The sequence below is a fragment of the Aulostomus chinensis genome, chromosome 7, assembly GCF_037954235.1.
Source record: "Aulostomus chinensis isolate RoL2024-O1b breed Wild chromosome 7, RoL_Achi_v1.0, whole genome shotgun sequence".
Lineage (NCBI taxonomy): Eukaryota > Metazoa > Chordata > Actinopteri > Syngnathiformes > Aulostomidae > Aulostomus > Aulostomus chinensis.
The window spans coordinates 29,866,565-29,928,024 of NC_141326.1; the positions used below are offsets into that span (position 1 = coordinate 29,866,565).

The window sequence follows — 61,460 nt, forward strand, 5'->3', positions numbered from 1 at the left end:
TCAGTGAAACTTTCTCACAGGATCAAACAGGAGTTGCTATAGCAACCCCAAAGGTTTGGCATCATCGACACCACCCGGATATGAGAAACTAATAAATACAAGCGTCACTTAACACCTAATATCTGACATGTTTATTCTGCTAGAGGATGAATGATTGAACTTGAAATGGCTATGAAATTATTACGTATTGTTGTATAACAATCACAGCAGAGATCTGAGAAGATAAAATACGATGGTAAATGGGTTAGTATGTTAGTTTTGAGGCTATTCATCCTAAAAACATGGCCATTAAAGGTCATCAGAGGAAACACAAGAAGCCTGAAGCTCAGTGCTGGTGACTTTGAAGTCATGTGACACTGGTGTAGTTCTTCATAGGCTAACGTTAGCTTAGCACTGCTAACGTAGCATCCAGGCTTCCAGCATCATCAGAGGGTTCATTAGTGAAGACGATCTTGATGAACTGAACCTGGAAGATCATCAACTTTTGTTCCCCAGAGCTGATTTACTGATTCAATCACCACAATCACATGGAGCGATCCTATTGGCTGCTGGGGGAGGAGCCAGGAGATGACCACTTCCTGTTGGTGGAGGAACCATGGAGATGACCACTTCCTGTTGGTGGAGGAACCATGGAGATGACCACTTCCTGTTGGTGGAGGAACCATGGAGATGACCACTTCCTGTTGGTGGAGGAGCCAGGAGATGACCACTTCCTGTTGGTGGAGGAACCATGGAGATGACCACTTCCTGTTGGTGGAGGAACCATGGAGATGACCACTTCCTGTTGGTGGAGGAACCATGGAGATGACCACTTCCTGTTGGTGGAGAAGCCAGGAGATGACCACTTCCTCTTGGTGGAGGAGCCAGGAGATGACCACTTCCTGTTGGTGGAGGAACCATGGAGATGACCACTTCCTGTTGGTGGAGGAACCATGGAGATGACCACTTCCTGTTGGTGGAGGAACCATGGAGATGACCACTTCCTGTTGGTGGAGGAACCATGGAGATGACCACTTCCTGTTGGTGGAGAAGCCAGGAGATGACCACTTCCTGTTGGTGGAGGAGCCAGGAGATGACCACTTCCTGTTGGTGGAGGAACCATGGAGATGACCACTTCCTGTTGGTGGAGGAACCATGGAGATGACCACTTCCTGTTGGTGGAGGAACCATGGAGATGACCACTTCCTGTTGGTGGAGAAGCCAGGAGATGACCACTTCCTGTTGGTGGCGGAACCATGGAGATGACCACTTCCTGTAGGATTACAAACGTACCTCATCTCTGGGGGGTCAACTCGACTCTTTACACAGGTTTCAGTCAGCTCACGTCTGTTCTCATCACCATAAATATTCCTCCGCCACTGATTTTAAGTCAACGTTGTTTCCTCCGTGATTATTTTGTGTTGCTTTGTTGTGTTGTTTTTTTTCATTGTAATAATGTCTTAATTTGAAAAGCACTTTCTGCTGTTTTGGTGTCAGAGCTTGTTGGTCTGCAGGTGAGGAATCATCAGCACTCATGTGACGATCTGTTGAAGCTGCAGCATCGCTGGGCTCCACCCTCGGATGGTGTTACGTGGGAAAAGGCAGCAGCCTTTGAATCAGATGCACAACAAGGAATCCCCTGAGGAAAGTTTCCCAGGGTGTTTTTCAGGACATCAGATAAGCACATCCAGTTTTTATTGTTGTCCTTGTCTGTTTTTAACCTTTTCTTGCACCGAGGCTCTTCAGCGCCACCCTGATGGATGCTGATGCAGGTCAGCAGATTCACACAGGACACTCAACCACATATCAGCAGGGCGGAGTTCCCGCCTCTGATGCCCTCAAATAACCCAAATGGAATTTCAACATTTCTATTTTTCCTCTTTGCGACATGTTTAACATTCCTACAAATACATCCCATATGCAGACATGCGTATTTGATGTTCATTCTCTAAAGTCATGAATAAGACATTAAAGAATAATAATGATAACAATGACATTATTTACTAGCTGTGTTTTCTGAAAGGAACTTGTGTTGCTTTCAGCTCACATTAAGAGTTGGACTCTCTTTGTATTCCTGAGTGTTAACGACGCTCCAGTAGCGGTGTTGAATATGGCGTTAGACTGAGGATAATCTGCCCCCCCCCCCCCCACACACACACACACACACACACACGCCCTATCAATACATGGATTGAGGTAATGAGGTCACGTCACAGAGAGCAGATGCGGGTGTCATTAAACACCTCCCTCCCCCCGCTGCCACTCTCACTGTACCCTGTGTCAGAGAGGTCAGAGGTCACGCTGGAGCTGGTGACTGACTGTCAACAGCTGATAATCGCTGTGGGCTGGAACAAGGTTCTGGCATCAAGGTGCATTTCCCCTTTAGCCTGCATCACTCCCCAGAACCATCTGGGTAGTTCTGGGTGTTGAGCAGAAACTGGGCGGCGGATTGACTCAACCATCATCAGTCAGCGTCTAACTGGGGGAAAATTCTGCCTTCCATCCTCGAAGCGTTCCAGGCGACTGCAGGTGCCTGAGGTGCAGGTGGACAGAGATGAGCGAACGGTCCTGGAATACCAGTCCACTGTTGTCCAACCTAAACCCCCCTCTCTCACTCCATTTATTACTTTTCAAAGGGAGAGGTAGAGCTGCGTGGTCGAATCGCTCTGCCAGGTGGTCTCCGTCTCCAGAGCGGCTGCGCCTCCAGGGAGGTTCGCCACCTCTCAGAGGAAGTGTCTGCACACATTTAGCCCCGCATCATTTATCTGAATGTGATTGATCGCCTGGAAAGTTCTTTCACTGGAGCACATTTCACCACAGATCAGCGGCACGGTGACAAATATTAGCTGAGAAGTTTGTTTCAGAGAACCCATCTGAGACGGAACCCACTCTCCCGTGTGTTTAATGGAAGTGAGGTGTGTGTTGTGGCAGATTTAAGCGGCGTGTAACGTGAACGTGACTCCTGTTAAACTCTGCCAGTTTACTTTCTGCCGAGGTCTTGTTGATTTAGTTGATGGGAACCGGCCGCCATGCGGCGCGCAGACTTTGATGTTTGTTGGCCATTGTTGAGACGGCTCGGAGCCGGTTGGTTGGTTGGCAGCCATTGAACGTTTGCAAAGATTGACTGTTATTACCGGCGTCTTTGTGCATGCGGGCAGCTCTCAGCATACCAGGGGTGAAACAAAACGCTCCTCTGCAGCCTCTCCAGTGGAGGAGGCTTCAGAAAGCAGCAGGTCTGATTCGCTTTTATCTGCACTCTGACGAGAGTATAAGAGCTCTAAGTGGTCTCTCAACTGACAACAAGTTCCTTTTTAGGAGAGAAGAGGTCCGATATGTTCTGTATTAGCCTCTACCACCACACACACACACACACAATGGAAAATCGTTCTATTTTAGCACAGGCGAGGTCACAGATCACCTTAATAAAGAGGCAGGAATTTGTTCGAGGCTCCTCTGCGTTCACTTTAAGCGGCACAATCTCTGACTCGACAGCAGTAATGAGCTTCACATTCAGCTGTTCATTCACGCTCGTATTTAAACCCGCGCTGTATTACACACTGCCAACACACGCGACCTCTGAACCCAGCGGCTCTCTACCACTCACTGTCATGAATGTTTGTTTGTGCTTGGGGTGAACAACTGCAGCAGCTTGAGGTCGTGATCCGTTAACAGAGAGCAATCGCTGTTGTGGAGTTGAAAAGTCCGACGGTGACATCAGAGAACCAGAGGAGACGAAAGACAACTGTTGCAGAAGTCTGATGTTCTGCCTACCAGCATCAGGGTTTGGTTCCCCGTGTTCCCACCAGAGCACATCCAGCTTTGCCGCTAATATCAAAGCTGACTGTTAGCCAAACTCCTGCCCCACTTCTGTGTTTGTTGGTTTCCTGCTTCCAGCAGCCGCTAATGACAATTGATCCGTGGTCGAGTTCTGCTGGTGACACAGAAACCTTTCGGGCTCAGTTTCCTGTCCTGTTGTTGTCAGAGTGACTAAGGGCAAAATCACGGGTAGATGTCTGGTGATGAAGGTTAACTTGACCTCTGAACTCTGGTCAACTCCAGACATGCCTGTCAGTCAAAAGATCCCAACAGATGGATGTAGGGGATTCCTGTTGCACTGCTTTGATCCAGAGCTCATCCCTTAATGTAGCTCATCCCCTTACTGGGCACTTACGTTGTGTTGAGAATCGCACACAGCAAAGGTGTAGTGTCTAGGTGGTGACTTCCTGAAAGCACCATTGCTAAGCAACGTCAACACAGATGCTGTAGCAGATAATATCAAAATAAAATATGTAAAATATAATAAATATGAATTTAAGCCACTAGGTAGCTAACATTCGGCATCTATACGACTGAGTGCAGTTGTTGGACTGAACGCACATTTGCTCATGTTTTATAAGCTGACCTGGCTAACGTTATATCAGCTAACGATCTAGCTAATGTTAGATCAGCTGATCTGTCTAACGTTATATCAGCTGATCTGGCTAACGTTATATCAACTGATCTGGCGAATGTTATATCAGCTGATCTGGCTAACGTTATATTAACTGATCTGGCTAACGTTAGATCAGCTGATCTGGCTAACGTTATATTAACTGATCTGGCTAACGTTATATCAGCTGATCTGGCTAACGTTATATCAACTGATCTGGCTAACGTTAGATCAGCTGATGTGGCTAACGTTAGATCAGCTGATCTGGCTAACGTTATATCAGCTGATCTGGCTAACGTTATATCAACTGATCTGGCTAATGTAAGATCAGCTGATCTGTCTAACGTTATATCAGCTGATCTGGCTAATGTAAGATCAGCTGATCTGTCTAACGTTATATCAACTGATCTGGCTAATGTTATATCAGCTGATCTGGCTAACGTTATATCAACTGATCTGTCTAACGTTATATCAGCTGATCTGGCTAATGTAAGATCAGCTGATCTGTCTAACGTTATATCAGCTGATCTGGCTAATGTAAGATCAGCTGATCTGTCTAACGTTATATCAACTGATCTGGCTAATGTTATATCAGCTGATCTGGCTAACGTTATATCAACTGATCTGTCTAACGTTATATCAGCTGATCTGGCTAATGTAAGATCAGCTGATCTGGCTATATCAACTGATCTGGCTAACGTTATATCAGCTGATCTGGCTAACGTTATATTAACTGATCTGGCTAACGTTATATCAACTGATCTGGCTAACGTTAGATCAGCTGATCTGGCTAACGTTATATTAACTGATCTGGCTAACGTTATATCAACTGATCTGGCTAACGTTAGATCAGCTGATCTGGCTAACGTTATATCAGCTGATCTGGCTAACGTTAGATCAGCTGATCTGGCTAACGTTAGATCAGCTGATCTGGCTAACGTTATATCAGCTGATCTGGCTAACGTTAAGACAAGCATGAGTCAATTGTTTCCAAAGTAGCCAGTTTACACTCAGTCCTCAATTTGAAATCACATCAAATGCGTTCTGTCTCTTTTCAGTCCACACAGACTGTTAACGTGAACAGGCCCATTCAGACGTGATGTCAGAGCTACGTGGAAACCAGCAGCTTCCCTGATCCAACGTTTTCTCAATTGCCAACAGATTAACAGAGAATGTGTTTATAGAGATCAAGAAACCACGAGGATTAATGAGCTGGTGGCCGTCGCAACATTACAATCATACGTATCATCGAATCACAAAGAAAACTGAATAAATTGTAAATCCATCCACCAGAAAACTGGTCCATGAGTTCCACCATTTCTGAAAGTACGTGAACTTGAAGTTTTCAGAATTGTCACGAACGCCTCACTCATGTGGTTTGCTCTCGTGAACAAGGTCAACAGGACGCCACATAACAGCACCACTAATTCTCACATTGGCTCTTTACCCCCGAGATCCTTCAGGTGTGCCCCCCACCCTGATGAGCCCCGGCTGTTCTCCCATCAGCTAACCAACATCCTCTTCCTCGGAGGATGAGGTGCCGAACCAACCACCAGTCTTCAGGCCTAATTCATCTATTTGGCAAGGGGGCTCAACAATAGGAGTGTCAATAACCTGGAATCTGTATGAGCTGCAGTGTGTCTGTAGACCAGCAGGGGTCGACCTTGAGTCCCTCTTGTCCTGCCCTCAGGGTAAAAGACTAGGTTTTAAATGAAGTTCCCTCCAAACACGGTGATTTTTCACAGCAGTTTTGGCTTTTTCTCAATAAACCTTCCCACTTCTGTTTGCTGGCGACTGGGAGCACAACAGAGCCACCTGACAGAGCAGCCAGCCAGCCGAAATTCACCTCAATGGCTCCAGAAAGCTGCTTTATGTGTGTCCTGCCTGCAGCTGAGGGAGGAGAGGGGCCTTAAAGAAAGTGCAACTCAGAGCTGGAAGTCCAGGTATCCTAGCAACATGCTCTGAAAGATGAAACAGAGAGTTTGCCGAACATTTCTTTTTCTTACTTTTTTTCTTTTCTTACTGAAGCAATGTTTGGTTTTATTGGGTGAATACGAGGGTCAGTAATCCCCTGAACCTCACATTATGAATTTCCAACAGCAGCAGCATTTGCATGTGTTGCTTTTCCACTGTAAACTCTCTCTCTCTCTCTCTCTCTCTCTCTCTCTCTCTGCCACAGACCTGTTGAATCTTAAAGCTCCTCCATTATCCCCACCCATGAAAAAAGACAAAGGAATGAATGCATAATTAATATAGTGAAGCTGCATTTTTAATTGTTGCTGGTCTTCAAAGTTGCCCGGTGGCATTGTCTCTCGGTTAGGGGCGGCTGCTTCCGATGGCAGAGCTTCATTCAGGTCTTTTTAGGGCCCAAGCGCTGCAGAAGCACCAGCAGACAACGGATCCAAGCTCGCCTCCTTTCTCAGGGTGTCTGCATGCACAATGGACTTCCTTAGCCTGCACACAAAAGAGGCTGGCGCGTGAAAAAAAAACACCCAGATTGAATGGCATTCCTCTCCACAATGCAGCACTTCGGGAATATGTGTTTTTCCCTCCCTCCCTCCTCTCTGACAGCGCTGATGTATCCAGATGATGCGTGATGACCAGGAAGTGATAGGAAACAAACTGAGTTAAAGTAACAATTAAAAACACAACCTGAAATGATGCCAAGCAGATTATAAACACCCACGCAGAACAAAGTCCTCACGCTTGAAGGGAAAACTGTCCCGTTCAGCGAGTCACACCAGAGGATTGGTGGAGCATCGAGACGCTTCGATGTCATGAGGACAGACAACACTCAGAGAGGTCACACCTCTGCCGAGGTGAACTTTGACCCCCTGGCTTTCTGGCGCTAACTAAAGCTTCAAGCAGTAATGAGCAGTGTGTGTGTGTGTGTGTGTGTGTGTGTGTGTGTGTGTGCTGCAGCAACAGAGGGAGGTGAATCCTGATCATATTCAAACTAATGCTCCCCTGGGTGTAAATACCACTTCCTATGTCCTCTAGGTGACGCTAGGGAACACACACGTCCTGAATGTGATGGAGTTGTACATCAGGTGAAGACACCGCAGAGTCACGTGATGTTGGCTCCATGAGTTTTACTTCCTGTAACCACCAGGTGGCACTAGGACCTTGATCTCAGCCAGTAGACATCTTCAGGACTCTCATCAAAGGTCTGACCATGTGACTCCAGTTACAACAGTTTCCTGATCTATGGTCAGATATCAAAGATGGCCGCCTCCTCGCCACAATGACCTCTCAGTCTTCACAGGCCCCTCCACCCAGGCCTCGCTCCTCCACCAAGTCTGGTGAAAATCAGACATAAAATGGTCGCCGCAGCTTGTTTGCTGATTATACAAAGAAAATGACTTTTTTTTAAATTTACGGAAGAAAAGTGGTGCTCACTCATCAGACTCTGCACTTCGTGAGATGGACACGAAGGGGGGGCACTAGTTGCGGCCGATGAGTTTTGGTGGGTGTGGCCGGTTGCAGCACTGTTGTCTGGCTGCACACTGAGCCCCGTTGGCACGCCAACTGCGAGCTTACCACCCCAAGGCTGCCAGGAGCCACAAAGCGCCACGGCGAAGGGAGCCGGGTGAACATCTCCAACACCCGCAGCCTAATCCGCCGGCCTCATACGTCTGCACAGGCCTCGTTTCAAAAGCCAGACCCCCTTTTCTCTCTGCATAACCCCCACCTCTCCCATCATGCGCCGCCTCTTTTCTTCTCTGTGTTATTCTGCTGCAGGAGAATGGACGGGCTTTTGTGGTGGCCCATAGTGTCACGCAGACACAAGACCTGAGGCTGCCAGTCATCACATGGAAGCCCTCGGCAGCCCTTTCACAATGCTCACTTTGCTCATGTCGACTGGAGGAACCGGGGGAAACTCTTATTTCAGCACGTGAAAAGGCTCCGGACGGGACGCGGCGGCCGGCTCTTCACATTGCACACAATCGACCCTGAAAGCCGGCATTTCTCAGAGAGTAGCAGGGAGTGTTTGCCGGGATGCTGGCATCATGTTTTAATTGAATTTAACTGTCAGCAGGTCTCAAAGGGGCCCAAACAAGCCGTGTTTCACAAGATAAACTTATTATAGAAACGCTCTCCTGGAATCTGGCTGCAGTGGAACAGGGGCAAGCATGAAAGAAAGGTCAAGCAGCTTTTCCACGCACAGTCGAGCTGAAGCCAAACTTGTAGACAGTTCACCTCAAACACTGTAAACGATGGAGGCCCAGTCAATAAATGGAGACTTGTTTCTTACTGTGAAAAGAACAAAACCGTAGTTCCTCTTCAAGGAAAATACAAAAATATTTATTTAAGACTCAATTTGGAATGTTTAGAAACTTCTTTGAAAAGAAATCTCTGCTGCTTGATGACATTTGGATGCTGGAGGCCATGTTTGGACCTGGTGGCGCCCCCTATTGAGCAAATTGGGCGATTATTTTCTCATTTATAGTTTTGTGTTAAGCCACGCCCAGTTCATGGCACAGTAGTCAGGTGTTTGATCACACATCTGGACAAAGGTGAGAGTTTGTAGAGGAACAGTTCTGGACAGTTCAGCCGTTGTTAGCTGTCAGTCACTGTTAGCTTCAAGCTAAATACACATGGCTGGCTCTTCCTGCGTTCTGGAGTTACAAAGAATTAATAAAAGAGGGAGAAAAAAACAGCTTTGTAAGCTTCAGACACATTAGAAAGAACTTGAAAGGTAAAATCTACTTTTTGAGTTAAGTATCTTGTCAAAGGGGCTGCACGGTGGAGCAGTGGTCAGCACTGTGGCCTCACAGCAAGAAGGTTCCGGGTTCGAGTCCCGGCTCGGGCGCGGGATCTTTCTGTGTGAGTCTCCATGTTCTCCCTGTTCCTGCTGGGTTCTCTCTGGTACTCCAGCTTCCTCCACAGTCCAAAGACATCAATTTGGGGACGAGGCTGATTGATTCTCTAAATTGACTGTAGGTGTGACTGTGAGTGTGAATGGTTGTTCGTCTCTGTGTGTTGGCCCTGTGATGGACTGGGGACCTGTCCAGGGTGAACCCCGCCTCTCGCCCATCGATGCTAGGATAGGCTCCACCCCCCACGACCTTTACTAGTGAGGAAGACGACGATGGATCTTGTCAAAGACGTACCAAACCTGAGGTGCCACCACAAAGAGAACCGTGAAGACAACAGTGGGCACGTGTGAAAACAAGATATTTGTACATGCAGAGTACACACGTGAATGTGTGTGTGCAGTTTTTATCCAGCAGCAGCAGAGTGACTTGAACTTGGTCTCCCGTTGGGGAGACTGTGACAGAGCTCTCACGCCCTCTAGTGACGTGGAGAACAAACTGCAGAAACGTCTCTGAACTTGATTGTTTCACATTCCCCGTCTCTGAAATGACACGCAGACAAGCAGCTTTGCAGCAAATTAGATGGAATCTTGAGTCAAACATCTGAAGGGATCGTTTTTGTATCAATATTTTGTCAGAGGAAATAAGTTTTTCTTTTGCACACGTGACTGTGAAACCTTGTGACGACAGCAAGAGGCAGGAGGGGAGGAGCTGAGCAGCAGAAATCACTTTCTGTCTCAGGAGGGAAAGAGGAGCTGCCACCGACTCAGCTGCTCACCAGGCCTCTCGCCAGAGCCCCGCTGAGCATCACTGGGTCAGTTGACTCGAACAGCTGAGCTCCCACTGTTGTTTGAATGTCGAGTTTAGGAAATATAAGAACTGAGATGAAGATGCAACTCCTAAAATTCCACGAATCATGGAAAGATCGGCTCTCTTTAACGCTCGAAATGCTTTTATAGAGTTGAAAAATTCTCAGGCGTCATCAGGGAGTCAAACAGATGTTTTCGTGGGTGAAAGCCACCGTCTTTTCTGTGGTGGCCTTCATCCACGCAAGATTGTGGAACTTTCATTTTCAGTTTTGATGAAAACAGTAACAAAACTACGCCATCTGCTGGCAATTGTGTACACCTACGCCCTTTTGAGACCGCGATACCAGGATAAAGAGAGGAAAACGATATCGAACTACAATAACTAAAACATATGGAGACAGGTATATATCTATTTATACATATAGACAGATAGATATATAGATGTTTATATACACACACATATACATATATGTATATATACTGTATATATAGAGAGAGAGAGATGTATATCCATATTTTTGTGATTTATACATGTTTATATTAGGGCTGTCACTTTAATGCATTAATTAGATTAATTAATTAAGCCACAAATGAACGTGCCATACCAATTAGATTAATTAATTACGATTAATTATAGAACCCTTGAGTGTCAGTTCAATGTGAATTTCCCCAGACACAGCATTTTAAACTTGGCCCACTGAAGGAGCCGTCCTTGGCAGCGGCTCGTCACTCCACACGTGCGTCGCCGGTCAAAGCGCCTGTTTGAGACTCCGCCTTAAGACTTAGGTTTTATTCAATCACCAATTAAAATGTGGATTTCAAACCTTCTCTTCTTAGTGTATTCATTTGATTATTCACGCTCTACAATTTTGTAATGTCCTAGAATTCAAATTCTTTATTTGGGGACCTTAAGCAGATCCGTCCATCGTCCATCGTTGTCTTCCGCTTATTCCTTACTAGTAAGGGTCACGGGAGTGGAGCCTATCCCAGCAGCCTTCCCCCTGGACAGGTCACCAGTCCATGGCAGGGCCAACACATAGAGACAGACAACCATTGGCTCTCCCAGCCACGCCTACGGTCAATTTAGAGTCTGGATTAACCTGGTCCCTCTTGATGTCTTTGGACTGTGGAGGAAGCTGGAGTACCAGAGAGAACCCAGCAGGAACAGGGAGAACATGGAGACTCACCCAGAAAGACCCCGTGCTGCAGCCGGGGCTCCACCCACAACCTTCTTGATGGGGGCCACAGGGAGGACCACTGCTCCACCGGGCCGCCCCCACCGTATATCAATCATTAAATGTTTGCATGAACATCAATACGTTGTAGCTGCACGGTGGGGCAGTGGTCAGCACTGTCGCCTCACAGCAAGAAGGTTCTGGGTTCAAGTCCCGTCTGGAGCACGCGATCTTCCTGTGTGGCCCCTCGCTGTAGGAATGAGTGGAGGAGAATGGATCTTCTGGTTGTTGTTTACAGAGCAATCATCCAACAGTTCTCAATTTGGTCCAAAATCATACCGAAATCCCCTCCCGACACTAAACCTGGATTCGGAAAGTTATTGAGAGATTGTTGAGTTTTCCCATCATGTTGTCTACTTTGCTCAGCTTTCACTTCCGCCGACGTCATAAGGAAGCGACGTGCAGGCGTGCGCAGTGCCAGGAGTCCTTGGTTGGTCGGCCTGCTGTAGGTTAACGAGCCTGTGAGCGGACAGAGACAAAATGCAGAGCTGGACACCGTTGTACCGCTCTCTGGCCACGGTAGGGACCTGCTCTATCAACCCACTGACCGACTCCAGCTGTCAGGCCTCGCCGGCTGTCCGTCTTGTTGGAGAAAGTTTTGAGACCGGACCGGGCTCGGCTAGCGGGTTAGCTAACAGTTGCTATGTAATCAAATGAGGGGACAGCAGCTCCGGACTGCGCTGAAGAAACCTGCATTTCAAGTCCGTTGTCGTTATTTCGAATTACACACGTCGCCTAACACGTATGAGAAACACAGTGGTGTTGTCTCACGGTTACCGCTCCACACGGCATGGGTCATTTTGACAACATCAGAAGGGAGACCGGTGCAGCTGCCGGGTGTTGTCGAACAACGCGCTCCAGAGACACCGAGCCTCAGGAACCCACCGCGCACGGCGCACCGTTCACCTAAACCAGGGTCGTTAATGTATCACATTCAATATCTGGAGGTTGTATTTGGTGTGATAAATGTCGTCAGGTGATATCTCAAGTGTCGGCTAATGCTAGGTTAGCATGCTAAACTAGTGAGCAGAGGTTACCTAAGTGTCGGTGTTGTTTGGTGCGGTCACGTGTCACAGCTGGGCTCGGCACTGCTTCCCTCTCGTCATCAACTCTCAGCTTGTTAGCACGACAGGAGAGTTCGAGTGTGTTGATGTTGACGTGGGTGCAGCTTCACGTCAATCAGCTCTTCTGGTGGCCGCAGAACACCTGAGAGCGTTCGGTCCACGCTTGAGCTCCCCTACGCTGTGGATCCTCTGATGATTCTGTGGAGACCTCTCCCAATGAAGTGACACCAGTGTCTCAAGAACCTGGAGGGACGTTCCTGAAGTCCTCAGTTCTCATTCAAAGACGGCGTGAGGCTGACAGCCGAGGGGCTCCTCTCCACTCCGAACCACATTTTAGTTAATTGTCCTGCAGAAATGTCTCCGACTCCACCGGGTGACGTTTGAATTCCATGAACAAATATAAAATCATGCAAATGCTGACTTCTCAACAACTTTCAAGTCTCAAGCTCTGATCGCAGCATTTTCAGAATCTTTTTTAAGAAAAATCTAAATGGTTTTCTTTTCATGAGGCCTCAATTGAGCAGGGATGTGTTGGAGCCTGGTTTGCCATGAATGATGGAAGAGTTTTCACGCGCTGCTGAGGCGGCGCTGCCTCTGATCATTTCACGTTCTCAGTCTGGTTGATGTAACCTTGTGTTTTCATGTCCTCTTCCGTCGACCTCCCAGCGGAGCCACCACCTCCCCTGCAAACTGCACGGAGCTGCGGCGCTGTCGGTCAGAACCTACGCCGACAAAGCAGCAAGTACGATAACTGACGTCACCTCCACTGCGCTCAGCTGATCACCCGTGTTTATTCACCAACGTTCTCTGGCGTGAGGCAGGCTTAGCGGTTGATGGATGTTGGTTCATCCTGATTTGTTGCATTTTGAGACAGAATTTGCTCAAGAAAACTCTTCACCTTAGCTTCCGAGCGCCCTGCTAGCTGCGTCCACAGGCTCTGTCCTGAACTTACATCCCCACGTTCTTTGCTGGCTGAACGCGGTGATTTGCAGCCGGGCTCCGGTGTCTCCCACCACAGACACGCCGAGTTGGCGGAGCTCCACTGTCTCGATCCACGCGGAGGAGTGACCGCTTGTTTCCTCGGCCGGTCACTCAGACGTTTGTCAACTCAGGGTCGAGTTGAAGCGGCGAAGCTCTCACGTCATTATGAAGCCGTTCAGTGGTTTGAATGTTTGGCTGATGGGCGAATATCCTGGGGTTACTTCAAAGTAAAAGCATCAATAAGCACGGGTGATCCTAAAACAGGCTTTTATTCTGTAGTAGAGCGTGGGTGTGTTCTCTAGCCTCGGATGTCTGGTCTCTTGGTTAATGGTGCGTCACATCTCGCCTCTGTTTAGTCGATGCAGACGTTACGGTGGTGGGGTCCGGGCCAGGCGGCTACGTCGCCGCCATCAAAGCCGCTCAGCTGGGCTTCAAGGTAAGTCACCACCCTGGTGTTCCTCTTTTCTTTGCGCCGGCCAGATGATTGACGTGCTTCCTGTCGCCGCTCGTTGTGGGTGATGCTGTGTCTGTTCAGCTCAGCTCATCGTGAACGTCGCAGGTTCTTTTAGGAGTTGAATCTAACAAAGGGTTTTGCTTTGACAGACAGTGTGCGTGGAGAAGAACCTCACACTGGGCGGGACTTGCCTCAACGTCGGCTGCATCCCCTCAAAGGTAAAATATGGCCTTTCTTCATCTGAAGCTGTTGTCCAGGAGACTCGCCCACGCTTGTGTTTGGGGAGCAAAAGCGTCCTGTAGTGGTGGCCGTCAGCCTGTGGAGGCGCTCTCACGGGGTTGCTGAGTGCTGATTGTAGCAGGGTTGGGCCGCATTTCCAGCTGTGCTGTCTCTGTGTGCAGGCGCTGCTGAACAACTCCTACCTGTACCACATGGCTCACGGCAAGGACTTTGAAAGCAGAGGAATCGAAAGTAAGAAGCTTTACAAAGCGCTGTTCCCTTTTGGTGGAGTTGATGAGGAGGAAGCCGTGCTCTGATTTGCTTTAATTCAGGAGTCGACCTGCGCGATAAATCGACGCGTGTGAATTCACACTTTAGGGCGATGGCACCAATGCGCCGGAACATTCTCCAGGGGTGCGTTAGCGGGGCGCACCCAAACATTGTAGATTCACAAACATGGCAGCGATGGGGGGCTTGTACCAAGGTACGGCACTGCTACATCTGTTGTATGGAACTGGTTCGGTTTTCTTGCGTCGGACTTGGAACAAACCGGCGCTCGCTTGCTTCAACCGGAGCAGAGGCCTGCAGCCCAGGGTTTCATCCTTATTTTGTTGGTGTTATCAAAAATGGCACCTCTTCAACGTTCTAGTTTGAAGGTCGCTGTGTCGTTGCCAGGTTGATAATAAGATAGAATCATAAGATATATATTTGTAGTGTTTGGACGGCGGTCCGCCATCTTTCACCCGGGAGATAAAAAGAACAGAATAAAGTTGAAACTTGTTTTGAGCCGTTTATTTGTCATCTGTTGCTTTTGAGTAGGACAGAGAAAAATCAAATAAATTGGAAATTGAATTTTTTGTAAAAAAAAAAAAAAAAATCAGAGATGTTATTTTCAGGCCATGTCGCCAAGCTCCAGTCAGAACCTTTTCATCCACAAGGACAGTTCAGGTTCACACACCAGCCAAAGTGAAAACGACAGGAAGCAGAAAAACACCAAGTCGCGTGTTCGGCCGAAGCAGGTCGATGGAAACGGTCAGTAGGAAAAGCAGCTGTTGATGCTCGGCCGGTTCTTCGATTCTTAGGAGCTCAGAAATGTGGAGTTCTTTCATTCAGACGTCTTCAGGAACGTTGGACGCCGATTTTCTTTGCGTCAAAGTTTCTGGATGATGTTTTTTAAGGATAAAAACGAAGGAGCTTCTTGAGTTCATACAGCGACCAGGCTGAGCCAAGAAGTAGTGTGGGTGAACTCTGCTGCCCTCTGCAGGCTAATGCTGGTATCTCTCTCTCTCAGTCTCAGGGATCTCTCTGAACCTGGAGAAGATGATGGCTCAGAAAAGCGGGGCGGTCAAAGCGCTGACCGGAGGAATCGCACATCTCTTCAAACAGAACAAAGTCAGGCTTCTCTCCAGTTCACCGCTTCTGGTCTGAGTCTTGATGAAGACAGCTGACTGTGTGACATCACTCCCCTCAGGTGACCCATGTCAGTGGCTTCGGGAGGGTGACCGGTAAGAACCAAGTGACGGCCACGTCAGCTGACGGCAGCGAGCAGGTCATCAACACCAAGAACATCCTCATCGCCACCGGCTCCGAGGTCACGCCCTTCCCTGGGATCCAAGTAGGACTTTACCTCCCTGATTATCGGCTGCTACGGGTTTGGGTTTACGGGCTACGGCGTGTGGCGTGTTTCAGATGCTGGTGTTGCTGGGGTGACAGCTGATAAGGTTTTAGAGTGGAGGGGTGATAAATGCGTCCAGCTCTGCTCTTGTAAACGCACACATCAGTGAAAACCAGTCAGAAGCAAAGATTCAATCCATCCAATCGTCTGGCAAGCAGCTCAGGAAGGAAAACAATCGAGAAACCAAATATCTGATCAAAGTCCCGCGGCGGTTGCGTCCGGATCAGCTCGGCAGTTAAATGGTTTAATTACTCATTACATTCCAACTGAAACTCAGAGAAAGATCACTTTCCTCAACAGTTCAAGTGTTTGCTGAAAGATTCTCGGCTGTTTTTCCTGGTAGATCGATGAGGACAGCGTGGTGTCGTCGACGGGAGCTCTGTCCCTGAAGAAGGTTCCAGAGGAGCTGATCGTGATTGGAGCCGGTGTCATCGGAGTGGAGCTGGTCAGCGTCCTTCCAGTCACCAACATTCCCTGCGTGTCTGTGTCCTTGTTCTGATTCTGAAGCCTTGAAGTGATGGCGGTGTTTGTCCTGCAGGGGTCAGTGTGGCAGCGTCTGGGCTCCAAGGTCACGGCGGTGGAGTTCCTGGGCCACGTGGGCGGCATGGGCATCGACATGGAGATCTCCAAGAACTTCCAGCGTATCCTGCAGAAGCAGGGCCTCAAGTTCAAGCTCGGTACCAAAGTCATGGGCGCCACCAAGAGGCCTGACGGGAAGATCGATGTGGCGTGAGTCAAATGCTCCGGACCGTTCCGAAGTGTCTGTGGTAGACATTTGTGTAAGTGTGCTGATGTGTTTCAGCGTGGAGGCGGCGGCCGGAGGGAAGAACGAGACACTGACCTGTGACGTGCTGCTGGTCTGTATCGGCAGACGGCCGTTCACCCAGAACCTGGGCCTGGAGGCGGTGGGCATCGAACTGGACAACCGTGGCCGCATCCCCGTCAACAACCGCTTCCAGACCAAAGTGCCCAGGTACCAGCGTTTGTCCCACTAGTGCTTTGGTTGACGGTCGAAGGCCGTGAGGCGTCACAGCAGCGTTCATCCCGTCACCTGTCATTTGCTTCTTTTTGACACAAGCTATGATGTTTACCTTCTCAGTATTTATGCCATCGGTGATGTGGTCGCCGGGCCGATGTTGGCCCACAAGGCTGAGGATGAAGGCATCATCTGTGTGGAGGGGATGGCGGGCGGCGCCGTGCACATCGATTACAACTGCGTTCCCTCCGTCATCTACACGCACCCAGAGGTGGCCTGGGTGGGCAAGACTGAGGAGCAGCTCAAAGAGGAGGTGAGGAGGTGGTGTGAGGGCGTCCCCGTCCTGAGTGTCGAGAGGTTGAACTGAAGCCGATCTGGACCTGGTCTTAATGCCGGTTCTGGTTTCACACCGGCGCTCAGCCTGAATCTCCTCTCCGCTGCAGGGCGTCCCCTACAAAGTTGGCAAGTTCCCCTTCGCCGCTAACAGCCGAGCCAAAACCAACGCAGACACCGACGGGATGGTGAAGATCCTCAGCCACAAGGAGACGGACAGGATGCTGGGTGCACACATCCTGGGATCTGTAAGAACCAACACAAAGTTCAAAGAGAATTTCTTGGTCTCCCCAGGGAGAAACTTGTACTGATACGAGGGAAATTGCTGCGTCAGTTTCAACACACAGCAGAGACCTCAGACCGCATGTGTAGAAAAGGACGGTAAGAACACGGTGGACTCAGACGGAGCGCTGCAACCTCAGCCGTCCATGAACTCAAAGCATCAACCTGGCCCACATTCCAAAAATTCAGTCCTACTAAAAAAAAAAACCCATCCATGCAAGTCAGATGTGTCCAGCCGTTCATCCATCCACAACTGCAGGATGATTCAGTCCTGATAAACGTGCGTTCACACCTCCACTCATAGCCACGCCTTCCTCCAACCACAACCATACCCTGGCCAGTCACACCGTCCTCCTTCCAGCTACGTGCTTTCCCTGTCTCTCATTTATGAGCTTGATTGTAAGAGGTATGAATGAATGTTTGTCGCTAACTCATGCTAACTTCCTTAGCATGAGCTGATGGGGAAACTGCTTCTTCTGCACGTCAGTTCTTCCCAGAGCTGCTGTTAGCATGCTAACATGCAACAATTAGCATGCTAACATGCAACAATTAGCATGCTAATATGCTGACAATTAGTGTGACAGGGTGAGGTGTGCAAGTGGTGAACATGTGAAAAAACAAACATGGCTTCTTCTCTTCCTGGCTTTTATACGACAGATTACATCGGTTCACACGGTTCCTTCTCAAGAACACGACCAACACACAATAAACACGTTGCTGTGTGAAGCCACCTTAGCAGGCTAATGTCAACATTTGGCACTAAATCTAGTGAGCAGACCTGCTTGCGTCTCGCTGCTGACGTGAATCACGACAAGATGAAGTCAGAAGGAGAATCGTGGCGCTGATGAGCTCAGTCAGAATCTGTTTCTGTGTTCGTCCTGCAGGGGGCAGGAGAGATGATCAACGAGGCTGCTTTAGCTATGGAGTACGGAGCGTCATGTGAGGATGTCGCCAGAGTCTGCCACGCCCACCCTGTACGTGAAGCCCACCCACACACACACACACACACACACACTTGCTACATCACTCAGCCGCTGACCTTCATCGTCCCCTCTGGACGGCTCATTGGTCTGTCGTTGGTGGAGACGGAACGATAGATGCACAAGTCGTCCGTCCCTTTGGGGAATTGCAGGAAGATGAAGGAGCCTCATCTGGTTAACCTCTGTCTTCCTCCTCCTGCAGACGGTGTCGGAGGCCTTCAGAGAAGCAAACCTGGCCGCCTCCTTCGGCAAAGCCATCAACTTCTGATCCGTCAGCCGCTGTCGCACCTTCAGTGTACATAGCAGAGGAGAAACAGGAAGCTGCTGTGGCGTCCAGACTGTACCACTTTTAGTTCTTACGTTATTTAAATGTTCTCAAATGATAAAAGAGGGCATCAGCGCATCAGTCCTCTTGTTTTCCACCCACGTAGTCCAAAAGGTCCCTGAGCGTACGACGCGCTGCTACATAGAGATTTCAATATTAGCGGGCGGATGGCGGCGGGCGGGAAGGAGTCCTTTGTTTTAGTTTTACAGTGAAACAACTCAACAAATGGTAGCGATCAGCTGAGGAAACGGAATCCGCTCGGCTGAAGAGTGACGTCACAGCCAGTTCTGGAATGTTTGGGACTGATGGGAATGACAGAACTACACAACTCTGACCAGCAGGTGGCAGCATCGTGACCGAAAATTACTGACCCATACTTGTTTATTCCCTCACGTTGACGTGAAACGGCTTTCGTGAAGGAAACCTGGCGCCTAACTAGCAAACGGAGCGTGTCGCAGTCGTCACATTGAAGGCTGTGAACAGAACTCCGACCTTTGCTTTGAAAACTTCATCAAAGCAGTGAGTTTGTTTGTCGAGGGATTGGACACCAGTAACAAAACCATCAAGAAAATGCACCCCAGGGGTTCCGCCTACGTCTTGATTTACCGCCGACTGTGACGTCACTGATGCAACCGCGTTTCCTGATCTGATGGCTTCGCCGGGATTCACCTCTGGTCTCTTCTTGCTTTACTTCACTATCAAACCCTAATAAAAGCATCATCTGTTCAAGAGCCGGCACGACTGCGTCCCTTATTTACATTGCTCTGACAAACTCAGCATTAATTTCTCTCTTGAATGCCAGCACTGTTGCCCACCACAGAAGAAGAAACCAACCTTCAACTTTAAGCAGGGAAATTCCACTGAAGCTCATGGGGTCAGCAGGGTTCTGTGTTTTTATGATTTTTTCTTTGCTGCTCGGTCACTTTAGTTTAGGAGGGTTTTAAATTTTTCACAGGATTATGTGAAAAATTAGAGGCTGAAATTCACTGGATCAGGTGGAGGAGTGTAGTTCAGCTGGTGGAGGGTAGTTCAGGTGGAGGAGGGTAGTTCAGCTGGTGGAGGGTAGTTCAGGTGGAGGAGGGTAGTTCAGCTGGTGGAGGGTAGTTCAGGTGGAGGAGGGTAGTTCAGCTGGTGGAGGGTAGTTCAGCTGGTGGAGGGTAGTTCAGCTGGTGGAGGGTAGTTCAGGTGGTGGAGGGTAGTTCAGGTGGAGGAGGGTAGTTCAGGTGGATGAGGGTAGTTCAGGTGGATGAGGGTAGTTCAGCTGGTGGAGGGTAGTTCAGGTGGAGGAGGGTAGTTCAGGTGGAGGAGCGTAGTTCAGGTGGAGGAGTGTAGTTCAGGTGGAGGAGGGTAGTTCAGGTGGAGGAGTGTAGTTCAGGTGGAGGAGGGTAGTTCAGGTGGAGGAGGGTAGTTCAGCTGGTGGAGGGTAGTTCAGGTGGTGGAGGGTAGTTCAGGTGGATGAGGGTAGTTCAGCTGGTGGAGGGTAGTTCAGGTGGAGGAGGGTAGTTCAGGTGGATGAGGGTAGTTCAGCTGGTGGAGGGTAGTTCAGGTGGAGGAGTGTAGTTCAGGTGGAGGAGGGTAGTTCAGGTGGAGGAGGGTAGTTCAGGTGGATGAGGGTAGTTCAGCTGGTGGAGGGTAGTTCAGGTGGAGGAGGGTAGTTCAGCTGGTGGAGGGTAGTTCAGGTGGAGGAGGGTAGTTCAGGTGGATGAGGGTAGTTCAGCTGGTGGAGGGTAGTTCAGGTGGAGGAGGGTAGTTCAGGTGGAGGAGCGTAGTTCAGCTGGTGGAGGGTAGTTCAGGTGGAGGAGGGTAGTTCAGGTGGAGGAGCGTAGTTCAGGATGAGCAGGGTAGTTCAGCTGGTGGAGGGTAGTTCAGGTAGAGGAAGGTAGTTCAGCTGGTGGAGGGTAGTTCAGGTGGATGAGGGTAGTTCAGCTGGTGGAGGGTAGTTCAGGTGGAGGAGGGTAGTTCAGGTGGAGGAGGGTAGTTCAGGTGGAGGAGCGTAGTTCAGGTGGAGGAGTGTAGTTCAGGTGGAGGAGGGTAGTTCAGGTGGAGGACTGTAGTTCAGGTGGAGGAGGGTAGTTCAGGATGAGCAGGGTAGTTCAGGTGGAGGAGGGTAGTTCAGGTGGAGGAGGGTAGTTCAGGATGAGCAGGGTAGTTCAGCTGGTGGAGGGTAGTTCAGGTGGATGAGGGTAGATCAGCTGGTGGAGGGTAGTTCAGGTGGAGGAGCGTAGTTCAGGTGGAGGAGGGTAGTTCAGGTGGAGGAGTGTAGTTCAGGTGGAGGAGGGTAGTTCAGGTGGAGGAGGGTAGTTCAGGATGAGCAGGGTAGTTCAGGTGGAGGAGGGTAGTTCAGGTGGAGGAGGGTAGTTCAGGTGGAGGAGGGTAGTTCAGGTGGAGGAGCGTAGTTCTGGGGCAGAGCCTCTAAGCGCGCAGGTTCTGGCGGTGAGCTGAGTGTCATGGCGCTCTTGATTTGTCCTCCATTGATAATGAGGTGTGACTTGAGCCTGACGTGTGCCAGGTGGAGCTCAGACTAGTACCAAGGGTCCAGAACCACTGGAGACCTGGTGGAGGGAGAACTGAACACACACACACACACACACACACACACACACACAAGCATATTAGCTTCAGACAGTAAAATAATTAAATATAATAATTAAAAAGTGAATTAAGGGTTAAAACGTCGAGTGGATTTTCAGACTTCATCCAGTCTCATCAAACAGGAGGCCGACGTCAGAGCTTCTGTTGCACCTGATGACATCTGAATCACCTCAGACTCCACCTCTGTTTGAACGACGCAGCTTAGTGTGCGTGTGCGTGTGCGTGTGTGTTCAGCAGGTGTGGTTCTGCTGCAGGTAGAGGAAAACGAGTTGAAGATGGCCGGTTGAAGTTCAGCAAGACAGAGAAACCGAATTAAGAAGCCGACTGAACAAACGGAGGAGAATGAGATTTAAATAAGAGAGAAAACAGGAGGACTTAAACTCGTCGTTGCGTTCAGGTACCATCGGTGTTTCTGGGTCTTGACCTTGACCTTTTCTCCCCCTCTCCCTTCTGTAATTCTTCTTTCCTGTGGATGTTTATCTTCTCATCTCTCTTTTCCTTTTATCAGTTTTCTGACATCTGGACTTTCGTCGGCTCGTCGCTTGTTAACCCTCAGCTGATTTTCCTGAGTGGCTGAGCTCCATCAGCCTCTCTCGTTCTCAGCAGACTCGCGGGTTCCTGTCCTCCACCGCCGTGTGTCCGGGGATCTCAACCTGCGGGTCTCTGAGTCGGTAAAGTTCAGCTCTCAAGCAGAAAACAGCGGCGATATCAACTGGCGCGGAGCCTCCGTCCTTCCTGTCCCAGACTCAGGTGGATGAGGCAGGCGGGGTGCGACGCTCTCGCGTGACGAGGGTCAACAGCTTCTGGCTGTTTGAGGACCAAACTCGTTTTTCAGAGCTGCATTTGCGTGTCATACTGGTTCCACTGTGCTGGTACACATGTGAAACCAGCAGCTATTTAAATATCTGGGTTCGTTTTACTTCGTTAAAGGGACAGTTCACCAAAAATTAGGAATTTATTTTGTTTTATAGGCCACAAAACACTGGAGTTTCACAGGAGGACAGGTTAAATCTGCCTAGCAACTGAAGTGATTGGAGTGAAGAGACCCGAGTGCCCTGAAGCGACTGGGAAACCTCATCCGACCTTCCATAACATTCCTCTGCCGTTAGAGAGCTTCCCGCTAGTGTTCTGAGAACACGACCACGTTCTACCAGGGAGCTCTAGGAACGTTCAGTTTGAGCTCTGAACTAAAGAACCGTATGTAGCGAGTGAACGAGATGATGAGGTTATCGATTCACCGTGTGGTCAGAACCACAGGGGCCATGTTGAAACCAGCTGCTAAGCGTGCTAAGCTAACGCGAATGTGTCAGCATGTTTCTGCTGCCGCCAAGTGGCTAAAAACACTACTGCAGGGGGAAGGGAAGAGTTTTGACTTGGAGAGGAAGTTTCTGTGTTCACGAGCAGCCAACCCGATGATGTCATCAGTGATCGACTGATTACAGATGAGGGAGGGGACGTTTCCTCTCATTAACTGGTTTCACGATCCAGTTCCCCAGCCGTTGCTGGTTTCCTTCCTCCTCACTGGTTCTCCTGCCACACGCCTCCTTCCTGAGCAGAATCCGTCTCTGGCGTCTCCATGGCTCGCTAGAACTCCTCAGTGAGTAAATGTTTGAGTCCGGGAAGATTAAAGGGGACCAACGTTCTGGATGTTCTTTGTAACATTTCTGTGTGAAAAGAACGTTTAAGAAGAATTAAGGACGTTTTTTGGAGGTCGAGACATTTTTTTTCCAAGTGGGCATTTTAGTTAATTTGCAGAATTTGATCTGATTTTGTTGTGAAACTTCCAGGAAGTGGAGGAGTGGGAATTTTTTTGTAGATGAAATTATTTGCAGGTTTCCCTGTTGTTGTATTTCTGGGGATCAGAACCTGGTGAAGGAACAACGAGAAGAGTCAGCAATGATTGGAAAGTGGGAGCGTTCGGTCTGCGGGGCGGAGACGGTGAATGCGTTGTTGGAGTGTTGACTTTGCCGTCTGGGCTCCAGCAGCAGGAAGGGAGGCGCCAAGGTTCTCAGGCCGGCTGCTGTTTGTTCATGGTGGCGGCCCGCAGCCGTGACGCCACACTTGGATGTTTGTTCGCTACGTCACCGTTGTTAGGGAACCTCCGACTACTCTTAACTCTCATTTTTACTGGGGTTGTGAGGAATTGAGCTTGCGCAAGAAGGTGTGACGCCTCTCGTCTCCGTTCCTCCGTTTCCTCGCCGCCGCTTGAGCGATGGTTGCTTTCGCTCTCAGATTTGAAGCTGAGAAACACTTTCATCCACGAACTGACTTGGGGTTTTTTCTCTCGCTTCCACGCCGTTACTTTGATTGTTTGCCACACGCCCGAAATGGCAGTTCTGGTCCCGGCCCCTGGACCACCAGAGCATTCGTCCGCCTGCTGCGTCTTCTTCTTTTGTATCTAGACGTCCAGTCCTCTGTCACAAGGGGTCAACAGCGCCCTCTAGCACATGACCCGATGACGCAGTGATGGGAAACGTCGCCAGCGGAGGCAAGAGAGAGTTGATAGATTTATCGTCAATAAAATTAACCAATAATCTTCACACCAGGATGGCGGCCCGGTGGCTCCTGATGAATCCCACTGTCATTCTTAGGTTCTTACCTGTTGTAGAAGGGAATAACAGCCAGTCGTCATGACGCCATGCTCCTCCTCCTCCTCCTCTGGTTTCAGAGCTCTTCATCCTCATCATGCCTGCTCTCCATCTGCTAACGACCTCATCTCATCCTCCACCCACATGGGCAAACACCGCCCAGCGCCCCACCACCACCTTCACCCCCACCAACACCACCGTCGACCCCTTCGCCGCTGCAGCCAGTGACCTGGTCAATGGCGTGTTGGACCGGATCCCCTGTAAGTCGCTCCTCCCCTTCTTCCTCCTCCTGCTCCTCCTCCTCTGTTTTCTCTCCATCACAGACAGATTTAACTGTCACTCTGAAGAGAGACAAGCTGGTTTGAGTCAAAGTCCTTGTTCTGTTTGCCAGTGCCTCGGTGGGCCATCTACACCATCTTTGTGGGCGGAGCTCTGCTGATTCTCCTCTGCTGTCTGTGTATCTGCATCAAGTGCTACTGCAAAAAGAAGAAGAAGAAGAACATGAAGCAGAAAGAGGAGCAGGTTGACCTGAAGGGGCTGAACGGGAAAACCACCACTGCTCTGGTGAGGCTCGGCGCCCCCTGGCTGCAGAGCACACGCCTCTTCAGGGTGTCACAGTGACCTCTGACCTCCAACATCTTATCAGTTGCTCCTTGAGTCTCAGTCCACAATACAAAGCGTAAACACGACGTATTTTATATTTAATTGACGAGGAAGTCAAGACAACATCACATCAACAGCAGCATAAGTGTTGAATGGCTGTCATGGCACAGTTTGTTGCCACGGCAACAGTTTCTAAGTGTGTGACGCCTCATTAGTCCAGTGCGCGGTGACAGAGATCTGTAGACGTATGACTGGTATCACGGCGCCGCTGAGGCGCAGTGGTGGCACACCTGCATCACCTGTCTGTGTCTCGCAGGTCCAGCCGGAAGTGAAGGATGTGGACTACGGCGCCACCAAGGAGACGAGAGGGAAACTGCTCTACTCGTTAGAGTTTGACGTTGCTCTGTCAGAGGTCAGACACGTCTGCTAAACTTGGTGCGGGGGGGGGGGGGGGGCTGGGCCGAGGGTCAGCTGGGTCATAGCGCCACCTGGTGGCAACAGGAAGTGACACAATATCCACGTTGTTGTTGAGGTACACGGAGCTGGTGTGAGGGAAGTGAGGGAGAGTGAACTGTGACTGTGTCTGCAGCTCACGGTGGGCATCAAACAAGCCAGCAGCCTGAAGGCCATGGACCTGGGGGGCGGGTCCGACCCCTACGTCAAAGTCTACATGTGCCCCGACAAATCCAAGACCTTCGAGACCAAAGTGTTCAAGAACAACCTGAACCCCCTTTTCAACGAGTACTTCAAATTCCAGGTACAGGAGGAGATATTTAAACCCTGGACCTTTGAAAACCGAAGGCATGAGCTGAACAAATGTGGACCTGAACTCGCCGTCTCTGCCTCAGATTTCCAAGTCTTCCCTCCTGAAGTCGACGGTGGTGATGCAGGTGTACGACTTCGACAGATTCACCAAGCACGACATTATCGGCGAGCTCAGGGTGGAGCTTGCCAGCGTGGACTGGAACCACATCATCGAGGAGTGGCGGGACCTCGCCGAGCCCAGCAAGTTCGAGGTTGTCCTGGTTCATTCCTGTCCTCTCCTCACGAGTTTCACCAGACTAGAACCAGGAAAAGAGCTTTTCATACGTTTTCGTTGTGTTGTCATGTGGTTTTTCTCGCAGGAGGAGAACCTGGGTGAGATCTGCTTCTCTCTGCGATACGTTCCTACCACCGGCAAACTGACGGTGGTGATCCTGGAGGCCAAGAACCTGAAGAGCACGGACAGTGGAGGAACCTCAGGTCCAATCCAAACTCACGTCTCCCAATATGGTCTAAAACAAACAAGCTAGCACCTCATTTTTTGATCCAGCAGGGGGCAGCCTGTTGCTAGGAAGTTGGGATTTCCCAACCTGTTTGTAAGAAGCAAGGAGATGCTAACTTCTGTAGCTCCTCATTTATTGATCAATTCAGGGTCATTCCCTCAGTGGCAGGCTGGTCCAGGTCCAGGAACTCTGTGGGAGGGTCCATGCTAGCTGGTCCAGGTTCTTACATACTGTCCCTTTAACCCAGCAGTTACCTGACAAGGTTCTGAGGCTCAGTGCCAAAACTCAACTTGAAGCTAATATGTGTGTAAAAGGAAGGAAGTTAGAAATGATCACTGCACCTGAATTATAGATTTATTGATTTATTTATGCAGTACCTAAGCGAACCATGAGAGGGAGCACTTCACTTTTCTGTCACACAGTTTGTGCCATAAATCTTCCACCCTCAAATGTGTTGTATAAGGGATCTTTGGTATTCACAGACCTACGAATCACATGTGAGGCGCTGGTTTAGAAAATGACGTCCTGGACTGATGGGGATTTTGGTCACAGCCGTCTTTTATTCTCAATAAGTGACGGCTGCATTTAAATAGATAAATACAGTTTATGGAACCTGGACTTTTTTAAAAAAGAGAGAGAGAGAAAAAAGTTTAATATTAGTGGCTTAATTTTTGCGTCAATTAAAACTAACCTAAGAAATTAATTAGAGTTGGAGGTGACATCATCAGGAGCGCTGAGGGTTCATGACGTGAGACCATCGTGGTTAGATCAGGGAGTGACGTTCACGGGTGAAACCAGGCGTTCGGACGTGACCTGCTCTGCCTGATGTTCCAGATCCGTATGTGAAGGTGCAGCTGACCCTGGACAAGAGGAAGTGGAAGAAAAAGAAGACGTCCATTAAAAAGAAGACGCTGAACCCTTATTACAACGAATCCTTCAACTTCGACGTGTCGTTCGACCAAATCCAGGTGAGGAACCAGATCAGAGCCCACCAGTCCGAGTCCTCAGTTTTAGCTCTGGGAACATGGACTTGTCCTCTCTCTGTTCTTCGTCCAACAACTCCTGTTGGTTCTCCTGTTGGTTCTGTGTGTCGTCCTCAGAGGGTCAACCTGGTGATCTCCGTGTGGGACCATGACGTCATGTCCCGCAACGACCCGACGGGGAAGATCTTCCTGGGCTGCGACGCCTCTGGGAACCAGCTGCAGCACTGGGCCGACATGTTGTCCAACCCGCGGCGGCCGATCGCCCAGTGGCACAGCCTGCTGTCGGCCGAGCAGGTCAACTCCACCTTGACCCTGAAAAAGAAAATCCCCCTTGCCAGCAAGCTGCCCTTCTGATGGGTGACGGCGGGGCTGGGAACATTTCAAGTAGTTTAAAATCTTTTATATCTCAGATGGAAAATATACTTTTACATTCAAGATTTTATTTTGGTATGGAATCACAAGTAGATCAGTGATGGTTGGCGTTTTAACCTGAGCACTTACGTCTTCCTGTTTGAGCGGCGTCACGCCACCAACAGCGTTTACTGGATTAAACTCTTTTCTCAATAATGACGTGTCCTGTGTCGTTAGTCTTCAGAAGAGATGAGCAAGAACAGTAAACGTTCCTGGAAACCCTTCAGTTCTGGGATGAAGGTCTTAGGCTGTTTCCCAACCTCTGGTCTGAGCCCCTACGGTGGTGCAGGGGGAGGTACAAATGTGGACCAGAGCCATTTTGCGACCTCGTTTCCAGTCCCTAAACATGCAGGCTGAGAGCTCCGAAGCAGCGCGTCCACGTACAGCAGGTTCATTGGTGTTCACTGGGCTTTTCCCAGTTGGATGCTGGTTTACATCAATCAAGCTGAGATCACCAGGTGTGTCAGGCCTCTGGAGATCAGCCCCCCCTCATTAACGGGTCCCGGCACCGTCAGCAGCTGACGCTCCGCGAGTGCTGCCTCCTCTTTCAAATCAGTTCTGAAATATAATTCACACGACTGAAAATGGGCTCACCTGCCAACAGCAGGGGCGGGGCCGCCCTGGGCAGGTGGAGCAGGGTGGGCCCCCCTGAACCCCCCCCCCCCCCCACACACACACACACACACACCTGAGGGATGAACTGCTGAGCTGGAAGGGAAACGTGAGCTTGAGACAATGACTAGTGAGTACTTGAACAGAAAAGTATGCTTGTGGGTAGAAGTATGTCCTACTCAGAGTATCATCCTAGCCAGGTATCGAGGTGCCGACGTCCCGCCTCAGTGACATCACACATTTGATCATCTAGTTGTGACCAACAGGTAACCAGCCTGAATTTTTCTCTTGTAATACTTTGTTCTCACTAAAAGAAAGTCTCTCGGCAGGTTAGATTGGTTTCCCACATTCCATCCTCACCCTCTCGTGTTGACCAGTAAAAGACGAGCGTGTGTCAGCCACTTTGTTTCTGTTGTTTGTTCCCTGGAAAACTGAGAACAAAGCTGGAGGCATCAGATGGAGGAGCGGGAGGTGCTGCCATCACGGCGACGGGGCCTTCAGTGTCGCTCTTATCTGCGCTGAATTTCCCTGCCTGGTTATTGACAAAGGCTGCTGGATACACTCGCACTTCATTATGGAGAGCAGTGACATCAGCAGATCGCGGGTTACCCGGGATACCTGGAGACAGGCCCAGCCATCCAATTAAATGCAAGAAGAAGAAGAGGAAGAAAACAGGCTCCAGATTAGGGATAATTGTTTTCAGACTGAGCTGCTTCAGTCTGCTGGCACCCTGAGAAGCAGCCGAACAACCACGCCACACACAGTGAGTCCAGCCAGTCTGATGCTCAGAAGCTTGGAGGGAATATTCTAGATTTCACTGTTTCCTCTTTATGATCTGCTTCTGTTTGACCAAGCAGGTCACTTCACATTCATGTGGTTTAGCTGCAGGAGGCAGATCCTCCTCAGGAGCCGGTCTGACGGCTACAGCAGCAGATCTTTACGTCTTTATGTGTCGATTCATCCGGTGAGGTGCCGATTTAAAGACGTCGAAACGAGGAGATGAATTAAGTCAGGCGGTTCCTGGTACACCAAGCTCTGCTTTGCTTGGTTTTTAGTCTGGAATTTGCTTGTCTGATCCAAGCTTCATCTGTGAGATTTTCTGGAATTTTTGTTGCTTCAGTTTTCTTTTTGCCACGATGAGTGAATTTGTTGTTTCTTTGGATTGTTATTCGTATTTTTCTTGCTATCCATTGACTGGTCGTTCCGACTGGTTGCAGTCTTAATAACAAGGGTTTAATCTTGGAAGGTTGGAATATTAATTTGTGCCTTCATTCCTGTGAGGAGTGAGTGAGCATTAGAGCTGACGGTGGAGCAGCCGGTGTTTGGTTTGTATCTCAAAAGTGGAATCTAATGATAATTTATGCAATAATTCATGGTATTTTGTCATAAGTTTGCACCCACTGAAGTTATGTCTCGTATCACTAGGACAGTATGAGTGTGTGGTTGCAAACACAGTAACACTTTCATACCGTATGGAGTATTTGTTCGTGATTGTGTGATGCTTGAGTATCTAAATAAAAGGATTTGTCGAATATCCATAAAGCAGACATTTATTCGAGCGACTTTGTTCAGAACAAAGTGCTACGAACAGGTGACTGTCATAACCCAGTCAATGGTTGATGCTTGAATCACTTAGTAACGAATTCTACAGTTTTATTAATGGTTGATAATTGTTTTGCATTTCATCATAAAAAAACCCAAATCTTCCAACTATAATGAGCTATGATACATTGTATTATATATATTATTTATAGAATATATATAATACAACACAAACTGATGACAAAGGGAACGTTTTTAATAACGTTGGAATACATTAATAGTGTTTAAATATTAAAGATTATTACTGTTGTCTTTATTTACAGAAGTAAGTTTGCGTTAGCTTTTTTCTTGCTCCAACAGGTCGGCTCAACATAACCTGCAGTCTGCTCCTGACCTATGGGGGCAGCATCGCGCCACCAGGCGTTCAATCTGCCTGAAATCAGGAGCCGACGCAAGGCGAGCTTGAACGCTGCTGCCGGGCTAGCGGAGCCGCTTGTTGGCCGGCCAGCAGTCACTCCAGCTCTGCGTTAGTCAACACATTAGCGGCGTGAGTCACGGACAGTGGAAGGTGCTGCTGCCCCGACACGAGATGCGGGTGTTAGTCGCGGATTTGTGCGGGATGAGCTGCGGGGGGGCGTCAGACAGCGGGCAGTGATGCTAGCTGGCGGTGGTTTTGCTGTTAGCCCGAGTTCCAACGTTATTTACTTCTTCTGCCGTCATGTTGCGCGGGTAGTGTGCGGCCTTCACTTCTCCTCCACGGGCTGAAATAACTGACGTGCCGCTCCACAGCATGACTCACACGCAGGGAGCTAATGTCGGTCAGTCGCCTTCTAGCGGCTAACTGCTAGCGGGCGGTGCGGCTGAAGGCTGCGGGCTGCTCGGTCGGCGCGCGTCCCATGGAGCTGAAGTGTCGCTCGGCTTGCCAAAGATGACGCGCCGTTCGAGCCGGGTGTTTGTGCCTCTGCCAGCAGGAGGTGGAACATGGAAGCCGAGGAGGACTGGAACAAAGACCTGAGTGCTCTCAAACTCCCGGACAGAAAGGTGCTCTGCAAGCAGCATGGACGGAGCGGTAAGACCCCTGCTGTGTCCCCGCAGCGACGGCCGCCAGTCCGGGCTGTGGTAACTAAGGCGACCTCTCCTCCGCAGGTGTAGCCAGAACTCTTCACAGCCTGTTGAAAACCCAGAACACCCTGCAGATTCAGACCGTCACCCGCTCAGAATGTGCAGGTAGGGGTCCCCGAGCCACACTGCAGTTTCCTCCTGACAGACTTCGAACCAGGGTCTGGAACAGTAATGCGGTACTGGAACAAATCTAAGAAGGCAGCTGATGAGGGATGTTGGTGCTCTTGTAGCTTTTATGAAACTGCCTCAAACACACACATGTTTTTACACCTTCATGAGGTTGTTTTTTGGTTTTGTCTTCTTTGAAAATGAGTAAAAGCGCACAAAATGGTAGATTGAAACATATTAATTCAAATCAACTCACATGTTGCAAGTGCACGTGATTGACAGCCGCCACCGTCTTCCTGGTTGTTCCTGAACTTTGTCTTCGTCTCCAGAGGAGCAGCAACGTGTCCAGTACCCGCTGGCACCAGAGAACCATGAGAACTTCTTCCAGAACAGTCTGCATTTTTTCTTCTGTATTTCCTGGTTGTCTCCTTCTTCACTGCCTGTCACAGCCATCGTGACGTTGCCGCTACAGACGTGCTAAAGACCCTCCACATGACCTGCTTTACTTTCTCAGAATCACCAGGTGGAAATGCCTGGAATCCACGTTTCCTTCAGTTCCACAGAAACAAACCTGACGAGTTCCAATCACTTTGTTTTCTCTGACTGTGATTTTTTGCGTTGAAATCCTAACCTGAATGTTTGTTTGCTTCCAGGTTCTTGTCCAAATCTGATGATGAGTAGGAGCGACCACGTCGATGTGCGGCCCGTCCCCGTGGCCCTCACCCCCCAGCTCCCCCCCCGAGCCCACCGGCCCCTCTGCATGTCGGTCTCCTCCGACAGCAGCGGACGCTTCAAGGCTCTGGAGACGCAGGAGTGGAAAAACAACCTCAGAGCTCAGGTATGCCGGCCTGTGCTGCTCCAGTCAAATGAATGACAAGATGAGTCCCATTTCTTCAGATTGCCAAAAATTACTGTATTTTTTCATATTGCAAAGGAAAAGCTGCCGTGTCCGTTCCTCCAGTCTTGTGCAGCTCCGTTACTCAGGCAGGGTTCTGTAGAACCTTCCTCTAAAAGAAGAACACACACGTGCGTTGTTCTCAGGTCCACTTGTGACTTGATGGCTGGGTGAACCTGTCAGCAGCAGGCGTGGGAGAGCATGCCGACCACGTGTCACCTGTGTGTTACTTTCAGATGGAGCAGGCCCACAGTGCCGGAGCGGCCAGCAGCACGGGATCTCTGGAGCGGGCGTCTCTGTTCTGCGCCTCGGCTTCCACCGCCACGTCCGGCTCGGGGCTGTCCAGCCCGGTGGAGATCCTCAACAAGAGCAAGTCGTCCAGCCGCTTCTCTCTCTTCTCTCCGCCTTGGAACAGCAGCTCTGAGTCGGATTCCAACCCTCCCTCGCGTTCAGGCTCCAAGAAGCTGCGCAACTACAGCAGGAGAGCTGCCACGGGGCCAGCAGGAGCCAGGGGCCCCAACACACCCGAGCCCAAACCCAGCGGCCCTCAACACTTCCAGTACTCCGAGCCTGTTATCTCCAAGGTAACGGACTACATCTATGTTGGCAACTTGAACGCAGCTTACAACGGGCGCACTTTGTGCCGCAACAACATTGACAGCATCATCGACATGAGCAGCGTACCAGGAGAGCTGGGGCCCAGCCTCAGCCTCATACCCTGCACCTGCTCCCGGGGGGCCCGCCACAGCTGGTCCCGCCTCAAGGTGGACATAGGCAACGTGCCGGATGCTCTGGGCGATGGCCCGGCCCTGAAGCAGCGCTGCTTTGAGGACATTAATGAGTGCATCAACGCATCCACCGAGAAGAGGAAGCGCGTCCTGGTCCACTGTCGGGACGGGTTCTCCTTGGCGCCCACCTGCATCATCCAGTACTTGATGGTGAAACAGAACATGAGGCTGATCGCTGCCTACGAGCTGCTGAGGGCCAAGTACCCGGTCAACATCAGGGAGTGCCACCAAGACGTGCTGGTGAGCCTGGAGAGAGCGCTGCGGCCCAGAGGCACCGTCGACCCCGAGTGCTTCAAACAGGCCATCTCACGCCGGGTTGCGTGGACCTGACTCAAACCCCCCCACCCCCCACCCCCCACCCCCCACCCCCTGGCGTTAGACAATTCCCTCAAGAGGGCAGCTGTACTTCTCCCTGTAGAGTGGGCGGGATCTTACGCTTCCTGCCTGCGTTCAGTGGTTGTAATGAGAATTTGATGTATTTCCTCCTCAGACCTGTAAATGTGACACCCCCCACCCCCCCAAGAGCAGCAGACGCAATAGACCTGACTGTCTTCATCCTCGTGGTATCGCGGCGTGGTCGTGGTCTTGGCTGTGTACTTGATATCGTCCTGCTTCAGTCGTGTGCCCTGCCGTCGTGGTGGTGTCTTCTATCAGGGGAATTTCTAACCGGGAGATCTCAGGAGATAATTGATGTCAAACCAGAACCGGTCAGAACCGTTCTGCTCATACCTGCAACTAAAATGCTTCTTGGAGAGTTGTGTGACGTTGTGAGGGGGGGGTTTGTGGGGGGGGGGGGGCGTGCAGATAGTTTTGACGATGCTTCACACGCTCCATTTCTGATTTCTCTTCTGTTTGCACTCGACTGTGTGAAATTCACTCCTGAATCATCACAGCGGATCTCAACGTTTTGATTCGCGCCGAGTTTGTCAGTGCTCGTCTGCTTCTGTTTCCACGTCTGAGGACTTCCTCTTAGCTCGCTGAAGTCTAGAGCTCAGATGCACACCGGACAGGCTGGCGAGTCTGACCTCCTGGACCTCCTGGACCTCTGTAGGCTCCTCTAGACTCTTGCTAGCAGTCGCTGGTTGATTTACTAACACAACCACATGCCAGTTGTTCTGTTTTCTCATAAATACGGCGACGTCTGATCAGCTCGTATCAATATTGGTCTTCATTCTCCATCTTGTCGTAAACCCAGGCTCTGCCCCCATCCTACCCATTCTGTCTACAGACCAGAATTGTTGAACAGATACAGATGAGGATCAGGGACCCGTTTCAGAGGGGAGGCTCCTGGGCCTCTGTCCAGCCCTGAACCCTCAGTTTAGAAACTAGCAGTCGCTAATGAGTAGAGCTTGGCATGCCTCCCCCTCTGGAGGTAGAAATCCTTACATGAACGTACAGCAATAAAGTTGAGGTTCATTGAAGGAAAGCTGCTCCTGACCAGGTTACCTCTGTCACCATAGTAACTGACACAAAGCTCTAGTTCCCTCTCTTCCTGGGTTCCTCCTCTTTTCAGGTTTGCATTTTCTCTCTCTCTGAAACAGAAAACCCAAACTGTCCCTCATTCAGGGGTCAACAGAGGGCAGGTTTTCACGCTTCCCGCTCTCTGACACGCACCCCTGGACTGCTCTGGAGCTCTAGAGGAGACGCACGTCTCTGTCCTGGTTCCTTAAAACTGCCAGTTACTAAAAACCTTGGATTCATCTGTTTGACAACGATCGGCGTGAGACTGAAACACAAGCGCTCAAGATGCATTTAAGGAAGACTTGAGAAGTCGAGTGTGAACTGCTGACCGTCCCCAGAGAAGCAGATTAGAGGTCGTGGTTTGCTCTTCTTCAGCTTGTAAGAAGCCTCTGAGCGCACAAACTGTCAGCGGGGAACGAAGACGCGGCGCTGCCGCTTCCTGCTGACGTGCTCGTGATCTGTCACGGTCAGAACTTCCACCGCCAGCTGGATTATCGCTCCGCTTCAGTCATGAGACTTAGCACGCTAAGTTGTTTGTGTGTTTCATGCTCCCCCTGTCTTCAGAGGTGGTATCCTCTGTGAGGAAGGAACCGTAGCCGCAGTTGTAGCCACAGCTCCTTGAGCCCCCCCATCGATCGATTATCAGTCTTGGTGTGTCACCATGAACTCAGCCTGAGCCGGTTCTTGCACGTCTCCTGGGGTCGTCCAACACGCAGAGGAGCCTCTTTAATTTGATGTCAGGAATCCTCGACAGTTCCGTGAGAATGTTCAGATAAACGCCTGAGGAGGGCGGAGCCTCTCCCCACAGGGCCTCGGGAACCAACGCCGCCTGCAGTGTCACACAACTGCTATCATGACTCGGTCCCTTGTTAGGCGCAAATGTTTAAATTGCTTTTTCTAATTACACTAAATAATAAGTACCATAGATATTAACACATCTCCACTGGTTTACACAAAAGAAGCCTCTTCGTAAGTTGTAAATCAGTCGCATCAGCTTGGCCCCGGTCACGTCGACGTTGAGTAGCTGCAGAGGAGGAGCTGTCGCTTGGCGACCCAACAGTTGCTGGTTCGGTGCTCGTCTTTGGTAGCCAGACATGCGTGCATGTGTGGTGCCCTCTGTTTGTTTGTGTTTCTGCCAGCCAATCACAAGTGTTGTGGGCGGTGCTTAACCCTCGCTGAATAACCCCTGAGATGGGGGGGCCCATTTCTATATACTGGTACTCACTGTATGTCTTCACAGCTCCTCACTGAGACGACGCAAGAGACCCGCCTCACTGCACCATCCAACATTCTGTTTCCATGTGAAGGCCAATACTGAGCTAGCTAGCTGCTAAGAGATATCGTTGCAAGGTGAGGGGTTTCTCAGCTAATTGTGCTCGTGTTCATTAGCAAAGCAGTGCTCGCTGCAACATTGATTGATTACCCAGTTGAAAGAAAACAAAAACTTATTGAAAGAATGGACAGTAATTAACAACAAGCTAGCGAGGGAACGGAGGGTTCTGTGGGGAGTTTAATCACAGACGAACCAGCGTGGAGCCACAACGACGGACGCCTGCATCACAAACCTCGTTTATATGCAAATGATTAGAAATGCTGTCAGATGGATGAAACGTCAAAGACCATGTGGACCTTTGTGTAGGATTGGCTTTTTGTTTTTAATATTCTTTGCTGGTTAAAAGGCCGTTCTGGTACGGAAGCTGAGAACCGCTGCTATCGATGTGCTTCAAATGGTTTTGGGAAGCCTTGAAAAGTCTTGGAGAAAATTTGTCATAAAAACGGGCAAAAGTCATTGAAATGTGCTTAACATACTTTTATCAGACAAAAACCATCGCTTGTAATTAATTTTCGTGAAATGTGTGCCGGTGAATTTTGACATGAATTTCTTGTTTTGTTTTCATTTGTAAACAGATGCAAGTTTTCATGGAAAAGTCCTGGAAAGTTTTTGGTTAAAAAAAAAAAAAAGAAGTGTACAGACCTTCAGAATACAAACCTTTGTTTTGTTTTGGGATGTTTTTTTATTCTATTATTAATTTATCAAACTCAGTTCTGCTGGTAAAACAAAAGAAAACGAGCTTCGTTATCGCCAAAAAAAAAAAAAAAGTGAAAAATTCACCTGCCGCCAGGACAGAAGTCAGAGAGACGATTCAGCCACCAATGGACACGCAGTCGCAGGTGAAGGTGTTGCAGTCGCAGGTGAAGGTGTTGCAGTCGCAGGTGAAGGTGTTGCAGTCGCAGGTGAAGGTGTTGCAGTCACTGTGCAAACAACCGAAGGGAACAGAGAACAGTTTTGTGAAGAAAAAAGATAAAATAAATCTCTAAAATCCGTCCCCCTCCTGCCACGTCAGGTCGATGACAGAAACCTCCCTGAGTTCACGCCCGTAGCCTGAAAGGTGACGCTTGGATGACATCAGCAGTACGTCAGAAGCTCAGCGGTCTTTTTTATTTTTAGTCGAGAAAATGAGTTCCCGTCACCTCGGCTGTTTGGCGCTGGCTGCGACACGTCTGCCTGTGAGCCCCCAGCGGCGTTGTGGTGGTAAAGTCATTCATCAGTGAGTAGACAAAGAGGCGTCTCTATTTGTCGGGTTATTATCCGTAAAACATCCGTGACGTAAATCCCCGGCAGCACAGTTCAGTCGCCGTGAGGCTGGTTTTTGGACCGGGAGTCAACTTTGACCTTTATGGTGCCTTCCTTTTGGAGTCGTCTTGTGACCGTACGGTGACACTTGCACACTTTGTATAACTTGATATGTTGGTTGTAAAATGTTGAATATCTTTGGTGTTTTATTTTGGGCAGACAGGTGAGAAGTGGTGTAAATTTGGTTGCTGTAACATTTGCTGGGTGACGTGTTCATGCTCTTAGAATCCATGTTCCTGCATCTCCGTCTCCACGGAGACCCTCCGTCATATCAAGATGAATTTAGGTTTTTCTAACTCTCAGGTGATTTTTTCCAGTGGCCCTGAATGTTCTCAGTGAATATGATGGATATTCAGATATGTGAAGCGACGTATTTCTCATGTCATGTTTCCTAAGTCACATATGATTTGTACTGTTGAATTATTAAAAGAAAAGAAATAAGTTTAATTTAACGCATGTGTTGAGTGACAGTTTGAAAAACACCCACGGCAACCGTGCCACGGACAGCTGAGCGCTGCAGACACACCCGCTCCTGTTTCAGCCGCAGTGCCAAAAAGTGATCTTTCAGGGGAGAGTCGAGAGGCGTCTGAGGATGCGACTGTCATGGCCTCGCTCCTCGTCCGCTTCCAGTGTGGTTTCACTTGCTGCAGCTTGTCTGTCACCAGCAGCCTAAACTGGTCCCCATCTGGCTCCCTTCACCCCTACTGGGAATGGTCTTAATGTTTTTACGTCTTTCATGAGCCCATTAGTGAAGGATAACTGTTGTATTTCAATCCCTCAAACACCTCATCAGATATCCAAGTTTTTGTTTTTTTGTTTTTCTGGGGACATTTTTCTTCATATTTTGTCTTTGCAAGTTTGTTTCTTACTTTTTGGGTTGTTCCAGTACAGAGAACATGATTGTAACTAAAGGGCAACTTCCTGCATCCCGAGTGCAGCTGGAATGTAAAATACTCATTTTGGTGAAGTATCGTTTTAACACTAAGAGCAACTTTCAAATTTTGTGTTTGTGAAAATGCCATGAATGAAAGCGTTGCCAGCTCCACATCCCAAACCAGCGCGATCTAAGAGTTCTGGGGAGGGTTTTTATCGTCGGTTTGTCTTTCTCAACCATCTTCGGTCTGGAATGTGTGCCTCGGCTCCTGCTAGCAGTTTCTTCACCGCCTCCATCGGCGTCTCAGCTGCTGCTCCCTCGACTTTCATCACTGTTGCTCCTAAACTTCCGTCAACAACGAGCGAAAAAGCCTGTTTTTGTCCAGAAACTTGGCGCTGCACAGATATAATGACGTTTATTAAGATGTGTTGTGTTGACTTGCATCCTTGTACTTTGGCCCTTCTCTGGGAGAATAATGCACTCACTGAGACAATCTAGAAGGAGTTATTTATAATGAGGTGATGCTGGGGGGGGGGGGGGCACAGGGGAGCTCGGAGATAACATTTCAGATGCAGCTGAGCCTATTGGTGTGTAAGAAAGTCAACTTCCATAAAAAGGAAGATGGGATTTCCTTTTCCATCTGGGAATGGGATATATACCAACTTATGAGGCAAACCGAGCCAGTAGCCTGATCCTCCGCTCCCCTCACAACCGTGTTCGTTCTAAAGGTAAGAAATCATTTCATTTCTTGTTCTGCTGCAGATTTTTTTTTTTTTTCTCAAACAAAAAGAACCGTTTCCAGACATTTTGGCCGGTGATGAAAACAACATCCGGCTGTTGTCTGTGCCGGTAGTTTTGAGTGTTTGTCTTGCTCGTGGATGCCGTGACGTGATGGAGGGGGTGATGTTAAATTCGTGTCATGATTGGCTGAGAGGGAAGGTGGGAAGAGGTGTGAAAGGACACCTGAGTTCAGCCTGGTGGTTTTCCTGACAGACGCATTTAACAAAATCACGTTTGGTTCCCTGTCAGTCACGGTATCTGCAGTCTGTCAGGCGACACGTTCCTGTGCTCAAGTATTGTTGGTAATACTTGACATTTTGGCTCCATCAATGATGGTGATGAGTTCACGATTGTGACGGTAATTATTTACCGTTGCTGCTCATGTTCCTCAACAGGTAATGACTTTAAGTGGTTGTTAGGGAGGCTGGAGCAGTCGCCTCACTGCAAGAGGGTTCTGGGGCTTTTCTGAGGGGAGTTTGCAGGTTCACTGTGTGTGTGTGTGTGTGTGTGTGTGTGTGTGTGTGTGTGTGTGTGTGTTAGTGAGCGAGAGAGTTTGTGTGTGTGTGTGTGAGAGAGAGCATGTGTGTTCTGCCCAGGTGCTCCAGTTTCCTCACACGCATAACAGACATGCTCACTAGGACCTAGCCTGGTGACTGAGCTTGTGTCCAGGGCCAGTTTACCTATAAGGAGCTGCTTCTTGCTGGGGAAAGAAATTTGGGGTGGAAGTGGAAGGATGGAAGACTTGGAAGGTTGAGATTACAGCCACTGCACACAGAGTTCTCATCTCTGGAATGCCTTGAGGAAATTCTCCCCACCCATTTCTTATATGAGAAACCCCCACACCAGTGCCCGCTGGCAGGTAGCTGGAAGTGGTGCTAGGGGTTACAGGTGTGGGTCATCCCATTCTGGTCTGGAGAAAGTCCTTGTTCCAGTGCCAGACCTGAAACATCTGTTGGATATAATCTGTATGAATATTACACAGAAAGATGTGTTCCACAGAGCGAGACGCTAGATAACGTTAGCTTTTGCCTTCACTATCGAATTTAGTACCAGCAACGTTAGCTAGGAAGCTGATGAATGCTGGAACGTTAGCTCTTGGTTTAACGTAGCTGAAAGATTATTAAGTATCTGTCTTACCTTAAAATGTGGCACTGTGTTTTTCTGCAGTTGCTGTTCAACCGTGATGAAATGATAGTATATATTAAATAAATTATCCAGATTCCAACGCAGAGTGTGACGTCAGAGGATCATGGCTGCTGTGTGAATGTGGTATAATTAGGAACTTTGTATCTTTCAACCATTTTACATGTTAACTTGAATTTTTTCATAGTATCCCATCATTTAATATTCTTTGGCTCTCAGTGAAAGAGTTTTGCCCCCTGGATAATGTACCTGCTGGTTCACATTTACAGATATTTTGTTAAGAAATGCCTGTACGAACGTGAGTTTTTAATGTCATTGACTCCTTGAAATTGGGGGCGATTGAAGGCATCTCCCAATTTAGGGAGTGGGAATCTGAATGATTGACATTTTTCTGAGACTTTTGAGTTTATCAAAAGTTATTTTTTTCCAAGGAAAAGTACAACCAGCACTTGCATCATTGAGGCTCATCACTTTCTTATGATATATGTGGTTTTTAATACCACATGGACATCCACGACATGTATTGTGGGAATGTATAAGATTTTGTTGTTTTCCTTGACAGACTCTAAAATTTTAAATTCTAGAAGGATCAGGATCCCAAAAACCAAAGCTTTTTAGGGATGACGATGTTCATTCATAACTCAACCAGGGGGATAAATCAACCTTTCTAAGTGTTCTGACATTCAAAAGTCAGCGGTCTCAGTGTCTGTTAGCGTGATGAGGTTCCTGCTCCAGATGGTTCTGCAGGCTCAGTATTTTTAGAGGAGGCCTCTGTTGCTTTGGAGATGTTTTTTGCCAACAGTGAAGGTATCAGACTTTTCCTGATAATGGACCCTCACACAGACCTCCCATTACGGGGATGCCCAGAGGGAGTGAGGGGGTCTTAATTTAGACTGGAGCTTTTTCCTCAAAGAGGATGCTGCTGCTCCAGTTTGTATCAGGTTCCCTCTAAACTAACTTTCCCAGACGGTTCCTGGTCTTGGGTCTCATCTGACCAACGTCTCTGTTTCCATAACAAACAACCAGGGATGAGCCAAATACTTGCAGAGATGAATGGAGGTGTGTGTGTGTGTGTGTGTGTGTGTGAGAGAGTGAGAGAGAGAGTGAGAGAGAGAGAGCATCTCTCCTTTCACACATGCTAGAGTGATGAACTGAAACACAGGTAGTGTTGTGTGATTTTGTATTTGTTTCTTAACTTAATGCTACTACTACTACTACTACTACAAATACTAGTAATAATAATGATAAAAGTAATAATAACGTATTTCATCTAGTGTCACTGATATACACCGGTGATGTCATCACAGCAGTCAAGAGTGTGCATTGATATACACCGGTGATGTCATCACAGCATTCAAGAGTGTGCATTGATGTGCTGTCATCACTGAAGGGTCTGTCAGTGAAAATGTCAACAGTTTTTAAGGAACCTTTAAGTCCCAATAAAACGTTTCATTCACCTTGGTGGGTGCCTCAGTCCTGAGCCTTTTCTAGCAGCAGCTACACTAACAATTTGAGATGAACGCATCCATGGAGCAGATGGCTGTGAGGGCCACGGAGGCAGTGCAGCGCATACCGGCAGCTGTGCTGGAAGTAGTGGCGCAGGCCCCGGAGGCAGTGCAGCGCATACCGGCAGCTGTGCTGGAAGTAGCGGCGCAGGCCCCGGAGGCAGTGCAGCGCATACCGGCAGCTGTGCTGGAAGTAGCGGCGCAAGCCCCGGAGGCCATTCAGCAGTCAGCAGAGAGGGCCATGCAACATGTGACATCGAAGTCTCCTGAAGCCGTGAAGCAGACTGTGGCAAGGGTCGTGGAGGCCAAGCAGCAGGCGCTGAAGGCTGTACGGCAGTCAGCAAGGAGAGTTGTGCAGCAAGCAGTAGCAGGGGCCATGGAGGCCATACACTGTGCACTGGGGGCTGTACAGGAGGCAGTGACAAGGGCCCCTGAGCTCATGCGGCAGATGGCAAAGAGGTCCTCGGTGGCCTTGCAGAGAGCAGTGGCAAGGGCCGTAGAGGCCATGCGCCATACCCCAGAGGCTGTGCAGCATGTGGCTGCAAGGGTCATGGAGGCCATGCGCCATGCCCCAGAGGCTATGCAGCATGTGGCTGCAAGGGTCATGGAGGCCATGCGCCATGCCCCAGAGGCTATGCAGCATGTGGCTGCAAGGGTCATGGAGGCCATGCGCCATGCCCCAGAGGCTATGCAGCATGCTGCTGCAAGGGCCATGGAGGCCTTGCGCCATACTCCAGAGGCTATGCAGCATGCTGCTGCAAGGGCCATTGAGGCCATGCGCCATGCACCAGAGGCTGTGCAGCAAGCAGTGGCAGGGGCCCCTAAGGTCATGCAACAGTCACTGCAGGCAGTGCGTGAGTCAGCAGTGAGGTTTGTGCAACGTGTAATGTCAACTTCCCCAAAAGCCATGGCAGTGAGGGCTGTGGAGGCTGTGCGGCAGACGCCGGCAGCTGTGCGGCAGACGCCGGCAGCTGTGCACCAGCGGCTAAGCAACCTGTGGTGGAAACGGCCCCGGAGCTCTCACAGCCCACACCGGGAGGAGGATAGCGATTGAGGGCCATGGAGGCCTTTTGGTAGGCAAAGTTGCCTTTCTTGGGAAGTATGATGACAAGTGACTGGGTACGTGATGTAGGCCTTTCACCCCTTGCCAGATTTTGGCGCAGCTGCTGGTGAGGATGTCGATCATGGCTTTTCCCCCTGCTTGCCCGAGCTCTGCTGGGATGTTATCCACTCCGGCTGCTTTTCCTTTTCTCAGTAATCACACTTCTGCCTCTATTTATCCACAGAGAACCGATACACCGATAGCAGTAATGTTCAAACCTCATAATTTAGCTTTGGTTAATCTTCATTACATCATGTAAAGATGAGTTTTCAGACAGTTGTATGAGGGTATTCCTTACGAGAAAGGTACTGCTGATAAAAGTTTAAAGAAAACTGTTAACAATACTTAGGATGTGAAGTGGGTGTTTTTTCAGTCGGGAAGGGGGAACTGGTTTCCTCTCCAGTTAATGTTGCTGGTTTTTCTTCAACATTTGAGCAGAAATGTGTCTTACGGTGAGACCATGAAAAGATGAGGCAAAGGGCAGAGATTGATAGCAGTTGATGACCAATAGTTCTGTGGAGCTGGAAGGTTCCTTGTTTAGTTCTGGGTCTCCAGAGCAGTGGTTCTAAATATTGGCAGTTTTTGTAGAGATTTTGTAGGTTTCTGAGTAGTTTTGGAGAGGAAGGAGTCGAGCAAGCTGGCTCAAGGGGTTCAGGACCCATGCAGAAATGACCCTGGTTATAACTTAATGTCCTCCTTGTCCTGTCTTTATACATGAATTTATATCTATCTGTCTGTCCATCTATCTATCTATCTATCTGTCCATCTATCTGTCCATCTATCTATCTATCTATCTATCTATCCATCCATCCATCCATCCATCCATCCATCCATCCATCTATCTATCTATCAAGTGGTAGAATAACAATATTCATACCAGTAAAACAACAGTATAGGATTTATTTAGGCTCTCAGGGTTTTTCTTCTTATTAAACCGTGACATAGTCCATATGGTTGGCACACATTTTTGACTACTGGGATCTAGTAGATTCACACGGATACCCTCAACTGCATGGATATTTAAATGAGATAAACAAAAGAGGGAGTACTACATAGTTGTAGTACTACATGGCCAGGAATGCCATTTAAAAAATTGAGTTTATTCTCCGAAATTTAAGACCTGACCAGATGATCCCTCAGGTTAGAGGGACGCTCAAAAAAACCAAGGTAGGATCTCTTTAAAACTAGTCTTAAGTTGGTTTGTTGCCTAATTTTTTGGGGGGAGCATCTGTAAGTGTGCAGATATTTTCAACTGTTCTCCAGTTTGGGCATCATTCACAACGACTGGAACACGAGAGCGTACGACTGGTGACGACTGCTGCAGCTGATCTTGTGTTCTACGGGCTAAAATATTTGCAAGTTGGGCCTACGGTACCTCGTCCCTGGTTCTCCTGCAGGTAGTCAGTCGCTGGTATGCTACTGCTATGTAGGGGGGTACAGGGTCAATAAAGAGGCCAGTAATGAAACCACTTAATGTTACACAGTTAATTGAATTAATTGGACTTTTTAAAAAGAAATCAGGAGCGTTGATGGACACCCAGGACACCAGGATCCAGCGATGCTGCAACAAAAAGAATAAAGAAAACATTCGATCAACTGTATCCGTTGTTAAAAATCCAATTTCAGATCAAATTTGTTTCAAGGATAGTTTGTGAAAAAATGTCCCATATTAAGTCGACTTGTTGGCCCATTTTACTGCAGGCAGTGATAATGGTTCAGACCACCAGGGTCTTGGAGTTCTTTCACTCCTGAGTTCAGGGTCATCGAGGTCTCGGCAGAGTTCCATGTGTCAATGGGAAAAACTACAACTAAACTAGAAGATTAAAAGTTTTAAAACATCTTACATCTTAACATCATTCAATGCAAATCAAGTTACTCTTGTCAAGTATTGTCACGCGAGCGTCAACGAAGGTCGTAGCGGTGGACTGTCAGACGAATGCTTTTGTCATGCAGAGACGTAATGTTGAATTCATACGTAGCTCAGACAGGTTCCTGGCACATGTCTCCCCCCCCATGGACTTACAATAGTTTGTTAGATTTTGCTCTCTTTTTATCAGATTTTTTTTTTTAATCTTTAGGGTGTTTACATCGGGGGTTAAAACTGGTTTTTCATCACTGTCCCGGAAATGTCCTGAATAACATTTTGAACCGTCACAAATTTCCCCAAAAATCGTTTTTATGTTTTGAGTTGCTTCTTACTAATGATTTAATTAAAACACAATAAATGATGTTGTTAAAATAACATATTTATTTTCCTTCAAACATGAGGACCCAGATCACTTTCTGGTCCACTTCAGCTCTGACGGGATCTCAGTCCTCTGTGTTCACACTTCTTCTCCCTTCTAGAGGCCTCAGACCCTTAACTGCTTTGCGTTATTGGTACTGTAGTTTTTACTTGGATCAAAATGACTACAACATATAAAATAAACCAAATAAATGCAACTAAATTACAACTAACTAACCCCAGCCCTCACAAACAGGGAAAAGCAGACTAGATTTGAGTGGCAAGCAGTCTCTGTCTCACTGGACAACACATTTACCCTTCCACACAAGTCGTTCCACCAACCGCAAACGCGTTCTGGTTCGCAGAAAGTGTTGAAAACATAAACGGGAAAAGGAAGTCAGGGCCCACAAAATTCTCTTCATCCCGAGGTCGACCCTAGAAAGAATATTGATTCCCTCCATGACAATTACTTACGTCCCAGGGACGACGGGACATCGTGAGTTTTAACCCTTGATTTATACTACGTTTAGCTGCTCCATCCATCCCTCCCTCCGTCAGTGGGTCTAAATTCAAGCCAGAGGTTTTCCTCAATGAGAGCTACTTCGTAACTCACGTTAATTATTTTGGGGTCTTTAATCAACTCTGTATTCATTTGTGTGCTCTGACTTTTCATTCTGCAGTTGGTGAAGCCAAAGAGCCGCCAAGATGTCAGAGTAAGTGCCTCTTTAAGGTCATGCACGTTTCAGTTTTGGACCTGTTGGACCTCCCCATCATTACTAGTTTCTGACTGACGTAGTCTCAGAAACGGCGGGTCATGATGTGGTGGAGGAAGTGTGCAGTCGTCCGCAATGCCCCCCAGAGTGGCGACTAAAAAAAGGAAAGAAATCCATCAAATTGTTGTTTTCTTACACTTTTCAGGAAAAAAATGTCCTCCAGCCGCAAACATCATCTGAAGGTAAAGACTCTTGAGTTTCTGCGTTTTATTTGCAATCAATTTTGTAACCAAACAAAACTTTGAAGGCAAGAGGCATTAATACGTGGCTCCGCCCGGCTGGTATTCGTCAGAGTTTGATGCTGTCCATCGCCAAAGTTTTGTTGGAGCAGGAGGAGCAGGAGCGAGAGGAGGAGAGGAGCAGGTACATGATGGAGACCTGCCCTCCTCTGTCTCTGCCCAGGGGCATGCAGGAGCTGCAGGTGAGTCCCAAACACACCTGTGACGCGGCTCATGACGTGTGGACAGGCGCAGATAACCTGAGCTCACTGTAAATGTGTGTAAGTGACTTAACTGGGTGGGTGCGTGTTAATAAGCATGGATTCCAGTAAAAGACGCCGGCCGTCAAATCAAGAAGGCTGGAAGTGGTCATGTTTGTGTTTAGGAGCTGTGCAGGGAGATCCACCACAGGATGGACGTGATCGACGAGGAGCGGTACGACCTGGAGATGAAAGTCAACAAGTCAAACAAGGAGGTAGATTCCTGTTCGGCGCCATTGGGTTGCTCGTCCCAAACATTGTTCAATGACATCACCCATCGGCAGTTTGCCCGCCACCATCTTGGTTTTTTTTCCCTGTGAACAAAGATGACCTTATTTGGAGTGTAAAGCTCGACGGTCCGTCTGCCCTACAGATTGACGACCTGAAGATCAAAGTCCAGGACCTCATGGGCAAGTTCAAGAAGCCGGTCCTAAGGAAGGTGCGCATGTCTGCCGACGCCATGCTGAAGGCTCTGCTGGGCTCCAAACACACCGTCAACCTGGACCTGAGGGCCAACCTGAAGCAGGTCAAGAAGGAGGTCAAGGAGGAGGTGAGCAGGGTGTCAGGATGTTTACAAACTCTGCGGGTCGTCGTCTGGTATAATCCAGGTCTCCTCAATCCAGCCGTGTGATCAGTAATCCACCAACACTTTGGTCAGAGATTAAAACACTCTAGAACCCTCCGGTCTGGACCAGGACCAAGTGCCTGTGCATTGGTTCAACTGAATTTTTGGTGTTGGATCATCTGTCAAAGGAGACTGATTGACTTCTTTGGTTCAGATTTCCACCTCAAATATTGCATTCATAATTTTTGGTGAACCTGTGTGGTCCAGTTCTGATCTTTGGGTCCTCTTGACGTTTCAGGATAAGGAACTACGTGACGTCGGTGACTGGCGTAAAAACATCGAAGACAAATCTGGGATGGATGGGAGGAAGAAGATGTTTGAGGCTGAGGCTTAAAATCAGAGTCTGCCCTGCTCACACATCTGCTCTTTCTCTGTATCAGTCAGTAACCCAATAAATCCCCCTTCAAAGTTTAAACGCAACTGGGAATCCTGGTTTTTGCTTGTGACCTGCATGAAGACATACGCCAGGATCCTGTGACACCAACAGACTTGCTTTTGAACATAAGCCAATTTGTAAACTGCAGAAAAAGTTTCAAATAAACAGTCAGCTGCTGAGGAAGGCTGCTTCATCCCTCAGTGTATCTCGTTCATGAGCCCTGTGATGCGTACTGCTGCCAAACCCACCAATCAGGCGAGGTGTGGCTGCTGAGAGGGGAAATGTGTGGTTTTTTAGCCGGCATCAAATGTCTGAGGGACAACAGTGAGTTCACCTCTCTTTTCTCTCAGAGTTTTTTTCTTGGGCTTCAGGCCACCGTCTCGACAGAGAGCTGCTGAAACGACCACCTTGTGAGTTCTTGGAGTTCATCCAGAACCCAAGTACAGGAACAAGATTTGCTCCTTTCAACAAGATCTAAAATGCCTCCAAGGTGAGCGGAAGCTTCTTCACTCTTAATTTCATCAAATCTAACTGTAGGTTGTGCTACATGTCCACCGTCTGGCATCCACAACCTGCAATGTTCTCTAAAAGCTGGACGTCGATCAGACTGACGTCTCCTCCAGGCCGTTGACCGTTGCTCTCTTTCTTCCCACAGGTGAAGCTCGGCGTTTGACTCTAGAACGCTGGTCCTGCTGCTCATTGGCGAAAGTTTTCTCTGCGTTCAGTGAAAATCCGATTTTTAACCTACAAGCAGGATTTGTGACATCAGATGTTTTTTGTAAACTGATCCTGGTCCAAAATCCCGCATTCGGATGTCAGAATGGACTCAGGGGTGCCGTGGTTCCAAGGAAAGAACCTGTAAATTCACGCCATCCGGATGTTTCTAATGAGAGGAGAGAAGGTTCCGTTGTTGTCCTGCACAAACAACATCAGATGTGTGTGTGTGTGTGTGTGTGTGTGTGTGTGTGTGTGTGTAGGGGAGCTCTTCTTATCTCTGGAGCCGGAGCGTGTGGACTTCAACACATCTACTAAACTGGTGGATGAGCGAATGCCTCCGTGGTTTCTTTGACAAAGATAATACAGAGAAGAATCTTGAAGGGCGGGTTATTTATAAGGAGGCGAGCTGAGGAAGGGGGCAGGTGACTCTGTACTGTATTTCATGACCTTGCCAGCTCATTGGTTTGAGCAGTAATCCGCTTCCATAAAGAGAAAGTGGAGGATTTAGAGGGCTATCAGAGATTGCAATATATACCTTCTTTACTCTCCTGCTGCCCGGGACTCGTCTGTGCCGAGTGACTCCTACAAGTTCTGCTCCCTGAAGGTAGGAAGTTTGAAGTTCGATTGACGGCTGAAGCTGTTGCTGTGATATTGGGGAGGTTTCCTCTTTTGCCCGGTGACAGTTTGCTTGTCAGAAATGAAGTGGATCTTAATTTCAAATTTGAGAATCAGAACACGAATTGGCCGTCTGATGGACGTGAAGTGGCGGCGGCTCCAGGGACTCGTCTCATCACCACCAGTTTTATTGTAAAAGGCTCGTCCTTGTGGTTTCGAGAGCTTTAATCAGAATCAAGTGTTTATTTTGCAGAATTTCTACTTGACCTTTAACGCTCACCAACTATGCGTGAGGTGCAACTGTACCCAGGGTGTTTGGAGTCTGGCTTCTGTCGTTGTGCTTGTTTCCTGTTCATCACGAACAGTTTTTTCCTCTGAAAGAGCAGTTCTGTTCCGTGTGTCTGGTTTAAAATGCTGGACGCGCTCGCTGCGGTGATGTACGGCCAAGGATGTGGCTGTCTGAAAGGTTACACCACTACAAGGCACGAACTTGAAATCCATCCGTCGGTGTTTATCCTCCTGTCAGCGCCGGGGGGTTTAAGAGGGAGACTCGGGCTAACCTGCTGCCGCCGCCACCGCCACACCCACGCTCCCGTCTCTGAATACACACACTTGCCTAAAACTTTTCTTTTACATAACAATGTTGTTGTTTTTTTGGGCCACTTAAATCATCTGATTCTTTTGATGCCGCTGCTCATAAAAAAAGTGCAGTGTTTTTGTACTTTTGCATCTGTATTTTTTTTCCTACACAGCAAATTTCCAGCATATGAGGTCAGACCTCCACAGTTATATTTGCTAAAAGCTTCTCAGCGCTTCAGTGTCGGGTTACGGTGAGCCCCTCCGCCCTCCCTCCAGAGACAATCCTACCTACACGCTGACAAAATCAGGGCCTAAATTTACCCCTGCAGACATCACTCCACCCGCAGCGTCATGTTGACAAGTCCTCCCAGTTTTAAGTGTCCTAAAATACATTGTCCACCCTGGAGGGACCCCACCCCCACCCCTTGTTCCTGTGCCAGCTATGTGTTTCAGGATGCCTGCAGTGCTTGTCAGACGTCTTTTCTTTTAAGACGAGCCTGCTGTCATTTTTTTCCTCCCTCCATAATGGAGATGTTGGGAACAGCTGTGGCTCCAGGAATAGACCCTTAATCCGCTGCTCAGTCACAGACTCCCGAAACACGACGGGAGGCTCTGCAGCAACTAGCAGGCCTCCCAGTACCCTGGAACAGGCCTCAAGGCTTCTTTACCAGTAACTCTCGTGGTTTCTAAGCAACCTGATGCGTATTTGATTAAATCCCCGCTCTAGAAAGTTGCTCCAGCATGGGGTGGGATGCTCAAAATAGTGACTACTATTTAAAGTAGTAACTGAATTCAGAAGAATCTTTTCCAGATGGTGAACAGGGACTAAAATACAGAAATAATATCACACATTACAAAAGACAAATAAAAAAAAAAGAGTTTTTCCAGTAAAAATTGCTCTACAAGGCTGTGAGTGCCGTGCTAGCAACTGCATAGACACAGCAGTGCTCTGAGCTACATGCTAACACAGTCACAATGCTAATGTTAACATGGCAGCGCCAAGCTTGTTCACCGAGGACGAGGCGTCTGCTCGCCACGTTAAAGGACCCGTGTGTAGAATGTAGAAGGGCGCGCTGCTTATTTCTGTCATAGAGAGGAAGCGGCTCTATGGTGGCTCGACTGAGGCGTCTCAGTCAGCCATGCAGGTGCGGCACCACAAAGCAGACAGGACAGGAAAAGCTTCATCCTGGATCGCTGCCATGTTGTTCTAATTTCTTTTCTTGTACTTTTCTTTCTTTCTTTTTTTTTACATTCAGTAGGCGGGGAGTTAAATTTTACTCTCTGCTACGGTGTGATGCTGAATGCTGTCCTGAAGCAAATCCACGGTGGTTGTCACGGCGACCACAACACTCTTGACAGTTTGGACGGACAGGGGAAAAAAAAAATCTAAGGATGAGAAGAGTTGCCGGCTTGCTGCTCTGCTGGCGCGTCACTGAACTGAAGAGATAGGGGGTGTGGCTCAGTTGCCACGACGACAGCAAGACTACCAGCTCAAATGACAATGACTTTGCTGTTGGTAGATGAACAAATGAAAGTAGAGCAGGTTTTACTTGTGCGACCATGTTGTTTGTTGTGAAGGATCCTGACTTCTCAAATCTGCCTGAGCACATGATTGGCCCCGACTCTGGCGGCATGGCGGAGGCCGAAGGGCAATCTGTAGTTTTCAGGTGTCCTGCTATGAACCGGGGTCCAATGGTGGCGCTACACCAGCAGCCAGAGGACCGGCAGTCTGATCAGGATCCATAAACGGCTGCACACAAATGTGATGGTAATCCATCCAATAGTTGGGATTCTTCGGTCTGGCAGAGTGGGACCCTTTCACCAGGGCGGGCGTAGCTAAAAATAGCGTTGCAGCCCTTCAAAGCATCAACGCGGGTTACAATGTTTAGTTCCATGAGGTTTCCTGGAACGACCGTGACGTCTTAAGATAGACTCAACATGATCCAAACACGGAATCTGATGAGACCAGATCAGGCGTGACAGATGTGGCCATGAACACGCAACACACAAACAATGGAAAGAACACGGAGGCCGCTGATGGAGGGTGAGAACCAGAACCGGCTTTATTAGCCAAGTATACGAACACGTAGAGGAACTTGGGATGTTCCACTGCTACCGTCACACAATTCCACAGGACAAAAGGCCAAACAAGGGTCAACAAGCATTTAGAACCATTATAGACAGCAACTGTGGAGGAGCTTCCGTTAGCTTGAGGCTAATAGAGACTGACGGCTAAAAACTGCCAAAATGTCCATTTACAAATTCACATCTTTTTAATCCAGAAGTACGATTGGTAATCCACCAACGCTTTGACGGGAGATAAAAACGAACACACACCTCTGATTGGGCGATCACACGGCTACAGCTGTTGTTAGCCGTCAGTCTCCATTAGCCTCAGGCTAAATGAACGTGGCTGGCCTTTTCTGCTTACTGGAGTCTCCAAGAGGAGATACAGGAGGGAAATAATCTAGTGAGCTGAAGACTCCTGTTAGTGAGTACATGGGAGGCGGCCATCTTGTTGTCCCGAGTCGCCCAACGGCGGCACTCTACCATCACGACCCTCGTCGTGGTGGACGGTGGAACTGATCTGCATCAACGTGACGGCAACATGTTTCCACAGCGGTCACATGTCTATGTTGTTGTCACATAGCAACCACAACGCTACACAAACACTTTTGGTCACACAACCATGTAACATGGATGTGTCAGGAGCATGTCGGTGAACTCCACGAGTGTCTCCTAAAACAAACAAAACAAGTAAACAAGTCCCACATTGATCCAGACTCACGTTTTCTTCATGTCTCATTAATTTACGCCTCCTGGTACCCGTGGTGATGTCATTAATCAGTACTTTTACTTCTTTGCATGTATCTTGTGTCATAATTTAGTTTAGTATACAACATGTTAACTCTTCTACTCCAAAAGGGGACACATGGGGATGGACAAGTGTTTGAAATTAGCTTCAGGGGCCTCAGGAGCTTCTGGGGCCTCAGGAGATTCAGGAGCTTCAGGGGCCTCAGGAGATTCAGGGGCCTCAGGAGCTTCAGGGGCCTCAGGAGCTTCAGGAGCCTCAGGGGCTTCAGGGGCCTCAGGAGCTTCAGGAGGCTCAGGGGCTTCAGGAGGCTCAGGAGCTTCAGGAGGCTCAGGGGCTTCAGGGGCTTCAGGAGCTTCAGGAGCCTCAGGAGCTCCAGCTTCCTCCCACAGATTAAACACGTCCATCATTAACAGACAGGTTGATTATTTTTTGCTGTTTTTATGTTCTGTGGTGAATCAAAATCATTGAATCTGGTTCTCTTTTTTTTTTAACCAGATAATATAAGGACCCTGCAGTTACCATGGCGACCGAGTGAGTAGAGACCTCTTTTACTTAGAACCTGGACTCAGACATGTCTGGTGGTGTTACGTGCCGGTGGAGCTCAGGAGAAAGTGAAGCAGAACTCAACATCAACACCAAACTTTCAATGCAAATCAATCAATTGTAGATTACTTTCTTCTCCTGTTGTCCCAGGATATTGATGATCAAATGTGTTTATCAAGTGGCCGTCAAATCGTTCCCTTCTTCATCACTAAAACAAACTTGATGACAAGAAATATCTGCATAGGGAACATATATGGAAATACCTCCATAGAAACATCCTGGTTTTGGTTTGTCTTTATTTCCACTCGTCCTGATGAATGTTTGTCTGCAGGAAGAGGCTGTCTGCCAGACGTAAGCATACTCTGAAGGTAGGCGTGAAGAAGTACTAATACATACAAATACTTGTGTGTGTGTTTGCTGTGACCCTGACCGTGGCGGGACGCCTCCGTCCTCAGAGCTGTATGCTGGCGGTGGCCAACACTCTGCTGGAGGCCGAAGCCTCGGTGAAGGCCGACGAGAGGGAGAAGTTCCTGGCGGAGAAGTGCCCTCCCTTGGACCTGCCCTACTCCAACGAGGAGCTGGTGGTGAGCCAGAGTGGCACGGGTCAACCCGGGTCGGCCCGGATACGCTGCTGTCAGCACTTCACGGATGAATAATCTCACACAGCCAAGAACCCTGAAAAGCACAAACACTCTCTTGACGCATAGAAACAAGCATCTTTGTTGGATGATGTCACTTTTGTGGGTTTGAGTGGTGAAAATCTCGCTTTAATGTTTTTGGCTAAAGTTTGAAATTTGTCTTCATCCTCAGGAACTTTGCCAGAAACTTCATCAGCAGATTGACGTCAGTGAGGAGGAGAGATACTGCATCGAGTTTAAACTCGATATGGTTCTCGATGAGGTGAGGCGCTCCTCTCAAAGAACCGCAGCCGTTATCGGCGCTTTGTTCCATGTTCTAATGCAAATCCTTGAGATGCAGCAGCTGCAGCCAACGGCCACACGGGATGTCTGACCCTAAACACCGCTGACTGCCATGCAGTGAACAGGTGCTGAAGATGGCGGCGCAGAGATCCACACTGCCGTCACTCTGTCAGCTGCATCTTTAAAACAGAGTGAGGCTCTCCGTCTGGGGGTTTTATCTGCCTCCACCTCCCACGCCATCAGTGGGGCGAGCAGTGATGACACTGAGGGTCCCTGGCTGACCGTCTACTGCCTCCAGTCCACACCCAGAAACTCAGCATACAATGATGTTCCGCCCAGTCTGAATCGTATCGCCGGGCCGGTGATCGCAGTCTCTTGTCTGTGTGTTGTTGCTGCCTGAAGGTCCGAGACCTCAACATCAAGATTGTGGATCTGAGGGGGAAGTTCAAGAGACCCCGGCTGAAGAAGGTGCGCATGTCTGCCGACGCCATGCTGAAGGCTCTGCTGGGCTCCAAACACACGGTCAACATGGACCTGAGGGCCAACCTGAAGCAGGTCAAGAAGGAGGTCAAGGAGGAGGTGAGCAGCCTGAGACTGAAGGAGGAGCTCTTTACCTTCAGCACTGCTGACAGGTCGAGGTCGTGCCTGCATGGCTGCAGGATCACTCGGGCTCATTGAACTTTCTCTGTTAGTTTGGCAGCATCACAATTTGGGCAAAACCAAAATAAATATGGAGGAATTCAGTCGGCAGGTCAGAGAGGGCTGGTGACTCTCCTGTCGAGCGCTCACCTCACTGCCCGTGGTTACGTCTTGGGTAGCTTTTTTTGTGTGCATATTTCCTTTCTTCCTTTTGGAATTCCACCATTTTTTGTCTCCAATCTAAACTAAATATCCCGTCTTCACAGGACAAGCAGCTCCGCGACGTGGGCGACTGGCGTAAGAACATCGAGGACAAGTCTGATAGGAAGAAGATGTTTGACAGCTAAACGCCCCCCCGCTGCCCTGGACCGCTGGATTCAACACTGATTTTCATGACAGAATTCAGGTCCAATGTCTTTGTAACTGAAGAGTTTTATTCCAAATGTGCAAATCTGTTTGATGTGTTACTGAACAGAGGAGTCATGAGTGTGGAGATAAACGGTGGAAAACTAGATAATTCTGAGCAAAAGGCCAAGTCTGAAGGAACATTAAAGCTTTGCGAGCCGCCACTAGGGGGCAGTGAGTGAGGGAACTCCTCTGATGCCAACAGGTTTTTCAACCGTTCTGATTGAGCGAACGTGGTACTTCTATGTTTCGATCCATCTGTTATCCTGCTTGCTAGCTTCAAACCCTTTATCTTGATTGAACACTTCAAACCAAACAGACTTTAGATTTTACCCAGAACCTGAGTTGTGGTCCATCGTTTTGCACACCAGAATTGTGGGTTGGAGGTTTGGGGGTTTGGGTATTTCTCTTTGGAACAAACCTCTTCAGTTGAACCTCAGCTGCCTTGAACTGCTTCAGCCTGTGTTGAAACTCTACTGTGATGTACTTGTAGCCTGTGTACCAGCGTCAGCTAACAAGATGGTGAAGACTCAGCTCGCTCAGATATCAAGATTTGTGTAGCGCTTCCTCATTGGCAGACGTCTTGAATTCACAAGGGCTTTTTTTCTTCCCCTTTATGACTTCTTGGTGAATCCAGAATTCACTAAATGCTAGCCTCCCACGCTACAAGGGAGCTAACTAGCAGGCACCTGCTGCCAGCGTCTTTCCAGTGTTCCATGCAAACGTCTCGGTGTGAAAGTGGACAAAATTAGCTGTTTGGCATTTTAACTCACCTGTAGGGGGCGCAACCTGTAAAGGAACTTATGGAAAGCAGGTTTTCTCATGTGGAAACAAAAGCGTCACAACAGCCAAACTGTAGAAGCGTCCATTTACAGCATCTCAAACGCATCATCCAGTTTGACCCCCATCCGCTTCTTCATCCAGGTGTAAACTCTAATTTGAAGCGCTCGTTCACGGACCAGGACTCTGAGACGTGGGTTCTACCAGGCGATGCACCATGGATGTTTTCTACAGTTGCGTTGTTGTGAATTGTTGGTCTCAAAAGTCTCTCTCTGAATTCTGGAGTCATCAATAAGATTTGGGGGTGGGGGGGGGCAAAGCATATAACTGCAGTAAACACATCAATAATATTGGGGTCACAAAATGTCACAAAAATGTATCGTCACTGTAGCTTGATGTTAAAAAAGTCCAGTGAATGTGACTTATCTGTTCTTTTATGCAATAAATTCAAATCAATGAACTTGAACTAGTGTAGCATGTGTTGCATTAGCACGGCGAGCTAAGGACGTCAGTTGCCCGCTCCCTCGGAGCCCCCGCGGCGCTCGGCTAGCACACCTCAGCCTGCGAGTTGCGCCTCAGTGACATCATGTTATCTTTTCTAAAGTGCTCACTCTGAATGTGATGTACGTTTCTCATCTGCTTTCACATTAAACACAAAAGCTTCACGTCTGTCGTGCCCATGGTGAGTTTGTAAGGAGGATCTTGTTCCAGAGGTGTGAACGTCGATTTTGACCTTTGTTTTCAGTTGAAATCTGTCGGCTCAGCGCGCGACTCTCAGACTAACCAGCGAACGACAGTGATGCAGCACGTTGGCATAAAGCAACATGTGAGACTGACAACTTGCTGCAGCTGTGAAGAAAATACTAAAACAAGTACTTCCTCCTCCCTCAGCCTCAGCTGTTATGGACTCTCACAAAAGGAGAAACACGATCGAGATATTGTGCGTGTTTCTGTCACTACCAGGTTTTCAGGAGTAACAATCAGTCTCACAACCTGCTGCACTCGCGGCTGCTTCTGGAAACAAGTTGTCTTTCAAGTTAAAATACACCCGTCCTCAGCTAGAGGGCGCACGCCTCCGCCACAGCGTCCTCAGCAGAAACCACAGCAAATACACAGTCTATAATCACACCCCATCCACTGAGCAGGAGACCCGGATTCAAGCCTTCATGTGTTCGAATCTGTAAATCTGGAGGCTTCAGTACCCCAATAAACCAGAGGTGAGTTACTTGCTCAAGTTCATGAACTGTGGGTGTTAAAATCAATCAGGCTCCCCAAACAGTCTCTGTCTTCTGTCCTTGCAGGCGAACCTGGAGGGAGCTGCTGCAGGTCCTGCAGAGGTAGGTTCTGTAGACCCTGACTACAAACCAGAAGCACAATTTTAAAAGCAGTAAAAGGAGGAGGTTCCTGGTTCAGCTGCTCTTGATGCAGTGCTGCTGCAGGTCCTGCTGCCTTCACTGACCGCTGACCTGACGGGAACGTTCCAGTACTAAGACCATGGAGACGCTGCATTTTATAACATGAAGCAGGCCGAGTGAGCAAGTCAGAGTGCGGCTTGAAGTAAAACACTGCAAATGTACCAACCTGACAAAAGCGGTGCTTCGCTCTGCAGCCTGCTAGCAGGGACATGAGGACGTGTTGAAATAGAGCGGGTAGACACGGCTCTTGTTTGTCTGCAGCTTGTGACGTCTGACTGAAGGGCGGCGCCGTCGAGGGCCCTGCAGGTTCTGACGCATTAACTGGCATTTTGCTGCAAACTTCACTTTAATTCAGTTTATGTTTTGAGGTTTCCGGCAGTTAACCTTTGACCCCTGGCTAGAAGAGTCACCATTCAAAGACAAGTTTGTCTCCATCTTTGAAGAATGAAAGTCCTTCATTATAATTTAGGCTTGGACGCATTCGTCTGCATGTCTGTTTCGATTGTCTCACCGATGTCTGGTGTATCTGGCGAGTCGTTCCTGAGAGGAACAGCGGGTCATAATTGAGCGCCGCTGACAGGTGAACCGTATCCTCCCGTAGCAGCTGCCTCCTCCCTGGACTCACACCAGCCGGAATTAGACACGAGAGAGCAGCAGCTGATGGAACAGCTCAACGTTTGGCGAGCGGCGGTAGATTATTAATACGGCCAACGTCGGTCTGCAGCTCCAGGCAGGAAACTCCCAGTTTGAGGATGCACCTGCTGGATAATTTAGACGCTGACTTTAACCTCAGTTTACACTCCCCCCTGAACCGGAGGGGAGACATGTAAAACTGATCCCATCAATCTGCAGTCATATTTCACACTGCCTGACCTGCCACTCAACTTTAGGCACGGAAACACTCAGTCAGGGTCAGGGGAGGTTGTGGGAGTTTAACGTTACCACTTCATTCAGGTCATGTGACTTCAGTTGTGTCACTTCCTGGTGTGGAACCTCTGCAGCTCTCCCTGCATTCAGGAGGGGGGAAAAAACACCTTTGTGAATATCTGACAAGAAAAAAGACACTTGTTTTTCGATGAAGTATCAATTTAAGCTCAGGAACTAAAAGGTCAGGTGAACCGAATCAGCTTTCATGATCATAAATATGTTTATTTTCAGTCCTGGCTGGCAGCAGTGACCTGATGACGCCAGAGTGAGGAAGACGCTGATGAAGCAGAGGTGAGTCGATCCTCTACAGGAGATGAAACTGACGCTGAGCAGGTCCGAGCATCGCGGGAGCGTTCAGGCTGTGTCATTTACTGCACATCTGGATTTGAGGACGAAAACAGAACCGCTGCCAGTTCTGCTGTCACACAAGACAGCAATCACGTCGGTCCACTGTTGCACGTCCAACAATGGCCACTAGATGTTGCTCCACGTTCCAAAATATGAGGGTTCAGAGTGCAGGCGGACCTCCTGCTTTGCCTCCAGGCACTGGGAGTGAGTCAGCCTGGATATTTCAAGACGCTCTCAGGTGGGTGGGTCCTGTTCCTGCTCTGAGACGGTACTTTGAAGATCTTTTATCCATAAACCCACAATAAAGTCCAAAGCGCAAAATAATGATCTCAGACATGAATCAGTGGATCACATCAGCAGCGTCACTCAGCAGGCAGGCTGGGGGGGGTCACGGAGGATCAGGCATTTCTGAGGTCGTTATCAAGAGCATTGACACCACCGGGTGTGTTGGTGGAACTGTTCCAAATGTTCACACTTGGCCTGAGGAGGCCCTGGGAAGACCCGCTAACAGCCGTCAGGAGCCGCGAAGAACCGCATCACTGCGCTTGATAATGACCCTCAGAGGTGGGAGACCGACGCCCCCAGAGCTGAAGGGCCTCTCGTTTAGAGGTTTTAACTCCCACAAACCAGGTGGGGAGGGGACCACGCCCACGTAGGAGACAGGAAGTGCATAACGCCGCTTGTACGCTGGGATGTGGTGATCCAGCATCGGACCTCGATCATCGCCCCGGCTCGAGATACGTCTTCAGCATATGGAGGATGAATCAAAAACACACTCACACACATACACACATACACATAGTACCTCCACATAGTGAGGAAAGGCCACACGCCTCAGTCATATTTCCACGCCGCTCTAGATACTTGGTGTGTATGTTGGGTAGAAAACTCCTGCCGTCCTCCATGAGGGAACCATGAACCCGAGCCCCAGCATCACCCGCCTGTGCTACATTCTACGCATGACTCAAACTCCCCACCTCCCACAGACCTGTCGCCACCTTTTGCTTCACTTTTAACTCCTTGGGTGGAGGTTGTGCTCATTAAGTCTGAGCTGAAGTTATCAAAGAGACCAGCTACTGCCACGCCTCCACAGGTGAGCGATGACGTCACATGGTTACAGGTTCTATCTGATTTGTTGGGTTTCTTCAGACATTTTTCTTTTTGTGAAGACAGTGGAGCAGGTTAGAAACCCCTGTCTGTCAGTGTGGAGGAGAATAATGTGCTAATCAGATGTTCATGATGGTGCAGATACACTGCAGAGCCCTGAGGAGGGGAGGAGTGTCGTTGTCCTGCCCACTGAGGGACGCCACACAAACGGAGTCGTTCGTTGCACTGAGCAGCACTAATGGCATCCAACACAGCAGCTCTGCTTATGAAGTCTTAGTTTGTTGGACCCAAACTCCAAAGAAAATTAAAAAAAATCTAAGTTTCTTGCCATTTTGAATTATTTCTTAAATAACCAACTTCAGCCCCTCAGGTTCAGCGCGACCATGAATGAGCTCCAGCGAGTTGTTCCCACTGAACGCTCCAGCTGGTCACGCTTGGCGCTACGTTGAAGGAGCCCCCAACAGGAAGTTAGTTTTGTTTTCAGCTCAAATCAAAGTGTCTGTGGATTTCTGAGCAACATCCTGCTGGGCTCCGTTAGCCAACCAACCGCGTCATCGGTGTGCAGTTACTGCAGTTACGACCCTGGTAGCTCTGCAACTCTTGGAGCTCAGCGCGTAACGTGAGATATTAGCTGATATGTAGAAAGAAACCTGACTTGAGGTTTGCCTGCACAAATGTCAGACTAAAGAAGACCTGAATTAAAACAGTAAAACGTTAGCTGGCTAAAGCAGTGTTAGCCTACTTTGCTAGTTTAGTTAATTGTCACCACCACAGACATAATAAGGTACATAGAAAAAAACCAACCCTGATAAACACAAGATATTAAGACTCAAATCAAGCAGCTGACCACCTTCACCTGCGCGTGAACAGAGAAGCAGAAACTTTCTCTTCATTTGCCCAAAACAAGTTTTAAAAGAGGTTTTATCAGCACATTGAAACAAATGATGGACACGATTACTGACAACAAATTAGATTGTTAATTCATAGTTATGTGTTTAGGGGTTCTACACACTCGTCAACAGCGAGTGGTGCCACGTTTTACAGCAGTAGAAGAAGGAGAAGGCACGCGAGCGCGTCATCACGGTTTGATTTCTAAAGACCGGCGAGGTGAAGAGTGAGCACGACTGTCACGTTCATGACAGACCTCGGCGATGGTTCATCAACGAGCGCACGGGATTTGACTCCTTAACCAAAACTCCACTGACATTTTCAGCAAAGGATTTTTTATTTCCACGATTCCGTTCCCAGTTCATTACATCGATGCCAGTGAACAGTTGTGCTAAAACCAAGCAAACGTAGCGTTTTTAATTCATTTGAAGTTCATGAAAAAGAAAATCTGGCAAACTTGAGATGCTGGTCCATGTTTGTCTGTCATAGCACTATGATTACGATCGGCCCCCGCCTGCCTCCAGGAACTGATCCTCTCACTATATTTAGAGGTCATCACATTACTGTTTTTGAAATTGTAAGTAGTGTTGAGATGAGACGTGTTCGTGGTGCAGGCGCATGTATGTTTATATCTGTGGTTTGCATCAACCTAAAAGACGGAGGTGTCACTCTGGGGGTGGCGACGAGGCCTGCGTCTCAGGATGAGTCCCTCCGAGAGGAATCTGGAGCAATTAAGGCAGAATGCTTTCTGAGCATTTCGCGAGGTAACGTTACCCACATGGAAACTGCTGCTTCCCGCCTACTTGAAATCACGCCATATATTTTTATAGCTGGAGTGTTAATATGAGAGCCCACAGAAAGGTCTGATCCTTCTGAAGGCCGAGCCACGGCTCGCACCAGCAGTCCAAGATGAAACGCTAACCAGGCCGTCCAGTGATTACCAGATATTTATAGATGGCAGGCATGCGAGCTTGTTAGGCCCTGTATTTGGAGCACTAGTTAAAACTGATATGAAGATGGTGTGTGTGTGTGTGTGTGCGCGTGTGGGCTTTAAACTGGTTCCTTAGTTCAAGTCACCATTACCTCCCCATCCTCTAATGTGCAGTGAACATTTAGACTAGAAAGTTCAGCTTCTGTTGACTTGAAAAACTTTGCTTGGTTTGGTTGCCTCAGTCAAGTTTCAGGTAAAGGTGAGTTCCTGCTACGGTTGAACAGGTCTTGTCTTGTTTTCACACCCAGAATTTGTTTGCTCCGGTCTGATCAGCTGGTGAGTTTGTGAACTTGGTTCCAAATGTTTTAACACACAGAAAAAATCCAAGAGAATCAAAATCCACCACTGACAACCATGGGGGAAATTACAGGAACATAACTTTTGTGCAATAAAGTTGTTGTTTCTTCTTCTCCAGGGAGCTGAGACCCAGGCTAGTTAGCTTAGCACAATGAATGGTAGTGGGTGGGAAGTGTTAGCGTAGCGCCGTCTCTGCCTGCATTAATATTAGGAGGGTTGTGTGTAACCTTGGTGATGAATACCAGTTTAACATGAGGAGACATTATAGTGGTAGAATCAGACACGTAGCCGGAACTACTTTCCTGACTGGGAGCAGTGATTTGACGCAGCACCTCCAAAGCTCCACTGGAACTTGGGTCAACAGAACCAAAGGTTTGTTGAGGACTAGAAGAGCGACTGCTGCTACTGATCATGAGGAGGAGGAGGAGGGTTCCTGCTGGACACACCAGCATCCTGGACCTAAGCTAGCTGATGCTAACACTTCCCACCCACCACCAGCCATTGGGCTAAGCTAACTAGCCTGGACCTGAGCTAGCTGATGCTAACACTTCCCACCCACCACCAGCCATTGGGCTAAGCTAACTAACCTGGGTTTCTATCTTCTGGTCTGTCTCTGAGGACAATGGACAGTAAGAGACTTTCCCTAAAAGCTAGCGTGTTGCTGTAAGATGATTGGTCAGCTGATTGTTTGGTCAAGGGTAGTTTGGGTGACGTTCTCACCATATATGGACAACTAGAGTATTCATACCTGCCAAAATGAAGGCTCCAGTGTTCGATTCATCTGAACTGAACATGAAGGTGTGGAATCTCCTCAACCTTCACCTCCATCATCCTGGAGTCCCTTCATGTTCCTGGTGTTCCTCTCAAACCAGCTAAGTTCTTCTCTCTGTTGAGGTGCTAAAACTTCTTACTTCATGCTCGTGCAGCTCGTTTTTCTGATTTGTCCTGTTGGTGATTGAGAGGGTTTTTTTCTACCAGGAAAACCAGTCGAGCCCTGCAGATGGATCCCAAGTGGAGGCTGCAGCAGGAGCAGCTTCTAAACGTGTCGCAGGTGAGAAGCTGTCAACTAATGAAGACGCGTTTGTGTTTCTGATGCAAACCGGCTGAGGTTTGACACGTTAAAGGCTAAGATGTGGAGGTCGACTCACTTAAGGAGGTTTATTTAACACATTCTCAAATAGACTTTTTAAAAATTCAAGTCATGACATGTAAAACTGATCCCATCAATCTGCAGTCATATTTCACGCTGCCTGACCTGCCACTCAACTTTAGGCACGGAGACACTCAGTCAGGGTCAGGGGAGGTTGTGGGAGTTTAACGTTACCACTTCATTCAGGTCATGTGACTTCAGTTGTGTCACTTCCTGGTGTGCAACTAGCAAGGACCATCGTGTTCGAAACAGGCACCAAATCGTCATTTCCCAAGCTAAGA

The 61,460-nt window shown here is 48.7% G+C and overlaps 5 protein-coding genes across 7 annotated transcripts; all 5 read left to right on the forward strand.

Moving 5' to 3' along the window:
* Positions 1 to 11,637: 11,637 nt before the first annotated feature.
* Positions 11,638 to 19,289, forward strand: dld (deltaD). The gene is made up of 14 exons (XM_086209829.1): positions 11,638 to 11,788; positions 13,000 to 13,075; positions 13,671 to 13,750; positions 13,918 to 13,986; positions 14,170 to 14,239; positions 15,279 to 15,379; positions 15,459 to 15,602; positions 16,006 to 16,107; positions 16,201 to 16,391; positions 16,465 to 16,635; positions 16,762 to 16,951; positions 17,082 to 17,219; positions 18,138 to 18,227; positions 18,436 to 19,289. The coding sequence occupies exons 1-14, from the start codon at positions 11,750 to 11,752 to the stop codon at positions 18,499 to 18,501; spliced, it is 1,527 nt and encodes a 508-aa protein (XP_086065955.1). The 5' UTR covers positions 11,638 to 11,749; the 3' UTR covers positions 18,502 to 19,289.
* A 2,120-nt stretch (positions 19,290 to 21,409) lies between these two features.
* Positions 21,410 to 27,130, forward strand: syt8 (synaptotagmin VIII). 3 transcript variants are annotated; one of them, XM_086207925.1, is made up of 9 exons: positions 22,533 to 22,747; positions 23,819 to 23,998; positions 24,130 to 24,302; positions 24,658 to 24,753; positions 24,931 to 25,098; positions 25,190 to 25,357; positions 25,466 to 25,583; positions 26,441 to 26,574; positions 26,707 to 27,130. In XM_086207925.1, exons 2-9 carry the CDS (start codon positions 23,836 to 23,838, stop codon positions 26,941 to 26,943), a joined length of 1,257 nt encoding a protein of 418 aa, XP_086064051.1. In that variant the 5' UTR covers positions 22,533 to 22,747; positions 23,819 to 23,835; the 3' UTR covers positions 26,944 to 27,130. The 3 variants fall into 3 exon arrangements, with proteins under 3 accessions (XP_086064050.1, XP_086064051.1, XP_086064049.1); XM_086207924.1 differs by lacking the exon at positions 22,533 to 22,747 and adding an exon at positions 21,410 to 21,547 and having other exon boundaries at positions 26,441 to 27,130; XM_086207923.1 differs by having other exon boundaries at positions 26,441 to 27,130.
* Positions 27,131 to 29,573: 2,443 nt separating this feature from the next.
* On the forward strand, positions 29,574 to 37,471 carry LOC147259447 (uncharacterized). The gene is made up of 4 exons (XM_086209830.1): positions 29,574 to 30,223; positions 30,301 to 30,381; positions 31,038 to 31,222; positions 31,516 to 37,471. The coding sequence occupies exons 1-4, from the start codon at positions 30,136 to 30,138 to the stop codon at positions 32,395 to 32,397; spliced, it is 1,236 nt and encodes a 411-aa protein (XP_086065956.1). The 5' UTR covers positions 29,574 to 30,135; the 3' UTR covers positions 32,398 to 37,471.
* A 221-nt stretch (positions 37,472 to 37,692) lies between these two features.
* On the forward strand, positions 37,693 to 46,851 carry LOC147259448 (troponin I, fast skeletal muscle-like). The gene is made up of 8 exons (XM_086209831.1): positions 37,693 to 37,765; positions 44,472 to 44,504; positions 44,710 to 44,746; positions 44,857 to 44,985; positions 45,168 to 45,257; positions 45,416 to 45,592; positions 45,906 to 46,533; positions 46,699 to 46,851. The coding sequence occupies exons 2-7, from the start codon at positions 44,497 to 44,499 to the stop codon at positions 45,999 to 46,001; spliced, it is 537 nt and encodes a 178-aa protein (XP_086065957.1). The 5' UTR covers positions 37,693 to 37,765; positions 44,472 to 44,496; the 3' UTR covers positions 46,002 to 46,533; positions 46,699 to 46,851.
* A 382-nt stretch (positions 46,852 to 47,233) lies between these two features.
* Positions 47,234 to 54,705, forward strand: LOC147259449 (troponin I, fast skeletal muscle-like). The gene is made up of 7 exons (XM_086209832.1): positions 47,234 to 47,364; positions 51,265 to 51,300; positions 51,644 to 51,680; positions 51,768 to 51,896; positions 52,123 to 52,212; positions 52,635 to 52,811; positions 53,138 to 54,705. The coding sequence occupies exons 2-7, from the start codon at positions 51,290 to 51,292 to the stop codon at positions 53,216 to 53,218; spliced, it is 525 nt and encodes a 174-aa protein (XP_086065958.1). The 5' UTR covers positions 47,234 to 47,364; positions 51,265 to 51,289; the 3' UTR covers positions 53,219 to 54,705.
* The last annotated feature ends 6,755 nt before the right edge of the window (positions 54,706 to 61,460 follow it).

Coding starts and splice junctions, on each gene's coding strand:
- dld (XM_086209829.1), top strand. CDS start 11,750: ATGCAGAGCTGGACACCGTTGTACCGCTCTCTGGCCACG. Junction 13,751..13,917: donor CCGCTCAGCTGGGCTTCAAG/GTAAGTCACCAC, acceptor TTGCTTTGACAG/ACAGTGTGCGTGGAGAAGAA. Junction 13,987..14,169: donor TCGGCTGCATCCCCTCAAAG/GTAAAATATGGC, acceptor CTCTGTGTGCAG/GCGCTGCTGAACAACTCCTA.
- syt8 (XM_086207924.1), top strand. CDS start 23,836: ATGCCTGCTCTCCATCTGCTAACGACCTCATCTCATCCTCCACCCACA. Junction 24,754..24,930: donor TTGACGTTGCTCTGTCAGAG/GTCAGACACGTC, acceptor CTGTGTCTGCAG/CTCACGGTGGGCATCAAACA. Junction 25,099..25,189: donor ACGAGTACTTCAAATTCCAG/GTACAGGAGGAG, acceptor TCTCTGCCTCAG/ATTTCCAAGTCTTCCCTCCT.
- LOC147259447 (XM_086209830.1), top strand. CDS start 30,136: ATGGAAGCCGAGGAGGACTGGAACAAAGACCTGAGTGCTCTCAAACTC. Junction 30,382..31,037: donor CACCCGCTCAGAATGTGCAG/GTAGGGGTCCCC, acceptor GTTTGCTTCCAG/GTTCTTGTCCAAATCTGATG. Junction 31,223..31,515: donor AAAACAACCTCAGAGCTCAG/GTATGCCGGCCT, acceptor TGTTACTTTCAG/ATGGAGCAGGCCCACAGTGC.
- LOC147259448 (XM_086209831.1), top strand. Junction 45,258..45,415: donor TCAACAAGTCAAACAAGGAG/GTAGATTCCTGT, acceptor TCTGCCCTACAG/ATTGACGACCTGAAGATCAA. Junction 45,593..45,905: donor AGAAGGAGGTCAAGGAGGAG/GTGAGCAGGGTG, acceptor TTGACGTTTCAG/GATAAGGAACTACGTGACGT.
- LOC147259449 (XM_086209832.1), top strand. Junction 51,681..51,767: donor GACGTAAGCATACTCTGAAG/GTAGGCGTGAAG, acceptor CTCCGTCCTCAG/AGCTGTATGCTGGCGGTGGC. Junction 52,213..52,634: donor TCGATATGGTTCTCGATGAG/GTGAGGCGCTCC, acceptor TGCTGCCTGAAG/GTCCGAGACCTCAACATCAA.